The sequence below is a fragment of the Gossypium hirsutum genome, chromosome A05 (genome assembly GCF_007990345.1).
Source record: "Gossypium hirsutum isolate 1008001.06 chromosome A05, Gossypium_hirsutum_v2.1, whole genome shotgun sequence".
Classification (NCBI taxonomy): Eukaryota; Viridiplantae; Streptophyta; class Magnoliopsida; order Malvales; family Malvaceae; genus Gossypium; species Gossypium hirsutum.
The window spans coordinates 97,379,313-97,451,401 of NC_053428.1; the positions used below are offsets into that span (position 1 = coordinate 97,379,313).

At 32.2% G+C, this 72,089-nt stretch overlaps 3 protein-coding genes and 1 long non-coding RNA gene across 4 annotated transcripts; 2 read left to right on the forward strand and 2 right to left on the reverse strand.

Annotated features, from left to right (window-relative positions):
- Positions 1-19,574: 19,574 nt before the first annotated feature.
- Positions 19,575-27,039, reverse strand: LOC107960981 (receptor-like protein 15). Its single transcript, XM_041112026.1, has 6 exons — positions 26,371-27,039; positions 26,112-26,189; positions 25,438-25,593; positions 25,031-25,105; positions 24,783-24,926; positions 19,575-21,805 (listed from the first exon to the last, which is right to left on the reverse strand). The coding sequence occupies exons 1-6, from the start codon at positions 26,579-26,581 to the stop codon at positions 19,575-19,577; spliced, it is 2,895 nt and encodes a 964-aa protein (XP_040967960.1). The 5' UTR covers positions 26,582-27,039.
- Positions 26,637-27,053, reverse strand: LOC121228974 (putative receptor-like protein 8). The gene has a single exon (XM_041112027.1). The coding sequence runs from the start codon at positions 27,051-27,053 to the stop codon at positions 26,637-26,639; it is 417 nt and encodes a 138-aa protein (XP_040967961.1).
- Positions 27,054-47,076: 20,023 nt separating this feature from the next.
- Positions 47,077-48,100, forward strand: LOC107961475 (uncharacterized). Its single transcript, XR_001701302.2, has 2 exons — positions 47,077-47,495; positions 47,798-48,100. It is a non-coding gene; the product is annotated as an uncharacterized lncRNA (long non-coding RNA).
- Positions 48,101-64,000: 15,900 nt separating this feature from the next.
- LOC107959887 (glutathione S-transferase DHAR2-like) lies at positions 64,001-65,732 on the forward strand. Its single transcript, NM_001327705.1, has 6 exons — positions 64,001-64,058; positions 64,176-64,266; positions 64,523-64,666; positions 64,934-65,051; positions 65,392-65,532; positions 65,646-65,732. Exons 1-6 carry the CDS (start codon positions 64,001-64,003, stop codon positions 65,730-65,732), a joined length of 639 nt encoding a protein of 212 aa, NP_001314634.1.
- The last annotated feature ends 6,357 nt before the right edge of the window (positions 65,733-72,089 follow it).

A 72,089-nucleotide genomic window follows, 5' to 3' on the forward strand; every position in this document is an offset into this window, starting at 1 on the left:
TTATTTTCGAATTTCTTAAAATATATATTTTTAAATATACTATTAAGCTATTCTTTTAATATTTTTTATACTATTTTTGTAAAAAAACTCATCACATAAAAAATAAAAAAAATCAAAATATAACATGCCAAATAAAATTAATAAAAAATATATCTAATTAACCTAAAACACACTTACCAAATAAATTAAATAAAATAATAATAAAATATTTTTTCTACATAACATAGATAGGATTTTTTTACTTCAATAAAAATTAAAAATAAATTATGAATATATATAAAAATTAAAATAAATACAAACATACCTTAATATCTCTTTTTATCCAAAATATACCTTGCAAAAAATTAAATTTAAAAATTAAATCAAAATAAATCAACAATAATAACATTAACAATTAATATAAATCATTTATTTCCTTAAATTATCAATTAAAAATTATTTCCTTAAAAAAATATTACCTTTTTGTCCTTCCCTCCCTCTTCTTCTTCTTCTCCTTCTCTTTTTCTTTCTCTTTTTCTTTTTCTTTTTTCTTCCCTCACCAATGCCGCCTACTCCTTCTTCTTCTTCTTCTCTTCTCTTTCTCTTTTCCTTCCCCCTTTCTTTTTCTTCACTCACGCACACAAAGAAATTGGGGACCATTTTAAGGCCCCCAAATACAATAAAAAAATGTCTGAGACCAGTCCCGTCGGTGGCAGTGACGAGTCCCGTCGGTACAGAGGAGTCAGCGGTGCCGCCTGTGGGGTACCCTCCACTGGTGCCGCCTGTGGGGTACCCTCCACCCATATTTTATTATTTTTTTTCGTCCTACTCTTTTTTTTTTAACTGAAAATGTTTTTTTAACTGAAATTGTGTCAAATTTGAGGGTGGTGCCGCCTATGCACCACCCTCCATCACTTCTAATAACTCATTTTCGTATATAATCTTAAGGATATCCCATTTTGGTTTTTTTTTCATATTATTATAGTAAAAACCCTAACTTTGCTGAAATACGTGACAATCCACGTGTATGCCATGTTAGCAATTAATTAATTTTTAAATTTTAAAATATCAAAAAAATATAAAAACTATTTTAATAATTATAATTTATTAAAAATATAAAAAAATATTTTTAATATTTTTAATTTAAAAAAATTAATTAATTGCTAACGTGGTATACTCGTGGTAATTATGTGTATGACACATCAACAAAGTTAACATTTATATTCATTTTGGGATGATTTGACAAATAATGGAAGTTCAAAGTAAAAAAAAAGTTATTATGCATTCTTTTCACCGTGAGTGCTCTTTAAAGAGGTAAATGACTGACCATAAAATGTGCTTCATTCCTAGAGGCATGAATCAAATCCTTACCGTATAATTAAAAGATAAAATAAGCAACCATCACATCACACTTCACAAACTTTGGAACAGTTAAATGTTTTAAAAAATAATGAATCCTAGCGATAATGAAATTCTAATGTAATGAGAGAGGTTATGAGTGAATTTTACTTGGATTTGTTTATTATTAAGTTAAAAGAAATAATTGAACTTAAATTTGAATAGTAATATATAGGGTATATTTTTATTGAATCATTTTCTAATGCATAGTGGCACATTTTTAATTTTTAATTCAAATTCAATTACTTAAGAATATATATATATATTAAGATCCTAAAATATATGTGTTACCCTTTTTTAACTTTAATTACCGTTACAAATCAAAGATTTATACAAGTTGTGTCACCATGTCATTACATTCTCATCGCTTAAAAAAGCTACATAATGAGGTAGTAAATTACCCCTTTTCAATGCATAGAACCAAAATTAAAAGAAATAAGCTTAATTTCAGAAATCAAATACCCCAAACTTAACATTATACTACGACTTCCTATAAAGAACTTGACAAAAAATTAAACAATGCTTTCCACCTTGATTAAATGAATACTTTTGATATCATAACCATTGTAAGCCAAGTACTCCAAAAACAAATTATCTCCCAGCAATGTAATATCTTTATATCTGATTCGATCCTCTGAACTCAATACAATGCAACATCTTTATACCCGATTCAATCCTCTAAACTCGATATAAAAATATTACATTTGGTGTCAAAGTGATCTTGACTAAACACTAAATCACTTGAACAATTAACTGTAAAATTTTAACTTATACAACTTGATATTATCATTATGGATGTTCGGGTACATTACCAATTAACCGATTACGTTTGAAAATGTAATAAATATGATTTCACTTAAAACATGGGGCAAGTATCAGTACTAAATCATAAGGTATCGATACCTAAAACAAGGTATTTATACCCTTGACAAGTATCGATACCAAAATCGGCCTCTAAAATTCAAATTTTTTGAAATCAATGTACAAGTATCGATACCTTTACCTCAAGTATTGATACTGGGCCTTAGGTACCGATACTAACCGATACCAAGATGTAGCACCGGTACCAAATTGACATTCTATTTTCAAAAATCTTGAAACCAACCTTCAAGTATCGATACCTAACCCCAGGGTATCAATACCTTGAGTTAATTCAGTAAAAAATACCTTGGAAATTTGTTAAAACCCCCTGCAAAGTTATCAAATCAATACAATAACTTAAAATCATTTTAAAACAATCCAAAACATTCCAACATGATCCAATTTATCCATAATTCATAACATATTCATTTTCATAAGCTTCAAACTGGTGGAATTAGACTTTGAACATACTATAATTTTATATAAATTCAACTTAAGCAAAGTTCACACAAATAACGATTTAGTCCATTTTACTAAGATCTACTTGTTGAGCCTATGTACATGCCATACTATCGACAAAATATAAAATTGCACTCTTAATCAAGCTTGGAGATCTGATAGGACGAGCAGGTCTCGGACCACTTCCAGCTTCTCTTTCGACTTCAACCTATGCATTGAGCTAGAATAACTTAGTAAGTATTGTAATAATTTAATTGTAAACTAAATTTCATGTAATAGCCCGTTTTCAATGAAATCAAAACAGTGGTTTTGGAACCAAAAATTTGAAGTCGGAAAAAAATTATTTTATTATTATTTTATGGTCTACAGTATGATAGAAATGCCGTATAAAAATTTCGTTGAGAAATGTTACCATTTACATACTTAATTTGATAAAAGGGACTAAATTGCGTAATGTGCAAAAGTTAAGTTCTAAAAACTAAAGGTATTAAATAACTGTAGAATTTTAAATTGGAGGTCCTTATATAGTAATTAGCTATTAAAGTTGTTAACGGATAAGCATGATTAGTCATTGTTGGAAATTGAATAAATTATTAAGGTTAATTTTGGAAATTAGTAATTAAAGTTATAAGAAATAAAATAAAATAAACTATTATCATCATCTTCCACCAAAATTAAAAAAAGAAAAGAAAAGAAAACCTAGCCATGGAAGCTTGAAAAATAGGCAAGCTTCTTTTTGCTCAGTAAGGTACGTATTTTGTTCATTTTTTGATGATTTCTATATTTCCGGGATCGTTGTAGCTTAATCTAACTAGTCCGGGAATTAATTTGCAAAAATATTAAAGTATTAGGGTTTTTATATTGATGAACATACTTGAGTTTTGAAGTTTGATGATAGAAAATGAATGGTTGTTGTTAGATAAACAACTTCTAAAAGAGAATTTTGATGAAATCATAAATTAGTGGCTAAATTGAAAAAGGTGATAAATTTATGCTAAAATTTGTGAATTTTGTGAATTATATGGGCTGCTATTAAGATGTATAAAAATTGGCTAGGCTTGAGTAAGGATTAAATTGGATGAAATTCATTTTCGAGTCTAGGGACTAAATTACAAAGGAATTAAAAGTATAGGACAAAATGGTAATTTTGCCAAAATTTTCATGTTGGATTAAATTGAATGAGAATTATATTGAAATGAGTTAAATTCATTCGTATAGATCCTGCCAGACCTCGTATAGAGTTAGATTGAGGCAAAGAGAAAATATCAGATTAGTTGTCTCTATATTTACGTACCCTTGTCGAGGTAAGTTCGTGTAATTAAATTGTAAATTTATATGTTTTAAATTGAATTATATGCATGTGATTTGTATAATTGCCATGTATAAATACCGATCGCATAGCTGACAATTACTGAGTCCCATTTGAACCTTAAGAATTCGTAGGATACAAATGACATGTCATTAGGGTTATCGATTTGGTTGGGGACCTGCATGTGTTGCAGACAGACCACAGCTCGTATGAGCTTCCCGATATATAGCTTGTGAGAGATTATTGATTCTAAACTCGTATGAGCTTACTGATTCATAGCTTGTGAGAGCATACCGATTCATAGCTTGTATGAACATATATGTATATGAATTGACGGATTACAGTTCAGTACACCACATGTGTACTACCCGTGTATCCAACGATATTTTAAATGGTTCAACGGGCAATGTTCTGTTATGAGACTATATGAGTTCGATACGAACTATTACAGGTATATACATGAAATACACGGAAATGTTATTACATGATATATTAAAACATGAAATAGATGATACATGTATATGAAACTTGCTTAGTGATTATGTTCATCCATGTTTATCAGCTATTATATGTGTTTTACATGGCTAACATGTTGAGGATATGTGTTTAGGCTTTTGGCCAAATTGGTTTGGATATGTGTTGCATGCTTACCTTAAATGTGATTAAATGGTAAGTTAATTTCTTTGTTATACAAACTTACTAAGCTTAAATGCTTACTCTGTGTTATTTTTCTATGTTTTATAGTTATTCGGAAGCTTGTTGGAGCTATATCACACTATCCATCGATTCTTTTAGTACTTTTGGATATTTAAATTCAGTTATAATGGCATGTATAGGTTAATTTGGCCAATGTTGGCATATAAGTGTTTTGTTGAGATTAACCATTTATATGGCTTGTGTTTGGTATATTTTGATGTGTATATATGTAGTCTTATCATGTTTGATGTGTGATTGATATGGTAGAATGAAAGAAAATAAAAATGAGGTTTGAATATGCATATATGTATTTGGTCATTTAGGTAAGTTGAGATAATTGATTGATATGTTTTTAAATTGTCATTTGAGGTGTATAAGGGTATATTGGTTGTTTGTGGTGATATTTAATGTTTAAGACTCATTTTTGGTTTGTATTGAATTATGGCTTGTTGATGTGCAAAAAATGTTGAGTTAGGTTGGTGTCAAATTGGGTGAGAAATGTGGCTTGGAAATTGGCCTATTTTCGGTGACACGGGCAGTGACACGGGCGTGTGTCTCATCCATGTGTGACACACGGCAAGGTGACACGGCCGTGTGTCCTTTGTATCTTCTTAAGAATGCAAGTCAGTTTGCTCACACGGTCTAGCACAAGGGTGTGTGGCTTAGCCGTGTGACCCAAGTCAAAGAGTTACACGAGCACAGACATGGTAGGGACACTCCCGTATATGTAACACCCCAAACCCGGCCTAGAAGTCTAGACCGAATTCAGAATGCTACATTGACCACCGAAGTGATTGTGAGAAAATCTTACAAAACTAGTTATTCTTAATTCAATTCCTGAAATAATTTAATATCGAGTATTAAAAAAAAACCAGAATAATAAAATGATTAAACCGTAAAACAGAATTATACCACAGTGTTAAAAACCTTATATTCAAAATTGAATAACCAATAAAAGTTTGAAACCACAAACTAATAACTTATTAGCCTCAAAACTGTCTGAGTCCTCCGCACACCGAGTCCAGCATCCAAAATCCCAAAATGTACCTGAAAAGGGAAACAAAATAGGGGGTAAGCTATACGAGCTTAGTGTGAGATCAAACTAACTAGCTACCGGAACAGAAATAGATACAGTAAACCTGAAAATAGTTTAGCAACAGAACACACTTACAGAGCGACTATAACAAAACAGACCATATGTGACTTTATAGTCATATGGCTCTGTTAGACACAATATTAGAAATTCTCAGAAGTCACAAACTGGCCTAAGCCTTTTTTTCCAGAATTAGAATCGGTTGGGCCTTAGCCTATCACACAAGGTTTCTTTAGACACGAGTGCCTTTCAGTCAAATAGTACAATCCAACTCCTCAGTCAATCAGACAGTCAAATAATTCAGTCAGACAGTCAAATAGATGTTGCAGTCACAGAATCACATAGACGCATATGGGTGCAAATGAATTATAAAATAACCCATCCACCCATCCAACCAACACACCATCTCCGTCCAACCTGACACATCCTGTGGGGATTTAATCAACCCACCCATCCCTGCACTTCGAGTAGGACCTCGAAAAGCCCATTCAACCTTATACTCCACAGAACGTCATCCCGGGTTACCCGACAATGATGATCATCAATATTGTCCTCGACCTTCAGAGAATTGGGACCGCCCACGACCCTCTGGTATTAGGGCTATCAGTAAGCTGTACGGTGCCATGCGAAAGACCGCGATACAAACATGCAGTATAATTGCCAGATCAGATGTGCTACACAGCAAGGCTAGCGTATAAGTTGTACTGTGCAATGCAGTGAACCGTGGTACAGACGTGCAGTATAACTGCTAGATCAGATAATGGTATGTAGCATAGCTAACGTACATGTGGTACAGTGCAAGGCGGCAAACCGCTATACCGTTATCAGTAATGTCTACGACCCTCAGGGTATTGGGACCGCCCATAACCCTCTGGGTATTATTAAGGGCTTTCAGAATGCAAACAAACTGCCAAATCGTAAATCTCCCTTCTCTTCAACATCCCACCCAAAAAGATTTATGCATATGTATGTATGTATGCAGTCATTTGTACACAATTCAGAATAAAAATTCAGACAGTCAATCAAAAGGAGACACACACATCCGGTCAATCAATTGCAGAATCAAACATGTGTACCTTCGTATCTCGAATCCAGTATCAACTTATCTAACAAACAATCACAAATGCGCACATGTCAAGCCCAAATCAAAGTCATAATTACCCCTAGTAAGGCTTAGTTGGGGGTTGGAACACACAGAGTCGCATTTGCACTTGCATTTGACCTAAAACCCAAAGTTTGGCGATATAGGGCCATACGCCCGTGTGCTTTGGCTGTGTGGAGCATTCCAAGTCATGTGGGGGTCCAATCGCCCGTGTGAAGGGTAGCACACGGCCAGGTGACAGAGGCACATGCCCGTGTAGTGTAGAGACACAGCCGTGTGATCAGGCCGTGTAAGACACTGTCCTATTTCACTAAGCTCAAGTGCAGAGTAGACACGGCCGTGTGAGGCTCTCACAAGCCCGCGTGGCCACCAAACACGGCCGTGTGTTCCAAAACACACGCCCGTATGGAATCCCTAATTCATAAATCAGTCACACAGCCATGTGACCCCAAATCTCAATCCCTAATTCCCAAACTCACATGCCCGTGTGGACTAAGGGACACGGCCTTGTAATTTCTGAAAAAAATCTCCAAAACAGCCACACGACCGTGTGGCACCAAAATTGGCTGAAACTCTAATTTCCCAAATCCATACGGCTGTGTGCCACGGCACATGCCCGTGTGGCCGTCATGGAAGCCATGAAACCACCCCAGAACAGCCCCCAAAACACCACTTTGGCCACCAAACCGCCCCCAACTTTGGTACTATTGAAACCACATCAGAAAATGGAGTATCGCACTCCCTTTCAGCCTTCAAAGCTCTGAAACTAGAGAATCAAAGCATTCTCACAAAAAGCCTAAACATCACTTGTAAAAAACAAAAGATAAGTAGATTAGTCAGAGTTGAGTCCTACACCTGTTTCGATGACGAAGAAGACGACAGAGGAGTAGAAAATCAAGGTCCTTCGACCCCACAACACCACCGATTCTAAAAAGCAAAAAGAAGAACACAAGAAAAAAAACCAAGAAGAAACAGAACAAAAATAACGTGCCAAGTAAAATCAAATAAAAATAAAAATAATTAATAATTAATAATAACACTAAAGACAAATAAATAAAATAATTATTTTAACTGAAATCAGAAATAACTAAAATGTTTTCTAAAACGCCCACACAGGGACTCAAACTCAGAACCCTGAGACAAACCAACACACTCACAACCACTAGACCAGCAGGCCCATTCTGCCACTAAACTGCACAACTTAACTTATATGTGCAACCTTCCCACTATCCCCACACTCAAAACCCAGAAATTCTAGGCCCAAAATTTAGGGCATTACAGTATGTCCCTATTTTGAGTGCCCACATGGCCTGAGACATGAGTGTGTCTCTTGACCGTGTGAATCACACGGTTTGGCCACACGGCTGTGTGACCCCTGCAGCTTTGAAAAATTTCAATGTTTTCTAAAAAATTCTTTAAGTACTCGATCTAGTCGCAACTTATTTCTAACACGTATTTTGGGCTTCGAGGGCTCGTATAAGGGATAATATTGTTTAATTTCAATTGGTTTCTGCCATGAATGTATATGATATGAAATATTTTTTTTATTTGATCTGTAAACTTCGGTAATGCTTTGTAACCCTGTTCTGGCGATGGATACGGGTTAGGGGTATTACATTTCATATTGCAATTTAATATATATACTCGTAATATTGGTTATACTTGATCAAATTACACTTATCAGTTCACATTTTGTCCACAAGGCCCAAAGTTGACTGATTAAAACAATTAGGGCATGTGAAACAGAATTGAACATCGCCGAAGCGGATAAACAGTAAGCGCGTAATATATTCTTTAATGGCATGCCATTAATATCCTAATGATTCATATTTGTCTACTTGGACTCAACATCGATTATACCAACTTTTAATTTTTATAATTTAGCCTTTGATCTTATAATTTCACATATAACTTCCATTTAATTTCACATGTTTACCACACACATATAATAATCTTAATACATATAACTCACTTTATCACCTTATTCTCATTCACATTCTTGTACCATAGTTTACTATCTTTATAATTTAATCCTTTATATTACTATTTCATATAAATCTAAGATTTAAATATTTAATCCTTAATATCACATACTAACCCTGACTTTTTTCTTCCATCTTATATATCTATTGATCCTTTTTTCATGAAATTAAGGTAATCACTACACTTTTCTATTAATTTAGGTAGGAAAACATGAAAGAAACTTAGTGAAATGAACTTGGAAGGTTCAAAAATGGAGGAAAGGACTTAGATGAAAAAAAAAAGGCTGGATGGGAGGATGGATGAGGGTGACGGTTGAACTTCCAAGAAAAGATGAATGCTTTTCATCTTTTCTCAACTTTTCTACACTCTTCTTAAGAAAAATCTCATGATTTTTAAGCAAATTGGTCAAATTGCTAGTTAACCCTTTATCTTTACATCTTTACACTTTGACCCTTAATCATGACATCTACAAAATATCTAATTCATTCTTTTACCATTTTATCCCTACACTTTCCTAGTAATACCTTATATGAATCATGACCTGTTTAGTATAAACTGCACCTTTAAACCTTCTTCTTTATTCACCAATTCCATGCCACTATATTTAAACTTTTAATTTCGCACTTTTGCCTTACTACATTTCATTTTCCTACAAATTAGTCAATATTTCGAATTAACTTTTCTCGATTTAAAACACTCTAAACCCTCTTCCGGTTCCAACTAGATTCCACACTATCACATAGATATTCCTAATAAATTTATTTCTAAAAAAATTTCTCTAATATTGTCGACCTAACATGCTATTGTACCACCTACTGTACCTTGAGGATATTACAAGCAATACACAACTATATGGTTGCCAAAAATTACCTTTAAGCACTATATCAATACCCATTCGCCAATTTGCACCACCCATCCGGTGGTTCAATCCATCTAGGAGCCATTATATCAGAATTAAAATTTATCAATGGTAGCTTAGTAGCAACTGTCGAATTAGCAAGGAAAATCCTACAAAAATCCCTAACAAAGCTAAAATTTGGGACTACTTTAGCATGATAATATTGATTGCGAATGTACCATATTCGTCAACCCGATATTATAGATTATGACTCAACATGATGCAGATTGCATCCTAAGGGTATAAACAATAACTTGTGAAGTTGAATACCATGACTAAAAATATTATAGCAAGTAGGCAACAAATTATTAAATAATTTCTGATCAAATATAAGGATTTTACTTGGTAACCGAAATCGCCACAATAATCTAAACATTTTTGCATCCAAATCATAAGACAACTGAAAATTCTTGATCTTACTTTTGAACTTCCTAGCAAGTTCAACTTGATAAGCAAATTTTATTGAAAATATTTAATTTGGTTCACGAATCCAAAAACAAATATCTGATTTAAACTAACAATGCAGTCGAAACCATATCAACCAAATGCCGGCCTTGTTCATCCACCAAGAACTAGATAAGTTCCTCATTCCAAGATCATCATATCCAAGTAAGTAGGGGCGGAGCCAGGGGCTGGCAAGGGCCCTGCCCCCATAAAATGGAAATTTATTAATTTAAGTCCCTTTATAATTTATAAAAAATTAAATTAATAATGATAAAATTGCACTTTACGCCTCCCAAAAATGATAAAAAATTAAATTAGTAATGGTACAAACGACCTAGACACACGGGCGTGTTAAGGCCAGTGTGAATACTAAAGGTAATTTTTCAATTTTTTATGACACACAGTCTGAGTGGATTCACATGGCTTAGCGACACAACCGTGGGAGAAGTGAATGAGAATAGCACACAATTTAAGTGATGACACACTGCCTGGACATACGGGCATGTTCCTAGCCTTGTGAACACTGGAGAAAGGTTTTAAAATTTTCTAATAGGCTACACGAGTACATTGAGTTACATGGGTGACCCACACAGCCATGTGGCCCAACATGGTCCTCATACACGCCCGTACCCTTCTTTTTAACTTGAACTTTTTTATTTTCACTTCCCATCCCTTCATTTTCACTCACATCGTCGTTCTACTATTGTCTCATTTCCTTTATTCCCTGTCAATTGATCATTCTTGTCATCCTTTCCTCAACATCCTCTAACCCATCGTCCGTCCCTCTCATCGTCAACCCCCTCACAAATCACCGACCATTGTTTTTTTTCCCTTTAAGACCCCATACTTGCTAGCGTCATCCTAGCCTATCGTCGATCATTCTTACCCCGCTGTTTCTAGCCACCAAATCCCTTAATTGTTCCCTCTTTTTCCTTCTGCCACTCCCAAACACCCCCTTCGCCCTTTCCCACTCACAATCAACCCTTTCTCTCCTATTTTCCTCACTATCGTCCTTATCGGAGTCCCATCGTTTCTCACCGGACGTCCCTTTATTTTTTTCTAGTACCATCGCCAATTGTTTCTCTTTCATTACCATCTGTCCATCCTCTACCACCGTTTGTTATCAACATTTTTCTTGTTGTTTATTTTATTTATTATTTTTATATTTCCTTTACTATTATTATTACTCAAGTATTAGGATTAAATGTTAGTTCTGCTAGTTTTGGCTTATTTAGTGAGTTGATTCTCATTGGGAGATAGATTGAACTTAGGCCGTGCGTTTCATGTATTGAAGTGCTTATCTGCGATATTGCTTTGTCTTGGTGCTGATCTTAGGTGACTCACATATGTAGTGATTGGCGGTGATAATTCTATTTTTGTTTATGCTAAATCTCTACGTGTCAAATTTGATATATGTTGAGTTAAATTATTTCGGCACAATTTATCTAGAATTTTTTTTACTCATTTTTACTGATGTATTTTGTTTTCCAGGTACATAATGCTGAATACACGAGGCAAGAGAAAAGTACCTACTCAATCCAAGAAATGAAAGGTTATTGGGACCTTATCTTCTTCCTCACAGATCGCAATCACTCACCACCAATACCTCACATTCGACCATTCACCCCAAAAAGAGAGGTACCAACACCTGTAGGACAGATCATTAGGGTTTGGGTCGATGTATCGATTGGGAAGCCCTTCAAACTGCGGGTTAATCTACATAGGGTTCATACTCTATTGGACGCGACTCTATAGGAATGGTTCTTCATGATCGTGGAGTCGACGTATACTGAGCTTACTCTAGAGTTTTTATCCACATTTTCCCTACAGACCATGCTAACGACGGGGTATGAACCACGAGCTATTGGAAACACAAAATATAGACTTTTTTAGCACCTTTTGAGCCTAAATTCATGTAGTTTCGTAGAAAATTTTGTCGAAATTCATAATTTAATTATAAAATAATTAATTTGCACTTAAGTTATTAAAATAATTAATTTGCACTTAAGTTATTAACATATTGAATTTTAATTATTTTTATAATAAATTTCATAAATTTGGTTTATTTTCGACAGTTTCGCACAAAAGGTGAAAATTGGCTCGGCAAACACCTCGAAAGGCTTGAACCGTTGGGAAATTTTTGCATCGAGTGAACCAAGGGAAAGATTAAATATTTTTCCAGCCAAGGATGATCCAAATAATTATTATTTTATGCACTTTATATTTAATTTTTATCCAAAGTTAATTGGGTCAAAAATTAATATAAAGCCTGAAGGAGGAAGTGGCCCAATTGTGCTAATAAAGAATACTGATCCAACAAGAGAAATGGCAGCCTGAAACCGTCTAACAAGCTGACCCAATCAACTGAATTTTGGTGATTTTTATGCTTGCAAAACAGCCCTCAAAGTTTCCTTGAAATCGCATTCAAACCCCTTCACTTATTATGCTTTTGAAGATTTGTCCCAAGCTAAATTTAGAAAAGTTTGAAACATTAAAACTTTGCTAAATATGTGGTCAGCCAAGAGGAGTGTGTGGCTGCTAATTATTTGCTATTTTTAGCAGCCACTCTCACCTATAAATACCCTTTTCACCTATTCATTCAACACATCTCTCATTCCACACTTCTCTCTTTCTTGTAGTCACTTTCTCCCTTTCAAAATCTCTCTTTGTTTCTCATTTTTCCCTTCTACTTTCCATTGTCGATTTCCCTCTTGGAAAAGAGCCTTCAACCACCTTAGGTAGTAGCATTCAAGTGGTTATAGAAGTCGTGAAACAATAGAACGAGGGAGAAGAAGATGAGCAAACTACTCTGGCTTCGGAGAAACACTAGATTTGATTCTAGTTTCCTATCCTTTAATTTTCCTTGTTTTTGTTATGAACATGTCTATGAATATTTGTTATGTTGTTATTCTAAATTTAATTAACATGATTTAAATTTAATTCGTGTTAGGTTGATTGCATTTTATCTACTTAAGTTATTAAAATCATGTTTGTGTTGTTATAGGTCTTTTGATTAAGTGAAACTATGATTATGTTATACTTGCATTATAATTGTAATTAATTGACACAATACTTAAGCAATACATGTTTAATTTTCAAAGGCAGCCGAGGGTTAAATTAGTGATGGTTTTACATGATACTTTAGCCTTGCATAACTTGTAAGATTATTGTGATTAAACTATTTCAATGTAGGAATATATTGTTACTTTACTTAATCTTTTACTTGCTTACTAAAATTGATTAATTATTTGAATTGACATAGTAATACGTTCAAGAGGTTAGCTAATTTTGTAAGTCTGTATGTGCTATAGTTAACAAATTACCAAGTTATTGTGAATTTATTCATAACAACATGAACATTATTTTAGTAATATTAAGTTAGGAAATGTAATTGATCTAACACAATTATGCCATATTGATTAAACTTGTTTTTCAAAAATTGTGCGTTGGAATTTTTACCTTTTAATTTTCTTAGTTAAAATCTAGTTTTATTAAACCATTTTTCAAAACAAACGATTGTCCTTCACCAAAGTGTTTTTAATTGCATTTCATAAATATTTTCTTACACAGTCCCTATAGGTACGATAACTCGACATTTACTTGTCACTTTATTACTTGTTGTGATTGTGTACACTTTCACATTTCCATCGTTCTAGCAATCTCATTCTGTCTTGGGGGCATCACTCGATATTTGAGTATTGTGGGATTTGGATTCGCTCTCGATATATATTCTGATGACTTTTTGGAAACGCTCGAGTTCTCTACCTTCCTACGACACATCTATCGACCGACTCTTCTTTGCTGGTCTGACATTTTTTAGGTTGCCACTTCGTACAACCCGAGCCAATCCAAGGCTCGGTGACTACTTTCGGCCCTATGCTATAGTCACACCATTTTAGCCCATACTTTGACTGGTCAGAAGGAGAGCACGAGTGTCGTGGGTACTTTAGACGCATAATTCTTATGGAGCATGCATGAGTAATACTCAATTGATCTTAGCCTATTTTGTGGCCCAGTGCTGCTGGCATTAGGATGAGTATCTATGGAAAGGACCTATCGGTATGGGTCCATATGTGACACGAATGGCCCATTACTTTGGCCTCCTCGAGACCCCTGAGTAGATTAGTTCTCTTAGTTTGGTTGGGGACATGGCACCACAGAGTTTAAGTATAATAAAACATATGAGGATGGTCGCTTGTTAGCCCGGGGCCTTCGATGATCAGTATGTGTTGCTACATCCGACTTAGCAGAATGAGGATGATGAGCATCCAGACAATGACCTCCCACCACCACCGCAACCCATTCCTAGTCCTTCTTTGAGTCACTCTATTGATGCACTTGCGCATATGGTTACACTGAGGATATCTCTCGTCTTCAGTAGTAGTAGTTATGGGGGATCAATTGTATTGAGGCATATTTACAACGGATGTGCCAACATTTCCATATTTCTTCACCCGATCCCTTTGCTGCGCCTTCTAATCCTGACATCCCACACGATGCTGATCACTGACTTTACTTAGTTTTCTGTTTTATTTATTTTTATTTTTATTTTAAGTTGTACTTTTATTTTTATTGTTGATTGTTTTTATTTTATTTTTGAGACTTATATGTTTTATTTTATTATGCACTTTACTATATTTGTTTCATCAGTTATTTTTCTATTTTTATCTCTTTATTTTGTTTTATTTTATTTTTCTCTATCTTCTTATTAGTGTGCTCGAAACATGTACTTCATTTAAAATCTCCTAAGATTCCAAATTTTACTATTCCGACGAAATCATCCAAATTCAGGACAATTTCAGTTCTCTCCCTCCTTATGATATTTTACTTATTAGTTTAGAATAGTTTGTATATTGAGGATAATGTACATCTTAAGTGCGGGGAGGATGTTATATTCTTATGTGATATAGTCCTAGAATTGTTGTTTGTGTTTAAGTAATTTTCTCAAACCTATCATTAAAGTTAATTTTCTTTAATCTGGAGTTTTTAGTGATTTTGTTTTGGTATAATTTGTGGATTTTTGTGCATTGTTTGATTTATATTTTAAGATACGGGAAAGTCAAGCATGATAAGATATTTTTTTATAAATTATTATTTTAGGTTATCTCCTTGAATTAAAGCATTATCTTGAAACTTTAAATTTACAAGTTTAACATCAAAACCATAATTTTTTTTGAGCTTTTGAGCTATAGAACATACATTTTATTTCGTGCTCATTTTATTTTTGATTGTGAGTATGTCAACTTGATTTATTATTCTAGAACTTACTTCAGTGATACATGTCAATATAACATTATTAATTTGACATACTAAGATGATAAAGACACTTAGAATTTAATTTGCTTAACCTTTGACACAAATTATTTGTTGTATTATCCCTTAGTATACTTCGTTGATCCTAACACATTTTTTTCTTAACAACTGTTCATGTTAACCCATAAACTACTTTAATGTTATAACATATTTTTTATTGGCTCCCTTTTTCTTGAAATTCGATTTGGCAAGTGTCCGACTATGTTTCATCATTTGCATTGCTGAATTTTCTCTTTGTTCTAAAAAAAAAGAGAAAAAAACCAAGAAAAAAATTTGGTTGAGCTTGAATCATGAGTTTCATCTTTTGTATAAAAGCTTACATTCGTCCTTTATTTTTTATTGATGTAAATTCTTTTAATTCAACAATTGTTTTTTTTTAGTTTGGTAACTTATTAACTTGATTCTCGATTGTAATAAACTCTTCTAACATTTTTCGTACCCTTAACTTAAGCCCCGTTACAACCTTGTAAAGACCTCTTATGGGTGTGTTATCTCGGTCTATAATGGTGGAGATTTGATTTTCAAGTAAGTTTATGGTAATAACATTTCTTGTTCGACTGTTGAGTGCATATTACTTGAAACTTAAACACTTCGAGTGCTTTGAGTGAATCTTTAGTGAGGATGTTATTTCTTATTGAGTTTGAATTTCAGGTAATTATTGAGATAAGGAAAATGTCTAATATTTTTAAGCCTTAACAATCTCTGCTTGAATTGCTTGTATTTTTTAGTGTCATTTTAGTTTGAATTTTCAATGCATGATTATCTGCTTGATTGTGCTAAAAGTAGCATGTTTTAATCTCATTCTTAATGTGTTTTAGGGTGATTATTTGATATTAATTGTGAAATGATACGTTATAAGTCTAGATAATTAGAATGAAACTCTTTTTAGACTAAAAAATTTGAATTTTCTTCGAATAATTCAAATTTGAAAATAGAAATGAATGGAATAATTAGATCTAGTTATTAAATATAAATAATTAGTTCTAGCTATTATACTATAAAAAAATAATTAATTTCATTTTCATTTTTAATAATGAATAAATTCAATTTTCATTTTCATTTTTTTAATTATCTTTTTCTTATTATGGTTATATAGGATAGTCTAATAAAAGGATAGGAATCAAAATGAAATTAAAGAAAAAAAGATGCAACCCATAGAAATGAAATCCAAATCATAATGAGAGACTCCTTTCTTTTGTTTTCATCCATAAAGACAAAAGTTAAGACAAAAAAAAGAATTGACCGTTTGAGTATTCCACCAAATTGCCTGAGAAAACTGAGAGTAAGAGGGGCATATATATGTTATGGAATGCCCATTTATATTGAATTGCGAATACATAAATGATAAAATATTTTCTGATTGAACCAAATAAAAATTAATATGGGTTTCCGATAGAGACGAAAGACGATAAAAAAACAAGAAAATAAGCAAAGACCCTTCGATATAAGAATCTATATCTATATCTACTAAATTCAACTGTTTCGCATAAAAAGAAAGCAAATAAATAAATGAAAGAGAATAAACAATTGAAAGAAGTGGGATAGGGGGGAAAGAGGGAAGGAGGGAGAAAGGGGGAATGAGAGGCATCCTAATGAGATCCTAATCTCAAGACACGAAAGGGAATATGGAAAAATTGGTAGACGCTACGGACTTAATTGGATTGAGCCTTGGTATGGAAACCTACTAAGTGATAACTTTCAAATTCTGAAAAACCCTGAAAGGAAAAATGAGCAATCCTGAGCCAAATCCTATTATTTAATTATTTTATAAAAATAAACATTAACAAAGGTTCAGCAATCGAGAATAATAAAAAAAGGAAACGGTAAGTGTAGAGACTCAATGGAAGCTATTCTAACAAATGGGGTTGCTGTTGGTAAATGAATTTTTATATCGAAACTCTAGAAAAGATGCAAGATATACCTATTTTTTTTATAGGTATACTAATGAAAAACTATCTCAAAAAAGATGAACCGAACCCGTATTTTTTTTATTTCTATTATATTATATGCAAAATCAATTTATATTTATATGAAAATAAGAAAAATAAAAAGAATTGTTGTGAATCGATTCCAAATTGAAGAAAGAATCGAATAGAATAGTCATTAATCAAATCATTCACTCCATAGTCTAATAAATCTTTTGAAAAACTGATTAACCGGATGAGAATAAAGATAAAATCCCGTTTTACATGTCAATATCAATACTGACAACAATAAAATTTATAGTAAGAGGAAAATCTGTTGACTTTAAAAATCGTGAAGGTTCAAGTCCCTCTATCCCCAACTCGAAAAAGCCCGTTTCTGTCTATTTATTTTATCTTACCTTTTTGTTAGTGGTTCAAAGTTCCTTATGTTTCTCATTCATCCTATTCTTTGCCATTTTACAAGCGTATCCTATCATAGCATAATTTTGTTCTCTTATCACAAGTCTTGTGATATAGTGTGATATATTGTGATATATGTATGATATATGTAGGGGATCAAAATTAGAGAAAAATGAGCGAAAATCGAAAAATCAGAGCAAGTTACAAGAGCTACACGGCCTGACCCATTCCACACGCCGTGTCGATTTCACCGGATTATACACTAAACAGTGGAAAAACATGATTTTTAAGTTTTTTTAAGCATTCTAAGATGTATATATGACAAAAATAGGAGGTAGGAGTGAGTCCTCATGGAATATTCAAGAAAATAACTCAAAAAACACTATTAAAGTCTATTCTAAAGCAAATTTCCGTCAATATTAAAGATTCCTAGTTGATTTCTTTGGAGATTATCGTGAGCTTCTTTGTTTTTTTCAGTTATATTGTATATTGGATTTTTTTTTATTTTTAAGTATGGACTAATTTTCTAAATATCGAGGGGGATGAACCCTATGAGGGATTCTGTCGTTTGTTTTTTATTTTACGTAATAAATTCTTAGTTCTTTTTTTCTCAATTATGAATGCTTAATTCTTAGTTTAATATTTCTAAATTATTGATCCATGTTTAATGTGCTTAATTCAGAGGTTGAGTAAACTTTGTTAAGAGTAGATCTTAGTAATTTAGTGGAATTGCATACAATCCTAAAAATAGGATAATATAAATCTATCGGATTAGAGTTAAATCTAATAGGAGAATTTATAGTACGAGTTAATGCGATAATAAATGTTTTAATTAGAAAAAAAATTCAATTAATCAACCTAGAGTCAGTTGCTCAGGTATTTCTATGGATCAATATTGCATAATTTAGGATTTCCACTAATCAAGATATTAAGTTAAGAAATTGCGTAATTTAAATTGATAATGACAAATAAAATCTAGGTGAATTTTTTCTGGGTATTGTTTTGCTTCTTGGTTATTAATCGGTTATTTTTCTATTTTATTCTTTGTCATGTTAATTAGTAATTAATTTAGTAATTACTAGTACTTTTAGTATTTATGGAAACGATCTTTGTACTCACTATTAATTAATAAGTGCATCTAACTTAGTTAAATTTTTAATTCTGTGGATATTAATAGACTGTTTTTTTTCTTATCAAAACCCTAAAAAGTAAAATGGTAATAAGGGAATCCAAAATGATTAGTTTATTATCTTGTTGAAGAAACAAATTGTTAGAAGACCTTATTTATGCAGATCGATCAAAATGAGGAAACTGATGAATTAAACTTGAAAATATAGAAAAATCTCAAGCGGGCTGATAGTGTCCTGCAGTGTCCTTGTCCAGGGAAAACAAAATTCATTTCACTATGTACTGACACTTCTGTAAACCCCCACATTCCACAAAACAAATGAAGGAATCTGTAAGTACAAACTTTGTGATTATATTCCAACTATTGCAATGACCAAGGATGTGTTTCAAACAGGACGAAGCCTAATAAGATTCATTATGTATCATGTTTACATAATCAATTTGCAGAGATAAATTTCTATAATTCAGTTATCAACTTGGATTGGTTAATTTTTCTGAACTAAACCAGAGTATTATGGAACTCATTATTTATACTAATAGTAAAATATACATGGTAAGCTTTAACTTAGGCTTAACTGTTACATGGCCTACCAATACAGTTTAGCACAAGCCTTGTGTACAATACTGGAAATGAAATCATAAGCCGGATAATATATACGATTTTCAAAGAAATTAAACCATCTTCTTCGCCAGTAAGGATTCAGATAGAGAATAATTATGGAAGTAAGAAAGAAAATGATGTATGTGGTGCTAAATGTTACGGAGAAGAACACAGGATCAATACTATACCATTTCTCCTTACTTTGATCTACGAATTTTATCAGGGGATGCGGTGACACGATGCTACAGTTCTCGTTCAAGGGCTGTCCACAAAGATATTGATTTCCTTCGTAACTGCTTCTATCAAATGTCCCAAACTGAGCTTTCATATCTGGAATTCTACCTGATAAGTTGTTGTATGCCACACTGAACACTTCGAGGAAATAGAGATTGATCAGTAATGAAGGGAGTTCTCCACTCAACATATTGTGTGAAAGGTCTAAGCTTTCAATTTGGGTGAGATTTGAGAAAGATTCCGGGATTGGCCCCGTCAAGTGATTGTAGGATAAGTTTAGTGCGTGAATCCAGGCTAGATTTCCAAGCTCGTACGGGATCCTACCGGATAGTTTGTTACATGACAAATCTAATCCCGACATGAAATTAAGAATGCCACCTTTATAGGTGTTGGATCTATGTTTTGTCAAGAAGTCAACTTCCACATTTGTGACAGATTGTTCGGTAGTGCTGTGAAGCACATAATCCTTCTTCAAAGTTCCATATCTAAAATATGTAGTGTAATCCCATTCACTAGAAACCTTTTCATGTGAAATGTCCAAATCCAAATAGCGAGGCTCAATCTTTCCGAACCTGATACCCTGGAAACAGCGGGGAATTGACCCAGAGAAGGAGTTGAGGGAGAGATCCATCATGCTTATTTGTTTCAATTCACATAGTTCTTCTGGAATCAAACCACTTAGAAGATTTTGACTCAATAAAAGAACTTTCAAGCTAGTCAACAAGCCAATAATACCAGGGATGCTCCCTGAAAGATTGTTATCCCGGAGGTTTAATACCAAAAGCTGTGAAGTGTTGAGAAAAGCTTCTGATATTGATCCACTATATCTGTTCCCCTGTAAGTGTAAGTGCTGTAAACGAGGGCATGAGGGGAGTGGAGCAGAAAGGAGATTATGAGAAAGGTCTAAATAATACACAGAACGCGAAATGCCTTCACATTGGAACTGACCCTCCAAATAATTGCTCCGCATCACAAGTATATCCAGATACGTCACATTACCTATCCAGCTACCAATATTCCCTGTCATAAAGTTGTAACCAATGTCCAATAGCGCCAGGTTGCCAAGTACCCTTCCTTTTGCTTTCACATTTGACAGATTCCCACTGAAGTAATTGTTCCTTAATTGCAACACACGTAACTGAGTCAAGTTGTAGAGCATCGGAAAAATCTGTCCATGAAGTTTGTTACCGGATAACATTAGAACGCGCAAATCATTGCAGCCGACAATCAGTTCTTTGGGGATTTCTCCAGAGAAATTATTGTAAGATAAATCCAGTACTTGCAAATTTTTCATGTCACCAATGGAGGGTAGCAGATCTTGCTCAAAAGCGTTACTTGATAAATCTAGATACTCCATGTGTGGAAGGATTTTCCCGATATTCTCCGGAAGACCGTGAATTTGATTGCCTGATACATCCACCATAACTGCGTTGGTCATAGCGAATGGCGGTAACTGAAACTCCCCGAACAAAAAGTTGTTCCTTAGTTTTAGAATTTCAAGGTCGGCATTGTTTACAAGCAACCAACCAGGAAAACTTGCACGCAACTTGTTGTAAGAAAGATCAACTATCTGCAGGTGGAACTGGTGGCGAAGAAAATTAGGAATGCTGTAGGTATGATTGTTGAGACTACAGTTGGACAGTGCCAAAACCTTCAATTGGAACGAGGGAAACCACCCTGGAGGATTCTCAGTATCAATCTGCAATTTACCATTGTTGCTTGCGAATTGGAGTACCTCAAGCTTGGAGTGAGATTTGAAGGAGCTTAGTGAGAATGAACCCTCAAAATGGTTGTAACTAAAATCAAGATACCAAGAAGATGTTAGGCTGTGTATCAAAGACGCTGAAAGGGTTCCACTAAAATTGTTATGTGAGACATCCAACAACTCAATAAACGTTAAATTGGATAGACAAGGGGGAAGGATTCCTTCAAAGTAGTTTTGGCTAAGATCCAACTCTTGTAGTCTCTTCAGTTGGCACAAATCTGTGAAAACAATAAACAAATGCATGCTCTTACATTCTCATTTATAAATTACTAGTTTATGATTTCATCTATTTAATTTTTTTAATTAGTTTTCTAGATAGTCTAAAATTTAATATAATTCAAATATATCAACTTATTCAACAATTCAAATATTATAAATAATAATAATAATTTTAAATAGTAATTAAAGTATTTCAACATATTCAATATACAATATAATTTTACTTCATGTAATTAATGCAACGCAACATTATTCAAAATATAATACCAATAAAAAAAATTCTAATATTTATTAAACCATTTGTAAAAACTATATTATAAATAAAACTCTTCAATATTCAATTTTTATTTTTACTTAATAGTCAATAAATTGACAGTGAAATTTTTTAGATAATATATAATTAATATATTATATTATAAAATTTATTATTTATAAAATTATACATATGAGATAAAGGTACTTATTATATAAATAATTAAAATTTACTATTTAAAATAAAAATAATATTTTTTTTTACTTTTTGGGTTAATGGTTTCACTATTTTTATTATTATATAAAATCATTTATTAGTGAAATTTTCTAATCAAGTGAAATTTTTGAAACAATTTACATTAGTAAAATTAAAATTTTTATTTATAAATGTTATAAAACTTTAAAATAATAAATTCAGCAACATAATAAACAACAAAAGCTATATTAATTAGTTCAAAAGTTTTTTCATATTCGTGTGTACATCTATATATAGGGAGAAATCCACTTACACCGATATAAATGTAAAATTAAAGTAGTTTAATATATTTTTGTACTTCTGTATGATTAATATTTAACAAACTAATCGTTGAATTTATTATTTCATTTATATAAATCATGAGCATTAAATTTGATGCAAATTAAAATTTTATAACTATTTTTTTTTTAAGTAAAAAACTTTCAACTATATATAGTTTTTTAGATCTATAGGATGGAAATATCAAATGCGTTTAAAATTTTACATGAATTACTAAATATAATTATATCAATAAATTTAACAGTTGAATTAATTATACAAAGAGATATAAAAGAGTATAAAATTATTTCAATTTGATATCAGTATAAATAAATTCCTTCTAAAAATATAGAAAGTAAATTATAAATAACCATTTGAAATTTATCCATTTTATTGTGATGTTAGTAAGCTTTTATATAAAAACATATTCACTCTTATGGGTTTAATAATTACACACTTAAAAGGTTGTTTTATTTCTCTTTTTTCTTTTGTTTTTCAATATTATTTTACTTTTTCGGATTTTTAAGTTTCTATTTTTACACATCTTAAATTTATTTTGTATCCCTTTTCCCTCTCTCATCTTCAATAAATTCATTCCGTTATTATTATTCAAAAAAAAAATTACCCACCTATCTTAAGGTTTGACAACATTTATTTATTACGTAAATTTGAAATAAAATAATTATTTTTCCTTACAAATTATTATCATTTATTTTTATTAAAATCAATTAATTCTCTCCATTAATAATTTCACCATTAATTTATCATGTTGATATTAAAATAAATTGACAAACTAATAAAATGGTGACACGTGATAGCTTCCGATTTAATCTAACAATTTTCTATAAAAATGATCAAAAGAATAAAATAAAAATCAGGAAAATTATAAATATATTAAAATTAGTATAAACATATAAAAACTTATAAAATACATAAAAAATAATAAAAACTTATAAATATTATAAAAATATATATTTTTATAAAATTAAAAAACATATTTAAAATTTTATAAAAAATTAAAATTCTTAAAAACTTATAAAAAAATCATAAAATTTATTAAAATTGATATAAACGCATAGAATTATAAAAAAATCATAAAAATTGAACTGGACTAGATCAATCTGTCTAACCGGCTAGACTAAAATCGATAATGGTATTGGTTTGGAGAAAGTAATTAGACCGATTGATCTGAGAATCGAACAGTTGAACTGATTATTTAATATTTTCTGATTGATTTGACTACTTATCCGATTCTAAAAACCTTGGTCATAATATTTCATTCTAAGATATGGTTAGTTAGATAAAGAAATTTTGGTTTGATAATATCTAATTGTATCAAAAATATTTTATATTATACAATACTTAGCAAATAATTTTCAACTTTTTAAGGTTCAAACTATTGTATTGTACTTAAAAAATTGGACATAAAAATTTTAAAAATAAAAAAAAATAATTTATCAATAAAAAGGAGAGAGTCCAAAATTATTTAAAGCATTTTGTTCAACATCAAAATGACCCTAATAATATGATAACTATTCCCATTATCCAAGGGTTGGTGGAATGTCATGTATTCATTATGATTTTAAGGGTTTAAATGATTCTTTTATATCATTTTTAATTTTTAAAATTTTTAATATGTTTTTATTTTTAAAATTTATTATAATTTTTACATTATTTATAATTTTTATGAATTTTTATAAAATTTTAAATATATTTTATTAATTTCATATATGTTTCTTTTGATAATTTTTGATAGTTTATTAGATTTTTAATATTTTTTAAAATATTTATAAGTTTTAATGATTTTTTAATTTCTTGTATAAATTTTATAAGTTTATATCAATTTTAATATCTAATAATTTAATAATTTAATGATTTTTAATAATTTTTTATATTTATATGATTTTTATTTATTCTAAGAATTTTCTAAGTTTTTATAAAATTTAAATATTTTAAATATGTCAATATTAATTTTATAATTTTTTATAGTTTATTAGATTTTTATATTTTTATAATATTTATAATGTTTTATAAGTTTATATAAATTTTAATATTTTGAAATTTTTTATTTTTAAAATATTCATAATAATCTAATTATATAAAACTTCAAATTACCGCATTAATTTGACAAAATGGTAGCCTCCATCATTTTTATGTATCTTTCTATAATAACCAAAAAGCAAGAAAAGTAGAAACGTATAAACTGGTACCTGAGGGCAAAGAAGCAGCGAGTGAATTCCGAGCAACGGAAAATGCCTTAAGGGAGGATAGATTCCCTATATTTGGAGGGATGGAACCTTCCAAGTTGTTGTAGCTCAAATCTAATATCTCCAAACTACTAAACCCCATCAACTCTGCCAATCAGTGTAAATCGTCTTCTTCTTATTAGGTATTAGGAAAACTTTATGCATTCCATTAGGCTTTCAAAAACATCAAATAAAATAAACCAAAGAAATACCTTGGATTGGCAGAGTTCCATTGAGGTAATTCCAGTACAAATTAAGCACCTTCAAGTTTTTTAGATTCTCTAATTCTGCACCAGGATACACAAACATTCATATATATATATGTGCATGAAAGAGCTGAAACGGAAAAACAAAAATATTCTTCTTTGACTTGTACTTTGTAGTAGTGTTGAGGGTCTAACCCTCAGCATGTCAGATACTGTTCTCTAAAAGTTCTTTTCTCGACTATGGTCTAATTCGACTCCATGACCTACATGCTACTACTTGAGCTAAAGTCTGAGAGACATATGGGTGTTCTCACGCTGAAGGACATTGTCAAGGAAAATTGGAACAATAAAAGGAATAAAGCCGATCAAGCATTTTCTTTTACTAATTAAAGTGTACATACATAAATACTTACCTACGCCAGAAAGAGGACCTTCCAAGGTGTTGAGCGATAGGTCGAGGTAGACAAGGGACGGAAGTGAGCCCAAGAACTTCATACTATCCTTATTCATGGCATTCCAGCTCAGATATAGGTACTTCAGCTCCTTAAGCTTAGACAGATTTCTAGAATCTATTCACACATAAAATGATAAAATCCCATTTTTGTTAGGAATCATCAACCTAAACCAAATGATGTAAAGAAAATAGACTAGTCCTTTTGACTTGCGACATTATTTAACCTTCTATGCCAAAGTTAACCTAACATTGGCCACGTTATTAATTTTTCCGATATATATATATTTAGTGAATTATAAAAAGAAGATAAAATTTTAAAAGTAACGCGACTTGAACTTAAATCATACTTAAAATAATTAACACGATTCACTATTTTCAAGATATTTTATTAAAGAAATCGAAATAAACTTAGATATAGTATGCTAAAAGTCTTTGTCAAAAACCAATTCCACTCTTCCAACATTTTGGTGGTCTCGATTTATTGCTACAACTAAAAGTTCAATTAAGTAACACACAAGGCCTAAACTGAAAAATGATATTAAGATGTAAAAAGAGTTATAATTTATTTTCAGTGTCCCAAATAATAATAATAATAATAATAATAATAATAATAATAATGTTGTGACTACTTACTTTGTGCTGTCAATGAGCTGCCTTGGAGTGCGTTTGAACTTAAATCCAAATATTCCAAGCTTTCGAAAACGGATAATTCTACATCCAAATGGAGAATGTCATATTTCAATTCAACTCTCTTCTACACGATAATGCAAGCATCAAATATTGTGGAGTTTTTTGAGTTGAGCAGGGGTGAGAAAAAGTAACTACAGAATAATAAGGAAAACAATTTATAAGGAATATAAATGACTTTTTCTTGGAAAGTAATTAAACATACCTTGGACAGGAATAGTTTCTCGTGGGCGTTGGAATCTTCCTTCCCAGTTATCAAATAATGCTCCTCCCATGTTATTGCCACTGAGATTAAGACTCTTAAGGGAAGTAAGTGCACTCAGTTGTTTTAAACTACTCTTATTTAACTTGTTCTGAGAAAGATCCAACGTCTCAAGCTTTTTAAGTCTTAAATAGCTTCCAAACCCTCCTGTCATGTAAGATGCCCAAACCAAAATAAATTATATTTTTGTTTCTATTTAGTTATCTGGTTTAAGTTAATATTGGATACGTACCCTGATTTTCTATCCATCCACCAATGGCATTGAAGGATAAATCTAGAGTTGTGAGGTGAACAAAGGGCTGAAACAAAGCGAGGTTCACATACCAATTAGAGTCGTAACTATACCGTATATGTTCCATAGCATATTTCCTGGTGTTGTTGAGGGAGAGTTGGATGACACGACCGGTGGAAGAGTTGCAGGTGACTCTCTCCCAACTACAGCAGTCGCTTAGTGGATCACCGCTCCATGAAGGGAAGAGATGGTCCGCATCATAGCCTTCCGATTCAATAAATTCCTTGAATTGTAACAGACCTACCCTCTCCTCTTCCACACAGCATTTCAACTCGTGGAATTGTAACGCAAGGATCATAGCCAGTAGGATCAACTTCATGAACTTGGGACTCATACTTGGCTTTATCTCACTAAGCATAACTATATATATATATTCCGTGGATTATCCAGTTTTCTGTGCATGCTTGACTTCAACCCCCCAAGGGAGACGACTTTACTGCTCCAAGTGGGGACTGACCTAACACCCAGTTTTTTTGTTTGTTTGATGCCGAAATTTTTTAATATTAATTATTTATAATTCTAATTGCAAAAGACAACTTTAAGCTATACCTTTTGTTTGAGTTATGTTCCTTGATGTACATAAAAAGGGATGAAACTGAAGCTGATAACACTACCGCCTCTTTAACTTTTATACTGCCATCACTTTAATGCTTCTTATTCTGAAAATACAATTAATTTTTATGGAATGAAGCTGGTATTTTAAGAAAAAATAATGTTACTTATTATATTGCATATTTTGTCATGCTATATTTCTAACTTTTTATCCTCGAGAAATAAAGTATGGTTCGACTTAAAATAAAGTTGAAAATTTTTAAATCAATCTTGATATGAGGCTTATCTTGGAAGTAAAGTAGAACTTGTAATATAAATCACACTGACTTTGAAGGTAGAGTGAGGTTTGCCTTGAAACTTGGACTTCAGTTAGCTACAAGTTTCACTTGGCCGCATATTTTACTATGTTACAAACAGATATAGCCATCTAGATAGGAATGTGCTTAAATTCAAGTCAATTAAATATTACATGCACAATCTTTTCAAGTGCCTTGTTTTTCATGTTCGAGGTACGATCTTTCCATCTAATTGAGCCAGTTGATACGCCCCAAATCCTAACTTCTTAACGACTTCATATGACCCTTCCAATTAGGGACCATCTTTCCTCTTTGCCCACCAGGTACGCTCGCCTCTCTATGTTATGCATTACCAAATCTCCATCTTGAAACTGTTTGCCCTATACCCTTGAATTATAATACTTCATCACTCTTTGGTTCTTGGTTGCAAGGCGAGTTTCGGATGATATTTAGTTTCCTCCAATAAATCAAGGTTCAACCTAAAAGATGACTCATTTTGATTTGTGTCATAATGAATTACATAATGTCAACGAGAAGATATCGTTAACTCTTTAATCAATCTATGAATTACATTGTTGCTAGTAAAGTCATGTCATACATAAGCCATGTACCCAACATATCGACTATCGACATGATCATCTTTAGAGCATAAGCTTCCACTTATATCAAAGCACATGAGTTATATACACATGGTCAGTGGCTAACTCATAATTTAGGTAAGTCACACTATGAACGTCACAAGTGAACTAATTCACAGACGAATTTAGAATTAATTAAACTTGGGTTCAGTCCAATGTATCATTCTTTCAATGAGTACATTTATGTCTCCACCCATGGAGTCAATTGCTCTGATAGCCATGACTAGTCATCTTTCTCGCAATGTAAATGTTTTTACAGTTCCACTTATCATTAGTTGAACTTAACTTAGACAATCAATGAGCCAATATTTGCTTGTCACAATTTCACTATGTATGCAAAACATGAAAGATAGAAACAAAAAAGATATAATAGTAAAATGTGAAAATAACGTTATTTATTTTTCAATCATTCAAATACATAGAAAACAGTTACATGTTTACTACAATATACATTTCCTAATATAAATATCATTATTTATAAGTGATAATATAAATGATTTAATTTGCCTATGAAATGTATATTACATGGTAAGATGTTATATATGTACATTGAATTAGATTACTATCATGAATATATACATGTTATATTGCATTAAAAAATGATAAGTATGAATGATTGTAGGTTAAGTTGAATTAGATGTATGCATCGATTTATATTTGTTCAAAGTATCTTGAATCGTAGATTTACCATTAAGTGATTTGCTCAGCATACGATTTTGTTTTCTATGTGGAAAAGTAAGTAAATTCCTGGTAGATCGAATGGAGGTCGTCTCAACATTCAGAAATTGGACTCAACTCAACAATGTTTGCACATTTTTTGGTTTTGTTAATAGTTTGACATGTACATACCTAAGTTGAGTCAATTTTGATACTTAACTATGTGGTTTTAATAGTTGATGTAAGTATTTAGCTAATTTAATGTGACTTATAGATAATTATAAATTTGGTTGTAATAATGTGCCATGTTTTATGTTAATGATCTTAAATAATAGGTTCAAGCATGTTTGAGGTGATTGAATCTTATTGGATAGTTAGTTTATATTTGATAAAGTATGATGAATTGATGATTTAGGTTTTGGTGTGTTTTAAATTGATGTTAGCAATGGCAATTGTGTTGGTTGAGCATAATATGCATGTTTAGAATTGATTTGAAAATTTGTTCGTTTTAACCAAAGGAAATTTTGCGGAAACAGTATGTGACGTTGCAATGTTAAACGTATCATGTCACGACGATAAATGACTTATAATGTCACGATGAGATAAGGAACTCCATCGTCTCGACGAGGCCAAAATAGTAACTGATGTCGCGACGTTGAGTGACCTAACAAACTATTTGGCGACGTCACGGCGTCAACTCTATATTTTGAATTTTTTACAATTCAGTCCTACTTCAATCTCAAGTTAAGTTTAATTATTTCGTAAGCTCGTATAAGACCCGAGAATGATTATTTATTGTATTGTTGCTTAAAATTCTTATAGTGTTCGCAATTGCATGCTTAATGGTATTTAATTATATTAAATATGATCTTAGTTGCTCTAGCAACGAATGTGGTACACTATATCTCAAACTCCGTGATTGGGTCTGGTATAGAGTGTTAAAAAATAGCACACAAGTTGAACCTCTAGGGACTAATCGATAATTTTAGCTTTTCCCCAATTATCTCTGGTTTGATCCAAATCTTGATCTACTCAATTATATCATTCATTCCATAAATATCAAACATTTATACACTATAACATGATATTAATGAACCTATGAACCTTTATTTTTTAGCACCCCTAAAGTTTTACATTTTATTCAATTTAGTCCCTAAAATCGAAATAGTCATAACTTTCCATTTTGATCTTCGGTTCTAAAACTGATTTCAATTATTTCCCTTAGGGACCCTCTACTATCTATTGTTACCAAAATTTCACATGAATTTTACCTTTTATTCACTCTAGTCCTTTTGTGCAGAACTTATAATTAAACATTACAATCTAGTCCTTTTTCAGAATTAAGCTTAAAATCTATCAATTTAATACTAATTTCTTCAAGAAATCATCAATGAAAACTTTCAAAAACCTTAATTTTTTTTCAAATTGGTATATGGGCTAGCTAAATCAAGCTCTCATGACCTCAAAAACATTTAAAATAAATACAAGAAAATGACTTGAAATTAACATACAATTGAGGATAGAAAGTGTTGGAGCTTCAAAAATGGCTTCCTTAGGTTTTCTTTAAGTTAGTTTGGTGGAAGAAGAAAGAAAAAGATGAGTATTTTCCACTTACAAGCCTTTTATACCTTAATTTATTCTTTAATCACCTAACTAACTTAATTAAACTTTAATCACAATTAACCAAAGTTAGTGGAAATTAACATCTTTCTCCACTATTTGATGAAGTAAAATAGTTCAATTACCATTTTGAACCTTTTTCCATTTAAGAATTTGTAGAAATAAGACTTTTACAATTTAGTCCCTATATCTAAATTAAGCAATTAAAAAACAAAATCGAAGGACCAAACTCTAATATTCTTTTATACTAACTCCGTAATTATTCTTTTACAGAACTAGAGTTCCAAAACTGTATTTTCCGATACCACTGAAAATCAAGCTATTACATTTAGGTTAGACACGAGTATTGAAAAAAAACTTTATTTGTTCATACAAGAACTGTTTAAATAAGTAAATTGAAGTAAGTAACTTAGTTTACATCTAAGCTTTTAAGAGGAAATTGTTAGATGAAGAATGATCTTAATTAGAATATAGGAGTGAGTGAGTAGAAGTTCTTGTTGAATTACGTGGATTAACACAAAATTCTACAAATTAAAAGTAGAAAAATTCGGAATTGCATGATTAAAAATTTGATGTTTATCTATTTCATGCCAAGCCAAAATCAAGGATCCCTTAAAATAGTTGAAAGCCAGTGGCGCAATGAGGTTAAATGGATCGAAATAAATGAAAACAAATCTAATATTATATCCATCTTTTAAACAATTAAACTCAACTATTTATCTAAATACTGTTAGGAGCATAGCCTACCATAACCAGTTTTCAATTTCTTTTCTCTTTATTTTTTTCATAATTTCATTTATATGTGTATTTTTTGCTTAGAGAAAACAATGAATAATTATTGTTTCATTTTGTTCACTTTTTACAGTGATAACAAGCAATTTATTAATAAATATGAAACACGATTTTGTGGTGATTATTTATCTCATTCTTTAATCATGTGGTTGGAATTTGATTCTCACTTATGAAAATATATAGAGCATATTTTTTAGTCAACTGGTTACCTTTTTCGAAATACTCCTAACGAAGAGATTAATTATTACTATCGACTTGGATACTCATAGTTCAAAAAAAAAAATCTAAAAATGAGAGACATGTTGACTTGGTAAGATATATCTTGAGGTGTTTATGGGCCGGGTTAGGTTTAGTCGGGCCCAATTAAAATTTTGACTCGTTTGCTAGGCTTGGCCCAAAAAATAGGCCTAAAATTTTGCCCGAGCCTGGCTAGGGTAAAAATGTTAAAATCCAAGCCTTACCAACCCGTATTAAATTTTTTATATTTTTATATAATTTTTAAAAATATATATAATACATAAAAATATTAAAGACATTAAAATAAATGTTTCCCAATAAATTAAAAAAATTAAAAGAAATATAGGTGCAACTTAACAAATAAATACCTCTAAAATAATAACAAAATTAACAATAAAAAAAGAGTTATACAATATTCAAATAATAACAATAAAATAATTTTTTTTGCATATTCAGGCTAGGCTCGGGTAAAAAAAAATTACTCTAGGCCCGACCTGTTTTCTAAACAAGTCTTATTTGCCCAAACTTATTTTTCGTGCCTATACTTTTATCTAGACCCTCCCACTTTTTTAACGAATCTTTGGACCGAATCGAATAGTCCAACCCATGAACAAATCTAGATATAACCAACCAACAAAACAGATGGCGAGCAGAGAAGAATTGACAAGTAACAGCATCAGGGAATATAGATAGATAATAATTTTAAGAAGCACAAAAGAAAAATCAATTAGGAGGACAAGAAATTAGCAATTTTGGAGTCAATACGCACAATGACGTAAGTTGTTCATTCACGCCGCTCATCACGCTAGTCAATAGCATGATTTTGAGGGAATTCGCCTGATTTTCAATATCATTTTCAAAGTCAATACCGGCCTTTGAATCATAGCTAAAAAAAAAATATGGTTTATAATGTTTTGAATTGGGGTGATTATTTATTTATATTAAATTATAGAGTAAAAAATTTAGAATAGGAATGATGGTTAAATTGGTCATGTTATTAATTTGTACAATTGAATTAAATAAACTATTAGAAAAATCATAAAAATAAAAAATTGAAAAAATAAAAAATCAGTTCAATCGGTTTTTAGTCCAGTTCAATCAATTCATACCAATTCGCAGATCAACTAGTTTGATATCTATTTTCAGATTGATATCCTGATTGATTCTCGATTCGGCTAACCAATCCGATTCAAATAACCATAACTCTAAATCTCTATATTATGTACATATTAATCCTCCTTTTATTTTCAAAAATTTAATCTTACTTTTGGGATTTTAAAACAATCTACTTTTGAATTATATATAACCACATAATATTTGAATTGAAAAGTTAACTATATAACTATTTGAACTAATTAATAACATCATGAAAATATAGAGACCAAATTATGTTAAAAATTAAAGTATAAAGATTATATTTTAATTTTAAGCATATTAAAAATACCAAAATTGAAAATTAACCATTTTTATAAAATGGTAAAAAAACATGAGTGTGTGCCATGTGTAAAGAAGGTATTTTGGACTTCCTTTTACATAGAATAAACCCTCTTTGTTGAATTTCTAATTTTTTTTCATAATTTTTAATTAATAACAAGTTATTTAAAATTAAAATTTATTAAATAATATAAATTTTAAATATATGATAATTTTTTATTTATATGTTGTCGAAATCATTTTTAAAGAGTTTTAAAAAAACGGGAATCGACTTTTAAAACGAAAGTTTGGAGTCGCCACCAATCTTTTTTGATTTAGGTGTGATCGGATCACCTTGAGGTTGATCATTTTAATAAAACATTTGATTTATTAAAATAATAATTTTAAGTCTACAAAAGTTGAGAAAAAGGGTTCGGGAGTCAGTTACGCACAAGGAAGGGTTAGAACCCTCGTAGCGCCCAAAATTGGTACCAATTGATTATTTAATGTCCTATCGTTGAAAACTTAAGGAAAAATTGTCAAAATACGATTCCTTTGAAAATGTGTGATCACTCAAATTGGATTTCAAGATTCACTCGTTTCAAAGCAATAAAATACCACATCCAGCACGTTAGGACATGATATTTTAAGCCTCTAAAAATTGAGATCGCCTCAAAATTTCCCAAAACACGCAACGAACTCTTAAAAGGGTACTCCGTTATTTGACAAAACGGAAAAAACGAAACCCAACACATTAGGGCACGATTTCTCGAATTTTCCAAACACGAAACATTGCCTTGTTTTGAAAAAGTTTCCCAAATAAGCAATTATGAAATCAGCTCAAAATATATTCGCTTGGGTTACTTTAGGTTAAAAAGTAGTAATATGACATGGATAGATAATGAGAAAAATACAAAGGATTAGGATACATGTAAAAGCGACATACCATATATTAAAAAAAACCAATATTCACATTTGAAGGCTAACGAATTAAAAGCAAATTTAAAGAAGTTCCAAGCAAATTAACACAGACAATATGTGGCAAGTTTTAAAACTAACAAACAAATAAGTGACATAGAAGAAATGCAATTTGGAATTATCAATATGCAAACAACCAAATATATATACAAATCTTAAAGTAGCATACATGAAAGTTCGAAATAGATAAAAAATAATTAAATAAAAATCATATATGAAATAATAATATTTGAATGAAATTTCAAAAGACATAATGTATATATAAAGAAAAGTGAATAACATATAACATAGTATTTGTCAATCTAAATAAATAATATACATTAAAATGGAAATTTTATATATAAAAACAAAGATACTAGCATATGAAAATATTCAAAATAGATATAATATACCATTTAAAATAGGATCCTTGGAAGAAGATATACATACATAAAATAATATAAAATCAATAATATATATGCATATAAAGAGAAAATATAAAAAAAAATTAAAGGAAATGTTTACATAAAATAATAGGAAATCAATAATGCATACTTAGAGTAAAAAAAAATATAAGTTATGTATATACATGTATAATGGTATTGAATTGGACATCTATAGATCTTTAAATATAGGAATATATGAAATAAAGAAAACTTAATATAAATAAAATAATAAACACTAATACTATATGAAAGTGTTTGGGATAAACGTATATATATGTATATTAAGGTAGAAAAATAAATATCATATAAATCCCTAAGGTATAAAACTATATAAAAGAATTTTAAATCCAATAAGTCATATAATAAATCAAAGTAAAAAAAACCTTACCTAAATATAATTAATTAAAAACAGTACATAATAAAATAATATATGAAAAAGATGAATAGTAAAATAAAAAAAATAAAAAAAAGTAAACTTAATTGAAAAAAAGTTAAAATCAAAGGATAATTAATAAATAAAATAAACCATGGAAAATGAAATAAGGATCGTAGCGCAATGCGCTCAAATGCACAGAGACCAAAAACAAAATTATTCCCAGCTTCAAAACGCAACATTTCAACGCGGACTAAAGTGAACAGATGCGCCAATTTCAGGGGAAAAATTAAAAAAACAAAGAACATAAGGAAAGATCAAATTGAATGCAAGTGCGAAGGAGAGGGACTGATTGCGCCAATTCCCCATTTTGAGCCAAAAGGCATGTGTCCAGCACCAAACGGTGTTGTTTTATTTTGCTATTAAAATCACTTTTTTGTTTTAAACATCATTTTCACCTTTGCATCTTTTAAAAAAAAAACCTAAAAACTTTCAAAGGCTCTCTCATTTCTCTTACCATTTTCGTCGGACGCCGCCTCCATCAAAGATCCCACGTGCCATGGTCGCCGACGGCACGAGCACGACTCCGGTAAGACCCCTCCTCCCTCTCTTATACTTCGTATTTGTATTAAATCCGAATGAAAAGAGGAGAAAGAAATGAAAAAAATAAAGACAAAAATAGATTACAAGAAATAATCACCTTTCCAGTATTCTCTTGAGTGCTTTCTATTGATTTTTTTTTCAATGTATTTTGTATACAACTTGTGTTCTATCTCTTTGAGAAAAAGGAAAAAGAAAGGAAAAAAAAAACCCCCACCCACCATCATTATTCGGGCTCTTTAAATACAACCAACTTCTCTACTGTTTTTGCTATCTCCTCATAGGTATGGCGACGTGGGGTAGTCGTGGGCGTGCCGATGTAGAGAGTAGCGCACGAGTCGGAGGGGCAACGTATGGCGCTTGGAAACTGACTTGGCTGCAGTGGCTGAAGCATTTAGGACTAAAGTTTTCTGCTTGGGTAGTGTTTTTTAATTTGGGCTTGATTGAATTGGGTTTAAGGGTTGGTATTTGGGATTGGGCCTGTGTAGTATTTGGGCTGGGTAAAATTTGGGCCCTACAGCTGCCCCTCTTTGCTCATTGTCGTGTAACGAGAATAGAGCAAAGATTTTAAATGGGTCAATTTTGTCCGGTCTTGCCAAGGTTTGACTTCGTGATGCTTCATTTCTTCAGGTAACCTCACTTTAACCCATTGCATCTTCAGGGGTATAGGAACTCGTTTCCATCTGCTCCACTACTGCTTAGGAGATAAGATCTGCAATTTTTAGCCTGTTACCCTACAGCTTAGGGGGTTAAGGCTCGTATCTTCAACCTGCTCTCTTGCTACCTCAGAAAGATAAAGCCGGTGGCTAAAATCTGCTCCATAGTCAATACATAGAGATAGGACTCGCCATTTTTGATCTGCTTCATAGCCGATACATGGAGATAAGATCTGTAATTTTTAGCCTGTTACCCTACTGCTTAAGGGGTTAAGGCTCGTATCTTCAACCTGCTCTCTTGCCATCTTAGAGAGATAAGGCCGGTGGCTAAAACCTGTTCCATAGCCGATACATGGAGATAAGACTCGCAATTTCTGATCTGCTCCATAGCCGATACATGGAGATAAGATCTGTAATTTTCAGTCTGCTTCCTGCAACTTCAAGAACATAATACTTGTGGCTAAAATCTGCTCCATAGCCGATACATGGAGATAAGACTCGCCATTTCTGATCTGCTCTATAGCCGATGCATGGAGATAAGATCTGTAATTTACAGTCTGCTTCCTGCAACTTCAAGAAGATAAGACTTGTGGCTAAAATCTACTCCATAGCCGATACATGGAGATAATACTTGCCATTTTTTATTTGCTCCATAGCTGATGCATGGAGATAAGATCTGTAATTTTTAGTCTGCTTCCTGCAACTTCAGGAAGATAAGACCTGTATCTTCAACCTGCTCTCTTGCTATCTCAGAGAGATAAGGCTGGTGGCTAAAATCTGCTCCATAGCCGATATATGGAGATAAGGCTTGACATTTTCGATCCACTCCATAGCCAATACATGGAGATAAGATCTGTAACTTTCACCGATGTCGCTACATTGTCCTCTGGGGCCCTGCGGACTCGATTTCATATCTATGTTTATGCCAAATGATTAGAATGCTATGACTGAAATGAATCAGATGCACCTAACCTAATGTGTTATGAATGATATGAATGTAGAAATGAAAATGATTTCTTTTTTTTTAAGTTTTAAGTATCATCACTCGTTATTCATTAGAGTTTTATCACATCGTATTATGCTGCCTTCCTGCTCGACTAGCGAAACCCATAGAAACAACCCATTTTGCTCAACTGGTTTGCCCCATTACAACTTCAAGGTCTATTTCACTGTATTTCTAGAACCTAAGATTTGTACCATCTTCAAAACTCCCTCTTCCATCAATGCGGTCTATTACACCACTCCTCGGGCCCTATGACCAGATATGTACGCCTGATATTTCATTAGTGAAGAACATTATGATCCCCTCTTATGCTTTGGTTGTCACAACATCCTGTTTTCTTATTCAATCAATATCTTTGACTAAAGAGATAATCCCAATTTGAACACAAATATTCCACTCTTAAGCCGGGTAAGTTCTAAACGAAAGTCCTGTTTCAGGTTCTTATACCATTTAGAAACTTCTAGAGTAATATGCAAAACCTCTTTTGCAAAAGTGTTATTAGTCCATTAATCATTATTTCAATACAAGCACGTGAACATAAAGATAAAGATGGTCAAAATTGAAGTTTATTAGGAACAAGATTCAAGACAAATAGATTAATTACAGGAAGCAAATATTGCCAAAGTACAAAAATAGTTAAAGAGGAACAAAAATGAGCGCCTCAGATATCACAGCCTAAGCTCCTCCATATGAACTCCACGAGAACCATTTTGAGCCTATCATGTGCCTAGGAGATCTAGCGTATTCTGTCGATGCCCCAAGACATGCGTACTTCCTCTTCATTAATTCCAGCATAGCAAGACTACCTCCTGCCCCATCCTTGGTCAAAATTTGAATTGCCCTTTTCGGGTTTTCAATTCAAAACCTCTTCGGTCTCAAGGCACCCTTTGTGGGTTTTCACCTCGGCCTTTCCCTTTTTTTTTTCTTTTTTTTTAAGCGCCCTTTGCGAGTTTTCACCTCTTAAGCGAAGTACTTCTTGACTGAATCTGAATTTACTGGATTAGGCAGGCTCCTACCATCCAGCTCAGTTAATATCAATGCTCCTCCAGAAAAAGCTTCTTTACCACATAAAGTCCTTCCAGTTTAGCATCCATTTCCCTCTGAAATCTTTTTGCATAGGAAGAATTAGCTTCAATACCAAGTCCCCCTCCTGTTTGTTATAAGCTCGCATCATTCGCCTCTGGCACATTTGACCATGACGAATAGCCTTAAGTCTCTTTTCTTCAATCAAGTTCAGCTGATCATATCGGGACTGAATCCATTCTGCTTCGTCCAGCTTCAACTCTGATAAAACCTGGAGAGAAGGAATTTTGACTTCAATGGGCAAAACTGCCTCCATCCCATAAACCAATGAGTAAGGTGTTGCCCTAGTAGAAGTTCTGACAGATGTTCGATAGGCATAAAGAGCAAATGGTAACTTTTCATGCCAATCCTTATAGGTCTCAGTCATTTTCCCCACGGTCTTTTTGATATTCTTATTAGCTGCCTCAATTGCACCATTCATTTTTGGGCGATAAGGTGACGAGTTGTGGTGTTTAATCTTGAATTGCCTGCAGACCTCTACTATCACACTGTTATTCAAATTCAACGTGTTGTCAGATATGATCCTTTCTGGCATGCCATATCGACATATGATCTCCTTCTTCAAGAACTTGCCGAATGTCGACTTTGTGACGTTGGCATATGAAGCAGCCTCTACCTACTTGGTGAAGTAATCGATGACCACAAAGATGAATCGATACCCATTAGAAGCCTTTGGTGAAATCGGCCCTATAACGTCCATGCCCTACATTGAAAAAGGCCACGGAGAAATCATGACATGAAGGGGTGAAGGAGGCACGTGGATCTTGTCACCATAAATTTGGCACTTATGACATTTCTTGGCATAGCTGATGCAATCTCCTTCCATTGTGGACCAATAGTACCCGAATCTCATAATCTGCATGGCCATTGTGAACCTATTGGCATGCGTCCCGCAGACACCCTCATGGACCTCTTCCAGAATTTTCTTAGCTTCAACAGCATCAACACATCTTAACAGTACCTGATCTTTCCTTCTTTTATACAGGATTTCTCCATCCAAGACATAGTCACTGGCTAGCCTTCTCAATATTCTTTTATCATTTTTCGTTGCCTGGGCAGGATATCTACTATTCCTCACATGTCGTAAAATATCATGATACCAAGGATAATCATCTATTTCCTCTTCGTCGTCTATATTGTAACAATGAGCTGGAGCCTCATATATACTCATCTGGATCGGTTTCATATTCTCTCGTCCATTTACTCTGATCATAGAAGCTAACGTAGCCAAGGCATCTGCCATCTGATTTTCGTCTCGCAGGAAATAAAAGAAAGTGATATCATCAAACACCTTAATTAGATCCCGAACTAGCTCTCGATAGTTGATCAACTTTGGGTCTCTTGTCTCCCACTCACCTTTGAGTTGATAGATCACCAGTGCAGAATCCCCATACACCTCTAACACCCTAATTTTACGTTCGATGGCTGTACAGATTCCCATGATACATGCTTCATACTCTGTCATATTATTTGTGCAATCAAAATCCAATTTGCAAGTGAACGGATAATGATCTCCAGCTGGGGATATCAAGACTACCCCAATTCCATTACCAACGGCATTTGATGCTCCGTCAAAATTCAATTTCAACGTATGATCTTCTGAGGTGTCCTCTTCGGTAATTGCCACATACATTAGATCTTCATTTGGGAAATCAAAGTTCAAAGGCTCATAATCTTCCAAAGCTCTGCTGGCTAGAAAATCTGCTATTGTACTCCCTTTCACAGCCTTTTGACTCACATAAACTATGTCGAATTCGGAAAGCAGAATTTTCATCGGGCCATCCTTCCACTCAAAGCAGTTGACTCCATCATGTACTTTAAAAGGTCCAATTTTGAAATTAACCAAGTCGTATGATACAACAGGTACTGCCTCAATCTTCGAGTAGTCCAAACCAAAGCACAACATAGTTTTTCAATTGGCGAGTATCTCATTTCGCACTCAGTGAATTTTTTATTGAGGTAATATATCACATTTTCCTTCTTTCCTGTCTTATCAGGTTGACCAAGCACACATCCCATTGAATTGTCAAATACTGTCAAATACAATATCAATGGCCTACCAGGGCTAGGTGGCATTAGCACCGAGGAATTAGACAAATACTGTTTAATATTGTCAAAGCTTTTCTGGCACTCATAATCCCACTCACCTGGGTTGTGTTTCTTGAGAAGGCGAAATATAGGGTCACATTTCTCAGTCAGCTGTGAAATAAACCGGGCGATATAATTTAGTCTTCCCAAGAAACCTCGAACTTCCTTTTGAGTGCGCGGCGGAGGTAATTTTTGTATAGCCTTGACTTTGTCGGGGTCGACCTCGATTCCCTTTTCGCTGATTATGAAACCAATCAGCTTCCCTGACCTAGCTCCAAAAGTACATTTTGTTGGATTGAGCTTTAGCTGAAACTTCCTCAATCTCAGGAACAATTTCCTCAAAACCTGTATGTACTCCTTTTCTGTTCGGGATTTTGTGATCATGTCATCGACGTAAACCTCAATTTCCTTATACATCATGTCGTGAAACAAGGTTACCATGGCTCTTTAATACGTTGCTCTGGCATTCTTCAACCCGAATGGCATCACCCTATAGCAAAAAGTCCCTCATAAGGTTATGAATGTGGTCTTTTCTATGTCTTCAGGATGCATCTTTATCTGATTGTACCTAGAGAAACCATCCATGAAGGAGAACAGTGAGTAACCTACCGTGTTGTCCACCAGAGTGTCGATGTGAGGCAAGGGGAAGTTGTCCTTTGGGCTGGCCTTGTTTAAGTCCTTGTAATCTACACACATCCTCATCCTTCCATCTTTCTTAAGGACAGGGACGACGTTAGCTACCCATTCTGAATAATTAACAACTTGTAAGAACCCGGCATCAAATTACTTTCTGACCTCTTCTCTTATTTTTACTACAACATCGGGTCTCATCCTTCGAAGCTTCTGTTGAACAGGCTTGCACTCTTCTTTTATGGGGACGCGATGCACCGCAATATCAGCGCTTAGCCCAGGCATGTCTTGATTTGACCACACAAAGATATCCTTGAACTCTTGCAGTAAATCAATGAGGTCCTGTCTTGTTTCCTCAGTTATGCAAGTTCTAATGTTCACCTCTTTCCTCTCTTCCAAGGTCACACTCTCAATTGTCTCTTTATAGGGTAGAATCAGTTTCTCTTCCTGTTCTGCCATCCTTAACAAATCTGAAGGTAAGCTACAGTCTTCATCATCTTCAAAATCCTGAGATCCCTCCAGACACACGTCTCGCTCAAAAAGGAACTCCGGGTTTGTAACAGCGTCACTCATGCCATTGATATCTAGAGACCTATTGTAGGCACGAAAGAATATCCAACAAATAAATGAACCTAAGTATAGCTTTATTTGTATGGTATGATTATAAACAAAATGTAAGAAAAGAAAATTTATTTAAGATAAAAGAATAATTGCTCAGAATAAGACATAAAAGTGCATTTATATTAAAATAAACGTTTTGAAAATGAACCTATTTCACAAAAGATTTTTATTGCTTCTAAGCTTTTAAAACAACAAGTGTGTTTTGAATATTACTCTATATTAGCACTAAAAACTACTGGAATTTCCTCCGCAGTCCAGTTGTTCAGAATACTTCCAGGCTCATAAGGGCGAATGCTTGCTAAGTCATGTTTTATCACTTTCTCTTCAGATATGACATTGATATTCAAATTTTCAATTGCGTCTTCAACAGTTTCCTCTCTTGTCATCTTTAATTCAGGATAAATAACTCCACCCTACACAAATGTATAAGATATATGGGGAAAAGTCATTGATTCCCACTCGACTTCTGCCCCATTCAGTCGTGCTCTTTGTCTCTTCTGCTTCCTTTCCATCTCCTTTCTTTTCTACTTTCCATCTGGCCTATACCCTAAGCCAAAGCGATCTTGTTTGTCAGCCAAAACTGGCACCTCAACTCATCCATGAAGATACTTTCCAAGTCCTCTTCCAGACAATACTCTCTTTCCCACTGTTAATTGCAAGCTTATCCTCGTAGCCTTAAATATTCTTGGCATTGGGACCCTGCCCCATTCAATAATGAAAGTTGCATTTACAAACTCCAATGACCGAAAGGAACACTCAATTTCTTCATCATCATTTTCTATATACGGTGCACTATTAGTAACGGATGCAATAATGTCCTCCTCAGCATTTATCGTTATCAAATAGCCCTCCTTCACCAGCTTTAACTTTTGGTGCAACGATGACGGTACTGCCCCTGCCGAGCGACTCCAAGGCCTCTCCAACAAGCAATTATAAGAAGGCGTAATATCCATTACAAGAAAATCTACCTCATATGTGTTTGGTCCGATTAGCAGAGGTACCTCAATCCTTCCCATCACTTTCCTCTCAGTGCCATCAAATGCCCTCACTATGTTCTGGCATGTCTTCATATGAGAGCTGTCAATTGGTAACCTATTTAATGTGGACAAGGGAAAAACATTCAGTGCTGACCCATTATCAATTAATACCCCCGGTAGTGTATACCCTTTGCAACGAGTGGTGATGTGTAAAGCCTTGGTGGATCCCATACCCCCTGGTGGTATTTCATTGTCACTGAAGAAGATGAAGTTATCGGCGCTTATGTTACTGATAAGGCAGTCTAGCTTGTTCACTGAAATATCTTCAGTGACATAGATCTCGTTCAACACCTTCATCAATGCATTTTGGTGAACTTCCGAGTTTTGAAGCAGAGCTAGTACTGATGTGTGTGCCGGCTGCTTGTGCAACTGTTCCACAACACTATACTCACTATGTTTTAGGAACTTCAAAAATTCTTTAGCTTCATCTTCAGTTACTGGTTCATTAACCAGTGGTTTTGTCCTCTCTTTCCCTTGTTCAATCATCACGGACTTCCCTTTTCCAAGCTCGACCTTTGTACTTGGCATGCTGACCAGACTCTCCTCCCCTGGATATGTCACATTACAGTTGTAATTCCAAGGCACCCTTTTGTTATCCTTATATAGAAAAGCCACGGGTCTCTGGATTACAACTCTCAGTGTAATTTTTGCTCCAACTTCATTAATTTTCGGTCGCGAAATGATCACCACTGGGTGATTGACCTCAGTAACCTTCTCTATCAACCCCTCCTCCGAGGAACATACATCTTCTTTCTCAGTAAACTCAAAGAACTCCAGTTCTTTGTTGTCCACTAAAGCCTCTACCAAGGCCCTAAATTTATTACATTCTTCTATCTCATGGTCCCCCTCTCCATGGAACTCACAATAGTTCCATGCTTCTCGGGATTTGCTCCCAAAGTCTTGCATGACTAGACCTTTCTCCACTATCTTCTTCAAAACTTCCCTCATCGAGGTTCTCACTTCTGCCACATCCAACTTAATTCTCCTCCCCATATTATTGACTATTGCGTTTACCCCCTTATCAGTATGATTGGGTAATGGATTTCCTACACCAGGTGTATCATCGAATTTCACAATACCCATATTGATGAGCCTTTCGACTACCCTTTTAAAAGAGGTTCAATTCTCTATCGAGTGTCCCGCGATTCCAGCATGATATTCACATTGAGCACTTGCATCATACCACTTGGGGTATGGGGGTTGTAGTGGTTTTAAATAAAAAGGAGATACGACGTGTGCATCAAACAAACTTTTGTACAGCTCCTGACACGTTACTGGAATGGGAGTAAACTGGGGCTTCTCCGTGTTTTGCTTTGTATTGGGCTCCTGTCTTGGCGAAGCTTGCTGGCCCGTGGCTACCACTTTCAGTTGATTTACCATGATTGGTTTCGCATAACCCATATTCACATTGCTGACTTCATTTTCTTTCTTTTTTAGGGCTGACCTCCTGGTGCTTTCCCCTGCCTCTCTCTTGTCGCACCTTATTGCATTCTCAATCATTTCACCAGACATAACTATATCCGCAAAACTCTTAGTTACGCTTCCCAACATGTGATTAATAAAATGTGCCTTCAAGGTATTAATGAAAAACATGGTTGTTTCCTTTTCCAACAGTGGGGGTTGGACTTGTGTAGCAATATACCTCTATCTCTAAGCGTATTGCTTGAAAATTTCATTCGACTTCTTCTCCATGTTTTGTAATGTTATCCTATCAGGCGCTATGTCAGTCACATGGCCATATTGTTTCATGAAGGCCTGCGCTAAGTCTTTCCATGATTTGACTTAGGTACGACTTAATTGATTGTACCATTTAGTCACAGCCCCAGCCAAACTGTCCTAGAAACAGTGGATCAATAACTGAGCCATAGCCCAAAACAAGTACTTGTCCACCTTGATATCGAGCAGGTAGGGTAAGTCACCATAACTTTGATAGAATAACTGTTTGGTCTCATCATCCCAACGAGCCCATATATCCCCCAATTCCTGGAACTCATTTTGGGTCACGTTGATGCGAGTAAAGCCCGACAACCCCGATGTATACCCCTCAGCTAGGCTATCTCATTTCTCAAGTTGTATCTTCTCTGACCACATACGAACAGCCGTATTATCCTCTACTTTATCAAGGAATTTGCTCCCCATAACAAGCTTTCTAATTTAGCAACCGAACAGGAATCGACACCTCTTTAATATGAAATGACATGCAAAACATAATCACAACAAAACGCAGTAAGTTAGTATCAAAAAATAAAATCTAAACAAATAGAAAATAATTAAACACCTAACTAGGTAATCACTAGAGTTCAACATAGCTCTACTTAGGGCGGGCTCCTAGAGTTCACTATATGCGGCTCGATTCTAAGAAAATGGTACCTGAACTAGCAGATTCCTCAACCCTCACCCATTATAGGCTCATGCAGATCGAGTTCAGTTCAGGGGAATACATTTCCCTACGGCTATGCAGAGGTGAAAACCTCACGAAGACATAGGTACGATGTATCCCGGAAGCAATCCACTAGTCCATGCGGAGGTGAAAACCTCACGAAGGCGTAGTTTCTCACTCCCACTTAAAAAGGTGCGACCATAACGGTCATGCAAGATGATGCGAAGGGATATAAAAAACTCAAAATGTAAAACACAAATAAAATGACCAAAAACCATAAAACCCATGAAATGCAATAAAAGGATCGTATGTTAAAATCTAAATTTTAAATTTTCGACAAAAAGACAGAAAATAATCAATTTTACGGCTTGACTCTTTTATTAGTCCCTAGCGGAGTCGCCAAGCTGTTGAAACCATTTTTAAAGAGTTTTGAAAAAAACGGGAATCGACTTTTAAAACGAAAGTTTGGAGTCGCCACCAATCTTTTTTGATTTAGGTGTGATCGGATCACTTTGAGGTTGATCATTTTAATACAACATTTGATTTATTAAAATAATAATTTTAAGTCTACAAAAGTTGAGAAAAAGGGTTCGGGAGTCAATTACGCACAAGGAAAGGTTAGCACCCTCGTAGCGCCCAAAATTGGTACCAATTGATTATTTAATGTCCTATCGTTGAAAACTTAAGGAAAAATGTCAAAATACGATTCCTTTAAAAATGTGTGATAACTGAAATTGGATTTCAAGATTCACTCGTTTCAAAGAAATAAAATACCACATCCAGCACATTAGGACATGATATTTTAAGCCTCCAAAAATTGAGATCGCCTCAAAATTTCCCAAAACACGTAACAAACTCTTAAAAGGGTACTCCGTTATTTGACAAAACGGAAAAAACGAAACCCAACACGTTAGGGCACGATTTCCCGAATTTCCCAAACATGAAACATTGCCTTGTTTTGAAAAAGTTTCCCAAATAAGCAATTATAAAATCAGCTCAAAATATATTCGCTTGGGTTACTTTAGGTTAAAAAGCAGTAATATGACATGGATAGATAATGAGAAAAATACAAAGGATTAGGATACATGTAAAAGCGACATACCATATATTAAAAAAAACCAATATTCACATTTGAAGGCTAACGAATTAAAAGCAAATTTAAAGAAGTTCCAAGCAAATTAACACAGACAATATGTGGCAAGTTTTAAAACTAACAAACAAATAAGTGACATAGAAGAAATGCAATTTGGAATTATCAATATGTAAACAACCAAACATATATACAAATCTTAAAGTAGCATACATGAAAGTTCGAAATAGATAAAAAATAATTAAATAAAAATCATATATGAAATAATAATATTTGAATGAAATTTCAAAAGACATAATGTATATATAAAGAAAAGTGAATAACATATAACATAGTATTTGTCAATCTAAATAAATAATATACATTAAAATGGAAATTTTATATATAAAAACAAAGATACTAGCATATGAAAATATTCAAAATCGATATAATATACCATTTAAAATAGGATCCTTGGATGAAGATATACATACATAAAATAATATAAAATCAATAATATATATATGCATATAAAGAGAAAATATAAAAAAAATTTAAAGGAAATATTTACGTAAAATAATAGGAAATCAATAATGCATACTTAGAGTAAAAAAAAATATAAGTTATGTATATACATGTATAATGGTATTGAATTGGACATCTATAGATCTTTAAATATAGGAATATATGAAATAAAGAAAACTTAATATAAATAAAATAATAAACACTAAAAATATATGAAAGTGTTTGGCGTAAACGTATATATATGTATATTAATGTGGAAAAATAAATGTCATATAAATCCCTAAGGTATAAAACTATATAAAAGAGTTTTAAATCCAAATTGACTAGAAAATCGAATTTAATAATTTAAATAGTACCGTAATTTATTTAATTAAATTAAATATTAATATTAAATAAATGGATTTAATAGAAATTAAATAGAAATAGAATTAAATAGAATTCTCTAATTTCTAATTCGAATTTCGAATCCTAAAACTAAAATAATAATAAAGTCATATAATAAATCAAAGTAAAAAAAAAACCTTACCTAAATATAATTAATTAAAAACAGTACATAATAAAATAATATATGAAAAAGATGAATAGTAAAATAAAAAAATAAAAAAAAAGTAAACTTAATTGAAAAAAAGTTAAAATCAAAGGATAATTAATAAATAAAATAAATCATGGAAAATGAAATAAGGATCGTAGCGCAATGCGCTCAAATGCGCAGGGACCAAAAACGAAATTATTCCCAGCTTCAAAACGCAACATTTCAATGCGGACTAAAGTGAACAAATGCGCCAATTTCAGGGGAAAAACTTAAAAAAACAAAGAACATAGGGAAAGATCAAATTGAATGCAAGCGCGAAGGAGAATGACTGATTGTGCCAATTCCCCATTTTGAGCCAAAAGGCATGGGTCCAGCACCAAATGGTGCTATTTTAATTTGCTATTAAAATCACTTTTTTGTTTTAAACATCATTTTCACCTTTGCATCTTTTTAAAAAAAAAAACCTATAAACTTTCAAAGGCTCTCTCATTTCTCTTCCCATTTTCGTCGGACGCCACCTCCATCAGAGATCCCACGGTCCATGGTCACCGACGGCACGGGCACGACTCCGGTAAGACCCCTCCTCCCTCTTTTATACTTCGTATTTGTATTAAATCCGAATGAAAAGAGGAGAAAGAAATGAAAAAAATAAAGACAAAAATAGATTACAAGAAATAATCACCTTTCCAGTATTCTCTTGTGTGCTTTCTATTGATTTTTTTTTCAATGTATTTTGTATACAACTTGTGTTCTATCTCTTCGAGAAAAAGGAAAAAGAAAGGAAAAAAAAAACCCCACCCACCATCATTATTCGGGCTCTTTATAGCTAAAAATACAACCAACTTCTCTACTGTTTTTGCTATCTCCTCATAGGTATGGCGACGTGGGGTAGTCGTGGGCGTGCCGATGTAGAGAGTAGCGCACGAGTCGGAGGGGCAACGTATGGCGCTTGGAAACTGACTTGGCTGCAGTGGCTGAAGCATTTAGAACTAAGGTTTTCTGCTTGGGTAGTGTTTTTTAATTTGGACTTGATTGAATTGGGTTTAAGGGTTGGTATTTGGGATTGGGCCTGTGTAGTATTTGGGCTGGGCAAAATTTGGGCCCTACATATGTTATGTATTACAAACTTATAAAATTTATATACATATTAAAAAATTCAATAAAAAATCATTTATACATTTATAGTACATAACATATAATGAGAATCCTTAAAAAAAGTTATAATAAATAAATCCATAAAAAATAAAAAAAAAGTAAATAACATTATTTGAATCAAACACAAAACTAGAAATAGTTTTCTCTACTTTTAGTGCGAAAATGAGTTATTTTGAAAAATAGATTTAATACTTGATAATAAGCTCTCACTATTTTCAAGAAGAGTAACAATATCTTAAAGTTTTATGTTTAGCTCTACTGGTGCTATCGATTTATAGGGAGAAAAAGTAAAACCCTTATTGAATTGTAGAGGTTTAGTTCAACTAAAAAAACGAACTCCTAATCTGACTAGAAGTATAGGGGGCGAAAACATTAATTAATAATACTAGAGTTTATTATCCCTCCATTTAACATGAATGACTTTTGGGCTTCTCTCATATTGGGTCCAATTATAAGTACTTATTGGATTTTTAATACAGTACTTTATAATTCGATCGAATCTTATATTTTTTTCTATTTCTTAAAATAAACATCTCAATTAGTTTTCTAATTAAATAATCTTCTAAACCCAATTCTAATTTCGTTAAAATCGTTATGACTTTATCGTAAAAGAATCTATGAGAAAATATATTTAATATTTTTGCAACACCCTAAACCTGGCCTAGACATCCAGACAAAGTCCAGAGAGTTACATTGTTGTTATTAGGAAACCCACATTTATAAACGCAGTCAAATGAAACCATTCAACATATTATAATTATCACATCAAGTAGCGATTTGTTTAATCTTCCCAAACATCATAATATTGTAGAAAGCTAAAGGTACTAATAGAAAAGTTAGAAGGAAAGATAAACAGATTGATTAAGCTCCCACAACGCTGACCCGTTCAAGTCTGAGAGCCACTTGAAACCCAATCAACAACAAAATGAGTGGTGAACTCAGTACATATAAGACATCAATTCAATTAAAGCACATTTATAAGATAATTCTCGAATCCCAAGATTCAGTTAGATAACAGAAGCAATTCTAGTTTTAGATACTGAACAAATTAGATACATATGCAGTTATTCCTACCCCCATCTGCTACACACCATCTTTATCCATCCTAACACACCGTTAAGGGTGTTTAATGCCCAACCATCCCTACACACCATAAAGTGTCTGTCTGACACGTTTATTGAGATGCAAACTAACTGCTAGATCGAATTGCAACAGAGCACAAAATTCGCACACACACACACATACACACATACACACACACATAATATGACTTAGCCACTGATTCAGAGCAGATTACTTCCTCCTTTACAAATATCCAAACCCATGCAAATGCAAATTATAGATATCAACAATATGTGTTTAGACATTCAAATTAATTGATAAATAGTTAATACAAATCGGTAACATAACAGTTATCACATTATATATGTATTTATACAATTCATATCTCAGTCCTAAAGCATCAAATAGTCATCATACATTCAAATTCAGATCATAAATACATGGTGGAGGTCAATGCTTGTCTTAGAAAACACTTACGGTTTCAGAAACAAAATTCGGGTCCTATTTATTGCCACACAACCTGGCACATGCCCATGTGGCTTATACAACCTGACACACACCCATGTCATCTACTCATGTGGTTTTAAATCGTGAACAGTGAGTTACTCGACCTGGACACACATCCGTTTCCTTGCCTATATGGCTCACATGACCTGAGCGCACGCTCGTGTCCTTTGCCCATGTGAACCCTGCATTAATACGGTTACACACGGCTTGGACACACACTCATGTCCCTTGCCCATGTGGCTCGAATTCAATAAACAGTGAGTTACATAGCCAACCACACGGCCGTGTGGCATCGGCAACCACATTTTTCAACGTTTAAAATTGGCAAAAACAAGGGTTTTTGGTATGCACCTGAAGTAGTTTTGATGCTAAATCAACGTAAGGGACTTCCAAAGCCTAACACAACTATCTAATTACACAATTAAGCTAGTTAATTGAAAATATTTCCCCATTACGACCATAATACTTATGTCCAAAGTTTCGACACAAAACCTTCAATGGAACCAATACTTACCGAGAACTCAATGACGATCGCTGGAATTGGTGTGTTTCCGTTCACTACTTTCAAAATTTTTACATGATAGGAAAACAAACAATTGTCTATCAAAGATCCTCACAACACACTCAATCGCCCAATTCAGAGCAAGTTGAGAAGAACAAAGGAAAAACCGTGAAAATGAGCGAATTGATAGTAACTTACTTAGTAGCCATTCGATCGATGCAATTTACAGTGTATAACCTCAACTAGTCACGTATTTACTTACGAAAACAACCAGAATGAAGAAAAATAAAAAGAATTGAAAAAGAAAAAGAAAGGGAATGAAAGAATGATAGAAAGGAAAAATGAAAAAAAAAGAATGAGATGATAAATTTAAAAATTCTCATAACTTTCCAGCATATTTCTAACACTTAGCAAAAATGTTCTTGATCGCATACTCCGAAATTCGAACACAAGACCAAACAGGATACAAATGCTTACCACTGAACCAAAAGACTCATTCATGACGCAAGTTTACACTAAATTAACTTAATTATACAATTCTAGGATTGAGGTTGCTTAAAATGAATTAGAAAAATTCTAAGGATTCGACTTGTACACTTGACCTCATTCACTTAAGTAGAGCACATAATCACAGATACAGAAATATAATTACAACAAGACCCAACATTCAAATTATCAAATTTTGGGGCATTACAATTTCTATATTCACGGGTTCACTATGACCAAATGATTTATTTCCATTTTTTGAATTTTATTTAATTCGAAAACCATAAATTCATTTCCAGATCATTTTTATTTTGAAGAAAACCACATTAATTTCCAAATGTTTCCATTTCTCCATTTTCATTTTCATTTTGAAAAAAACCACATTCATTTCTAAATGTTTTCCATTTCTCCTTTTTCACAATTTCTATCAATTTTTGTTCATTTGGTTTAACATGCAATTCATTTCTGGTTTTAACGAGCTAGCGGAGGGACCGATTAGACATATATCATTAGGGATAAAATGATTTATTATTAAGTTCTAGCTTTTCGCCTATTAATTGTAAACTCATTTAGTCACAAATTCATTCCACCGTAGTATCATGACTAAGGTCTCCCCAACGACATACCATTACGAAAGTAACTTAATCAATGTTCGTCCAATGACCTTATCATAAGTATGTTACCCTCATAGGGTATCCTTAATCCCTTTAAGATAAATCCATTCTCCTAATATGATCCTATTTTATCTCATGGTAACCATTACATCTTCTTTCATGAAAAGTCAATTACTATCAAATAGTAATCAAGTCATTCATTACAGAAACAATTACAGAAACAAACGAGTCGTTGCCATGTTTACTTTTCATCAACTATGTAATTCCAATGAGAAGATATCATTTACCCATTCTTGAGCTATGAATTCCACTGTTGTGAATGACGCTACATACTGCAAAAGTCGTATACCTGACGCACTAGCTTTCAGTTCCTTTTCTAGTTGAACTCAGGTTTTTACTTACATTCAAATATACGAGTTATACATATACAGTCTGTCATCCAATCAGGATTAAGGTATGACATACTTTGAATGTCACAAATGAATAAATCCATAAATAGATTCGGGATCTATTCTTCTTGGGTCCAATCCAATGTACTGTCAGTCTAGTCAGTTACATTTATATCTCTATGTTTTATTAGTTATTTGCTTTGATGCCCAAGACCAAATATCTCCCCAATTAGACTTGATAAACAACATATTAATCTTTCAATTGGTTTGCTTATTTTCAATTAGACTAAGGAAATGTTTAGGTTCATCTATTAATATAAGCTGTCTTTCCGTATTACGATCCGATCACGTAATACCACTTAGTATTGTTTAAACATTAGGTAGTCAGTGAGTTAATATTTGCTTCTATTTTTCTTTACATGCAAAAACTACATGAAGACAATTATACAAAGTATATTAATGTAATTCATAAATTATTTTATTAACCAATCTACTAAAAAAATTACAAGTTTACAAACGAATATACTACACTTAGGGCACTAGATCTAACAATATTTCCTTCATGTTGATTTTGCAAAATAATCCATGCTTCTTTTGATGACTTATAATTGGAGATCATCTTAAATTGCACCTTGTTAACTCTATTAAATATAACATTTAAAGCTTGTGAGTTTCCATGAGTAGGCTTAATTTCTTTAGCAAAGTATTTGTTTTTATCTTTGGGATGTCTAATGCCATCAACAATAGCCATAATAGGTTGGACCCACCTTTCTTCAATAGTTTCTCAAGCAACTTCATTACTAGACATGATGAATGCCCTCATACGAGCCTTCCAATATGCATAATTTTCTGAACCAAGCAGCAACAAGAGTCAAGCAATCAAACTACCTTCCTTCATGGATTCCACAATAACAAACTAAACATAGGATCACCTTCAAATAACTCTTAAAATCTTCTTTGATACCACTTGAAAACACACACGTCAGTTTGTTGCAAGTTTAATCTGTCTGTTCAATGTCGTGTTCAGTCACAGTATTGATCAGCCAATGAAAGAGAGATGAAAAACAAAAAAGTAAATGGAGATTTTGCACGTAGTTGTTTGCTAACGTGGTTTGGAAACATTCCTACTCTACGGAGCTTCGCTTAGTGAATGATTCTTATTCAACAATCTTCTGGATCACATATTAGTTCTAGCCTAATCTACCCTTATACAAAGAAGTAATTGCAGCCCCAACATCGACCCTAATTATTACAAATTACTCACCCCCAAAACCTTACTTACATCATAAACTCCGTAATAAAAGTCTAACAGAATAGTGCAAAAATACCAAGTAAAAGATAAACAAATAAACACCCAAAAGCACTCCAAAAGGCTCCATCAAATTGCGGAATAACAACCTATTTATAGGTTTCACAGGCAACAAAGATAAGCTCAAATAAATCGAGATTGAATTGACTTCTTGTTGGCCACATATACTGGAAAATATTATTAATGAAATCCCAAGTTAAATAGAAGAAACTTCCTTGAAAGTAGCTAGAAAACATGTCTTTGAGATTGAGAAAGATTCTCACCATAAACCCAACTTGAACTCAATCTCTTTAACATACTCAAACTCTTCATAAATACTACTTTAATTTCAGTTTTGAATTCTGGAATGAGAATGTCCAAAAAGCTCATTTGCTTATTAAAACAACATCAATTAAGACCCTTGTAAAAAAAACTAACATATAAATATGTGCAAGCTGTCTTGCGTTTTAACTGACCAATTTTTTAACTAATCAGGTAACTGAACAAACATTGCTAAACAACCCTGACTCTAACATGAATAAAGAATTAACTTTTTTGTTTTCAAACAAGATATCTTTTCAATGGTAGTGTTGTGATTAGACCTATTCATGGGCTGGGCCACTTGACCTACTCGAAAAGTGGGAGGGTTTGGGTAAAAATATAGGCTAGAAAAATGGGCTAGGGTAAAAAAAAATAAGGCTCGTTTAGAAAATCAGTAGGGCTTCGGGTAAGGCTTTTTTTACCTGAGCCCGACCTAGATATGCAAAAAAAAAAAATCTGTTGTTTTCTTCTTTTTTTTCTATTTTCTTGTTGTTTTTTTCATTATTTTGCTACCATTTCACTATCATGTTGTTATTGTTTGGATATTATATAACTCTTGCTTTATTGTTAATTTGTTACTATTTTAGAGACATTTGGTTGTTAAGTTACACATATCTTAGTGTTATTCAAGTATACATATTTTTTAAAAAAAATATTTTTAATCTGTTGGGAAACATTTATTTTAATGTTTTTAGTATTTTTGAAATATTGTATTTTAAAAAAAAATTATATAAAAATAGTAATATAAAAAAGTAATATGGTCGGGCCGAATTGGGCCAGGGTTTTAGTATTTTTATCTAAGTCGAGCTTTGAAAAAATTTTAAGCCCATTTTTCAGACCAGGCCTAAGCTTAAAATTTTGACCAAATCCGATTCAGTCCATAGACACCTCTACTTGTTGTGATCAAATTAACAAAATGTTGCATTATTTGAAGGTAGTTTACTGAGGTAGGTCGTTTAACTTCGCTAATGAGCTACTAGTGATGAGTGAGCGAAGGCCTTGAGGCTTTGTGTACCGAAGGTTTTTTTTTTGCGAGGTCTAAACCAATTAATTGGGGAAGAGAAAACGAGAAATAATTTCATTATTGGTCCTAGTTCTTTACTGAAACATCTTTGTTAGCGTTGTGGGCTGTCGTTTGTTAGAGTCGTGCATAACTTCATTTGTTTGTTGCCTACTGTGTCCGCTTCAGGTTTTGGGTTGTGCCACTTATTGGCTATCTTGGGCTTTTAACAATTTTGCTAAGTGGTATGGTAAATGTCCATACAACCCTTTTTTTTTTTTAATCTCAAGATGTATACTCCTACCAAAATAAGTTTTCACCACTTTCCTTTAATATATATATATATAAAGAATAAAATCTAAAAAAAAAAAACGTTTTGAAATGCATTAGATTCTCTTCGATTTTCTTCCACTTTGGAAAAAGTGATGAAAAATGAATGGTGTCTCATGATTGTCTTCTTATCATTAGGGAAAAAGTGAAACATGTGGTGTCTAAAAATTAGACTTTAAAATGAACATTAGGTGAATGATGTCTCATGATTGTCTTTCTTTTCATTAGGGACTTTTGTACATTTATGTTTTGTTAATATATATTTCAAGTTAAAATATGTCTATATTCCCTATACTTTTTAAAAATTAAGAATTTAGTCTCTATAGTTGTATTTTTAAGAATTTAATATCTTTATTTTTTAGATTTTAAAATTTAAGTTTAATTGTTAATGCTATTAATATTTTTGTTAATTAATTCTTGTTAATTACAACATCTTTTTTTTAATTACATGACTACTGAGTGAGTAGTTTTTTATTTCAAAATATTACAATAAAAAATTTAGCAAAAAAAAAACAAGTGTTAATAATTTGACTTGAATTTTAAAATTTAAAAATTAAAAGAACTAAATTCTTGAAAATACAAGTACAAGTACAAGTACAAGGACTAATTCTTAATTTTTGAAAGGTAAAGGGACTATAAGCACATTTTAACCAATGTTTTATTATGTTAAATATTTTATTTTTATAAAATTTGACATTTTAATAATATGTTTATATAATTGTATTATTTTGATGATATATTATATATTAAATATTAAATATTTTGGTGTCGTGCTGTGTATAAAAGAATTTATTCTCCAATGATGGTGACAAATAGAAAATGGGTGATGGACAAATATATTGTATTATTGAATTGTACCTTTTATGAATGTTGTCTCACATTTTGAGATTTTGTTGGGTTCAGACGAGTCGGGTAATTTATGAAATAGTAAAAATTGTGTTATAATTAAATCAAACAATACCTAGAATATTTTTATTTAAATCATTCTAAAGTTGGGATGAAGGTGGAGAACACCTATTGTATGGAAAATATTATATAATTTAAAAGTGTTTTCATGTTTAAATTTCAATGAATCGGATGCCCTACATGAAGTGATGGTTTCACACTTTATACTTCAACAATCAAATTGAATAAATCAATTTTTTTTATATTTTTTATATAATATTAGGAGTGAAGATGAATAATACAGTTCGAATCTCTATCAAATGGATTTTTGATAAAAGTTTTAATTATAATTCTATACAAGTTATGACTATACTTTTTTTTTCTTTATATTATTGCGCTATTAATTCAAATTTTAAGTCATCAATAATAGTGTGATTGGACATATCCATATTACAAGTTTAGACAGATTATTATCAGTTTTGTTGGAACTTTATCTACTTCTCTTATTTCAATTCTTGTTCGAACAACAGATAGAACGACAATTTTGGTGGAGTGAAAATTTTAAGTTAGTATGTTTGACTTTATTTTAATTACATGAGTTGTGTTTTAATCTTGTTACACAACAAATGAGGAAGTAAATTTGTTCTACAATCTAGATTAATTATTCTCGTCCATTTGACTAATTTGAATGAGAAGAGAGAAGTTTAAAATGTTGAAAATGCTTATCTTTATCTTATCTCTTGAGAGAGTTTTAAAGCTACTAGAAGACTTGCTTATGAAGGTTGTTATGTGATAAATACTCAAGATAATTAATGAGATAATTTTAGCTCTTAAATTGGAGTTTAAAGCTTGTCAAACTCTGCTGGATGGACTCTTATATCAGCCTATAAATAGGCTGCTTGTAGCATCACTTGGGTAGAGCTTTTGGAGTGTCTTTGATCAATTTCTTATGCTTTGTTTTGTTATTTCACGTGGCACTCTTTTTAGGTTTTTCTTGGAGAGTTTTATTGATTGTATTGTGAAGTATTTTTGGGCTGAGTGATTTGTAACAATTAGGGTCGGTGTTGGGGTTACAATTACTTCTTTGTGTAAGGGTAGATTAAGATTAAGTTAATAGGTTATCCGGACGATTATTGAATAAAATCATTCATTAACTGAGGCTCCTATAACACCTATCGCTTGACCCAATCATCGGGTCTGAGTTACAGAATGCTGCATTTGTTTTCAAAGCAAACACAGTCAAATACATCGTAAATAATCATTTACAAATGCAATTAAGTGCCAAACACGTTCAGATCATGTTAAACAATTAATTTCGAGTCTTAATCGAGCTTACAAAAGCTCATTTGTTAATTTGAGCATGAAATAGGACCAAATTGCAAAGTTTAAAAAGTTCAAGACCGACATTGTAATGTCATCTCTTCTACGTCGTGACGTCGCCAAAATAGTATGTCATGTCGTGACCTAAGGCCACTCGATATCGTGATGTGACTCACTGTTGACCAACGTTGCGACGAGGTAGATTTGTTGTCAGGACGTAAACTCTATTTTTGGTAAAAATGAACCATTTTGGTACCTATTTCAATTGCTCCAAACACTCAATCAAAAACATGCATAAAGCATTAACCTTATTTTAATCAAAACATGCCTAAATTATACCAAACAAGCTCAATAGTCATATTCAACTTTACATCAAAGCATTCATTACTTTAACATCAAGAAATCTTAAGCATTTCAATATCATTATGACATACCTACTAAATCATTCAATTACCAATCTTACTTATGTCAAATCATCTTGGAACATGTCATTCCTTTCATTCTAACCACTTATGAACACATATACATATATATGACATATAAACATTAAGCATAACCATCGACTATCAAAATTAAACTACATTTCACAAGCATACTTCAACTTACTAATGTTCAAGTACATTTCTATTTCATTCACCAATCAAACAAGCTACCATTTCTACCTTATTTCATACAATTCCATATGCCATTCATATATATATATATCCAATACCATATGCAATCCAAAATACCAACTCAACATGATAAATAATAGTTAAAAACAAACTTGCCACAAGTTGTAAACATTCACAAACCAAGATACACCCAATCACTTATATACATGCCACAATCCTAGATTCAAAATAACCAAAATGCAACCAATTCGATGATAGGATCGTGCGAGCTTCGAAATTATCCGACTTAATGTGTTATGCAAGGTGACAATCTACAAGGAAAAAGAAAAATAACTAGGTAATAATATAGAATGCTAAGTAAATTCATAGGAACTAAGCAAAACCTACCTTATCTTTTATCTAAATATAAGCTACCATAACTTGGCATAGTTTGGCTAGACATGGCAATTCAAAACAACAACAAGGTGAGCTTTAACTTATAATAAAAAAACACATAATATCTCAATTATATAATAAACCAATTCATGTCAAAGTCAATATTTCAGTATCATGCTCATGCTCAATTCAACATTTATCCATTTGAACTTCAAGCTCATATCACTTCATTTCAATCTTTCATTTTCACATTAACCGTTTAGCCCGATAAACTCTAGTAAATGGGCTCAGATAGATAGGTAACTACACACCATACTAGTTACTCGTCTGAGCTAAATATATTAGTATCAGGTTACCTGTTTGAGCTAAAACTTTACTCACAAATACATGTCAAGTTACTCATCTGAGCTAAACCTTTAAAGCGGCATCAAGTTACTCGTTCGAGCTAAACCTGTGTCACATGTATTTGCTTTGGATCTTGGTAACATCTGTAATCATTCCTATACAAGTGTGGACAAAACCCTACGACATTAAATTTACCTATTTCAATTAGTCGAGACAGCATAACCTGTAATACTCACACCATCAAATTCGCCATGTTATGAAATCATGATTTAATATATAAACAATTTCTCAGCCTGGAGAATATCAATAAATCAACTTTGGATACATGAAAGAGAAATACTCATTCGAGTCCATATTAGGATATTAATTGATACCCGATGCTGCTCACACAAGCTTCAGAGAGTCCGCAACACATGCAGGATCTCAAGCCATTGGTACGTCACACATCACCAATACATAGTATCTGATATAAATGTACATCGGCTAAAAGCCTGTTAGGCTCAAGGCCTGATACATATACAATGGATTAAAGCTTGCTATAAAACCACCGACCTCATGCTTGCTTCTTCCTAATGACATGTCATTTCTATTTCGACTATTTACTAAGTTCACGTGGGTCTATTATACTTACAATACATCACAATTTCAATTGTAACTTTCCATCAGGTTAACCTTCAATAGCTAAACCAATAACAATTATTGTCACTCAATTAAATAGGCGATAAGAAACTTATCGTAAACATAAATAACATAATATAAACTTACCTATGTAGTGGCTACCAGTATTTGACGACAACTATCCAACAACCTTTCCTTTCCCACGATCATCGACCGATCTACTCGTTTCTTGATCTAGATATAATAATTCAATTCAATTAACCCAATTTAACATCTTAAAACACTTTAAATCATGTAATTAACTCTTTAATAATATTTATACATTTACCCCAAACTTTTACCTTTTATACTATTTAGTCCTTATAACCAAAACTTTAAATTTATCACTATTAAACCAATTTCAGGCTTAACCGAATTTTCTAGGGTCCCTATACAATCCATATTTATTTTATTTTTCCCAAGAATTTCATGCTAACTTTCCTATTTTAACAAATGAGTCCTTAAACTTAAAACTAGCAAAAAAATACATCTCAAACTAATCCAAACTCAACAACAAGCTTAATACTAAACTCCTTAACATCAAAAACATTCAATATCAACAATGGCAAACCTTTAAATATTGGAAAGTTTCACAATTTAGTCCTTAGATTAACTAAATTAAGCTATAAAAATCTTAAAAACATAAAAATATGAAAAATCGGGTTGAAAAACACTCACATGCAATAAAACTAAGCTCGATTTAATGCTTGCCTATTCTTTAATGGAGGTTTCAGTTCACTTAAAGCCAAAAATGATGAAGATAATGACTTTCTTTTACTTAATTTTATGTTTTATTCATTAATTACCATTTTGCCTTTTAATAAATAACTCAAATTTCAATAAAAATAACCTTAAACCGTCCATTGTTACTAATTAGGGTCAAATTGCCATTTAAGGCGCTCAGTTTAGGATTTTATGGTCATTTAACACAATTAACTAGTAACATTAAACTTTTGCAACTTTTATGTTTTAGTATTTTTACCTAATTAAAATGATCAAATGATAAAATTAACGTACCAAATTTTTATATGACATTACCACGACTATACAGATACTAATTAAAAAATAAAATAACATACTAATGGAAGTTGTGGTCCCTGACCACTGTTTCCGATGCCATTGAAACCAAGCTGTTACAATAGTTTGTTGGATTTGTTCTCTAAGCTTCATGGCAAAGATATATGTGGAATTACTTTATGCGAAATTCTGTTGAATAGTTCACATATATGAATCTGCATCTATATGTAAATATTCTTCTATGGATCCGTATGTATGAGTTTGCATCCATGAAATTTTTGTATGAATCTGTATGTATGATAGTGTACTAGATTTATCTTTATAGTTCACGCTATGGCAGTCAGTTGATCTTATATTCATGTTTCAAGTTTAAAAGATCAAAGAGATTATCTTTCACAAGAGTCAGTATGGACTATTATCTAAGCAAAAGATCGCATGGGCTTATTCATATGTTCAAGCTACGAGAGTTTGTATGAATTAATTATATCAAGTCAAAGCCACAGGGATCTTCTTCCAAGTAAGAGTCTACCAAGCACTATCTTTAAATCGAAAGTCTGTAATGACTACTCGCCAAACAAGAGTCTGGCAGTGACTATCATTTAAGAATGAATTCACAAGTAAGAACCCGCATATATATGAATCTATGATTACAAATTTTTCATGTAAAGGTTTGCAAGTATGGTCTGCGAGTATGTATTTGCCAAGCTCGAGTTCGCGTATATAAGACCTTATGTGTAAATTTGCTTGTAAAAATGTTCCAAGTGTGAATACCTATGCGTGAGTTTTCTGGAGTTAATTTGTCATTCACTAGTCCAAAATGATAAAGATTGCTAAGGTAATTCACATATGTTCTGTTGGAAAAAAGGTAATAACCATCTTATATGAAATAAGTGAAAATGGATAAGCGAAATCATTCCACATTGTAGCCTATAACAAGAGTGATAGAAATGGAGGATTAAGGCAATGCAGAAAGTGTATAAATTTTCAAGTTGAGCCAATACAAGAGAGGACAAGAATATGCCAAGAAGTTGTACGATCTATACTTGTGCAAGTGTTGTCAAACAAAAGATTAGACCCATGAAGTTCTAACTTGTAAATTCAAAAATGGTATGTTATATTAGTAACTCACTAAGTTCATTTGAACTTACTTAGTCTTGTTTATGTTTTCCAGGTATGATGGTTTATATAAGGAGTTGAAGAGGGATCAAGCCAAAATTCGTTCAAGCTTAGGCGAACTTGTGTTCGTATTTATAATATGCATATAATAGGACGACTTAAAGGCTGAACCTCATGGTCTGAATTTTTGTAACTACGTATAAACCTAGTATATTGCATTCTATGATGTGTAATTGTTTAAATATAGTAAAGCCATTATTGTTAATCTTTTCATAAGTTTGTATGTTAATAACTTAAACTAAGAATTTGTAACTATAGCGTTTTAGTTTGGCGAATTAGCTAGTCACATATGATATAGTTGTTGCTGATAATATTCGGATTAAGTTAAGTATGATTATAAAATACTTAGTTGGCTGCCTTAGTCATGTTAGTCGTACAATTTAGTTGTAATTGTTCAAGTTAGTCATGTAAGTACGATTTGACATCTTGTAACCAAACCCATCGATCTGGTCAAGTAAAGGGTGTTACATATATAGTTCATCATTCACTCAAGATTAATGTATGTCACACTTTGGACGTCACAAGTGAATAAATTCATAAGCGGATTTATGATTTATTCTTCTCAGGTCCAGTCCAATGTACTATCAGTCCAGTCAGTCACATCTATGTCTTTATCTTTTGGGAGTCGTCCGCTCTGATGCCTAAGACAATGCATCTCCCCAATTTGAAGTTGATAGATGATATATTAGTCTTTCGATTGATTTGATCATTTCTGGTTAAACTAAGGACATGTTTTGGTTTGTCTACTCATAAAATTTGTCTTTCCGTATTACGATTTAACCACATAATACCGCTTAGTATTAGTTTAAATGTTAGAGAACTAGTAAACCAATATTTGCTTCTATTTTGCTTTGCATGTAAAAACCATTTTAGGAAATTATAAAAAAAAAGTACATTAATGTAATCTATGAATTATTTTACTAACCAATCTGTCTAAAAAATACAAGTTTACAAACAAATATACTTAAATTAGGGCATCAAATCCAATAAGAAGTACTCTAGTGTGGGGTGGTGATGGAAGTTGATACCATTCTATGATTGTAAAATCATAAATCAACCATTTAATTTCTTGTTCCATACTCTACACCTCTCACAAAACACCTTATATATGCATACCAAAATGACAAACCCCTAATTGTATGTGTCAACCATTTTGAAATCATATAACAATGGAAGATACATTGTATGAACTAAATTGCTAAAAATTTTTGGCATTAGCTTACCTCTGATCAATCGAAGAATGTCAACTCTAACATGATGTTCAATATCTTTAAGTGTTGGATTCGTTAGGAGATGCTTAAACTGACTTTTCTACCATATCGACTTAATTCGAAGCTAGAGAAATCAGACTTAAAGTTGACACTTATTTTCAATGCTCGAAAAAAGACTCCCTTAGATTGTACTTAGAAATTTCAATTATCGGGCTCCCATCCATTGGAAGGACTATTAGTAACACTACATCTTTTAGTGTTATTGTAGTTTCATTACATGGGAGATGAAACATATGGGTTTCGAGTCTCCATCACTCAACCAGAGAGAAAATGAATGTTAGAACGAAAGTAACATTCTCAATTTAGCTAGCATGATCGAAATCGGTGTCAGTTAAATGACCAATGATTTTGTTTCCAAATGTATCTATTCCCATATTATTATGATATTGAACAACTAAAGAATCCTCCATTGTTGATGCATTCTGAGCAGCATATCCTTCTTCCTATCTCAATAAGGGGGCAACCATTATGGTATGATTAGGAATTTCGATTTAGAAAATCTTATGTATGTATGTATGTAAAAGATAAATGTTTTGGGTTTTCTATGAAAAACTAACAAGTTGGATAGGCTATTTATAGTTTTTAGTGTTAGGGTTCGATTAAGAGTTTTAAAAGGATCTTGACACTTATGAATGGTGATGTCAATTTAAATTCTTGTTTTTCTCTTTATATAATCATATATACAAATTACGATTTAAAAAATTTATGATACCTCAACCGCTTTGAATGTTGAGTTCTGTTTAAATATTATCCATACCAATTACAAAATTAAATTAGATACTTTTAATCATTCCATAATTATTGACTTGATTTCAATAGGATCGAAAAACTTGATAACACATTACAAATTACAGAATTCGACATTCATGAGTATAAATCAACTCTAAAGATTCTGAGAAATAACTTTAGAAAAACTTATTTTGGGTTTTAATTATTTTTACAATATTGAAATGAAAAAATCTCCGGTAATGCTTAATTTCAACACTCATGTCATTAGAAAGTGTGTGTTTTGTATCTAATATAGACTAGAAATGCAATGATGCTAAAATTTTATTTTGGCAGTTTCATTTTGAATTTGTTTTAAATATTTAGAAAAGTTTGATAAATATTTGCTATGCCCATGTCCACACTAGTTAAAAAGATCAAGATGGTCCAAAAGAAGGTACTATTTATACCAATTCTTACAAAGAAGAAAATATGATTGTGGATTGTGGACCCGGAGCTAAAGAAAGATCATGGCAATGTTCATTATTGTACTAAACATGATATCTTATATGGAAGATACTTTTCTCTCTTTCAGTGATGGAATAAATATTTGACCCCAAAAAATTGAAAAAAAAAAAGAGGGATCGAATAAAGATACTTTTTAGAGGCATTATGATTTAGAAGCTTTTAGAGAAGGTAGTATATATCGTTACTTTAGTCCCAAATGCCAACCCAAATTAAATAAACCTGACATTAAAGTACTAAACATGATATCTTATAAAGAAATGTTAAATACAGTAAAAATGCATATTATATTCTCAGGAGTATTTAGGAAGAAAAAACATGGTTAAAATGACAGCCACGAATTTTAATATATTAAAAAAAATAAAGAAAAAACATGAAATCTTGGTCCCACTGCCATAAATTTGGTGGTGTTAACAAAGCTCAACTGCTACTTTAAATTTGCCAGTTACTAGCCATCTTCAACTGGCCTTTCATTCCAGTGCTACCTACTTCCTCTCAACTCTCAAACCCAGAAAGCTCAAAGGAAAAAAAGATGGCTTTGGAGATCTGTGTCAAGGCTGCTGTTGGTGCCCCTAATGTTCTTGGAGACTGTATGCTCACTCTCTCTCTCTTTTCACCTTTTCATTGTCAAATACATCATTCTTGGGGTGATTCTATTTATGGGTTGGAGTTACTTTTTGCATTTTCTTAATGGTTTCTTGTTCCAGGTCCATTCTCCCAGAGAGCTCTTCTTACTTTGGAGGAAAAGAAGATTTCCTACAAAATGCACCTTATCAATATCAGTGACAAACCTCAATGGTATTTTGTGTTAGATACTAAAAGCTGTAAACTTTTTTATGTTAAAATGTGAAAGTTGATCTCTTGTTTTGGTGTTGATGGGTTATTCCAAGTGTTTAAGCAAATGGGCTGGTGTAAATTTATGATTTTGATTGCACAAGTGTTATAGATTTGACTTCTTTTAGTGATGATGGGTTATTCCAAGTGTTTAAGCAAATGGGTTAGTTGGAAGTTTTTAAGCAAACGTTTCTGAAAAGTGTGAAATGTTTTTGGCTAGGTTTTTGGAGATAAGTCCAGAAGGGAAAGTACCAGTGGTGAAGTTTGATGACAAATGGGTGGCTGATTCTGATGTAATTGTTGGAATCCTTGAAGAAAAATACCCTCAGCCTTGTCTCAAAACCCCTCCTCAATTTGCCTCTGTGTAAGCTCTCGCTTGCCTTCTTTTAACTCTTTTTTACTCTCAAATCAATTGTTATATGTTATCTCGAACTCAGGTTGGATAGCAAACCAAAACAATGCTTTAGGTTAAAAAAAGATTTTACCACCAAGTCAAATAAACATTTTGTTATGTGTATGACTTAATATTAAAATTACTTCTTTTAGATAATTTGATCAAATCAGTTCAAAGAAACCTAAAGTTTGATGGGTTGGGTTTTTAACCTTATAAACTTCTCAATTGAAACTGCAGTGGATCAAACATATTTGGAACTTTTGTCACATTTTTGAAGAGCAAAGATGCTAATGATGGATCTGAGCAGGCTTTGCTTAATGAACTCAAGGCATTGGATGAACATCTTAAGGCACATGTAAGTGATTATAAATTTGGGGTTTTACTTGGCTTCGGAATTTGGTATATGTTTGATATGAATATTTTCAATTTTTTTTTATATATTTGGAGGATCACACCTCATTTCTCATGTCTGACAATGAAGAGCCGGAGTAACATGCAAGATTATCTTTTATGTATGTTAGTTGGACTCGGAGCTGAGTATGTGTCGAACACGATAAAATTTTCATATATGTGGAGATCATATTCCCATACTCATTTTGAAATACTTGTCAAAACATGAGTACCGGAGTGAAAAAAAATATAGTTTTTTTTACAATGCTTCAAGCATACCCTAATTTATTGGGGGTATATAACAGGGCCCATTCATTGCTGGGGAAAAGATAAGTGCAGTTGATTTAGCTTTGGGACCCAAACTTTACCATCTTGAGGTTGCTCTGGGCCATTTCAAGAAATGGACTGTTCCGGAAAGCTTGACTAATGTCCGCAATTACATGAAGGTATTCAACTACTATAATCACCGTTTTTGGCAATTTATTCTCCTTTCTTTTATTGGGGTATATTACAAGAAAGTCGAAGCTAATTCTGTATGACTGTATCTTATACGTTGAAGTCGATATTCACTCGTGAATCGTTCGTGAAAACGCGGGCTGCTAAGGAATACGTGATCGCCGGGTGGGCACCTAAGGTGAATGCATGAACAAACTGGAAACAATGAGGTGTTTGAAGCGTATGAGTTATGTAATAAAATGTGAGGGATGGTGATGTAATAAAATGTTTGAATGTATGAGTGTCAATGCTACTAAGTTGGTAAGTATTTAATGTCCAAAATCTGAATCCTGTTCTAACAGCATGCACCAAGCAATCCATCCCCAAGCCTTGATACAAGAATTTGAGCCATTAACGATCCATCTATACAGGTCTGGTAATTTTGGACAAACAATTAAAAGAAGACATATTATGAAAAGAAATAACCATAGAAATTTGATACGAATGCACAAATGCACAAATGCATTAATATTATATATGACATGAATTATGAATTAAAATGTAATTTAAAAAATAGAGAAAAATAAAAAAATAATTGGGTTGGTTCTGAACCAACAAAGTAGTTCTGCTCATCAACATTATACATAACATAATTATGTGATAAAAAAATAAAAGAAGGGAAGAAATTTTTATATAAATAATAAATGAGTTTTTATTGAATGATAAAGTATAAATTTTAGAAGTCATAATGGTTTGAGTTCAAATCTTATTGTGTATATATATTTTTTATAAAAATATATAAAACAATAAAATGACACATGTTTACTATATAAAGAAAGGAGATTTTCATCATTACTTAATTGGGTTGATGTTATGATTCAACCGGATACAAACATAGTCAAATGTTTAATATATATAATATTATAATATTAGATTATGACTTGATGTGGGTGAAAAATAAAACTATGTAACAAATATATTTGTAAAAAAGTTAATAAAAATAATAAATGTAGGGTTGTAAATGAATCGAGCTTGAAAGAATAGACTTATGTTCATGTTTGTTTGTTTGTTTTTAAGCTTGCCGTGTTCGTTAAGAATTTCAAAATCTTTGTTTGTATTCGTTTATTTAAAATTATGTGTGTTCTTTTTCATTTGTTTAAATTAAATGAAGTGTTCATGAACACCAAAAGAAATTATTTATGAACAATGTTCATGAATAATAAAAAAACAAATAATAAATAAACATATATAATTTTTTAGATAAAAATAGTCAAATATAAATATTAATAATTATATTATAAATAAAAAAGCACACAAACTATAATAATTTTATTAATATATATTAATGGAACAATAAACGAGCTTTAAATAATTTATTAAACGAGTTCCAAAAAAATATAAAGTGTAATGACCCGGTTTTAAGTGGTGTCAAAAAATGCGATTTTGAGACCCTGTTTTCGTAAACCGAACTCATAAATATTTAATAAAAATATTTACAGAGTTATTATACAGGTGAATTGAATTTTGGATAAATAATTTAGCCGACATTGTGATTAATTAAGGACTAAAGACTAAATTGTAAAAACCAATTGGTATAAATTTTTAATTAGTAAAAGGATTAAGGACTTAAATTTACAATTAACCAAAGTGTAATACCCTGAAATTTTTTACAGTAAGATATTATCCTTGGTATAGTAAAATAAGGAAATAAAGTGACAAAAAGGGAAATTTTGAGTTATGTCAATATTGAGAAGTATATTACGATATATTAATTCAAGAAAGGACTAAATTGTAAAAGTGAGAAAAGTTTTGTTGCACAAGAGTAAATATTCATAATTTGAGGGGTTAAAATGTAAATATGAAAAAGTTGAAGGACCAATAATGTAAATACTTTAAGAGTGGAATGATCTAGAAACTAAGGAAAATGGATGAATTAGGATCAAATTGAATAGATGAAGAACTATGAGGGACTAAATTACAATTTTACCAAATTAAATGATGACTCAAGGATGGAATTTTAAAAGATAATGAAGGGAAAAATGGTCAATTGGAAGAGAGAGAAATCTAGAAAGTAATAATGATGCTAGAGATATTTTGATATTTTATAATTATTTAATTAGATAAATATTATTTTATTAATACTTTAATAAGATATTTTATTATTATTTTATTAGTATATAAAGAAAGAAAGATGAGAAATTCTCATCCATATTTTCCCATGCACTAACGTGAGAGAAAGAGAGGAAGAAAGAAAGTTTTGCTTTCTTTACAATTTGGTCCTTTTACCAAAAATTCACCATTTTCACCCAAAAATCAAATGAATTTCTATAGCTACCAAGAGACAAAAATGTTAAGGAAAGCATGGGGAGTTAGAATATCAAGTTGGATTCAAGAAATAGAAGCTGGGGGAGAGAGAAAATCAAGTTAAAGATTAGTATCAATAGAACAAGGTAAGTATATCAAGATTTCAATATGTTTTTAAGTTTGTTATTATTGACAAAGCATGGAAATAATGTTATAGTAGAGTTTTCTTACATAAGGTCCTATGTTTTTGATATGTTAGTGAAGAGAAAATAAGAGAAAGTGATGAGAAATGGTGTAGAAAAAGAAACTAAGGGTGTTATAATATGGTAATTAATAGCTTGCACAAAAACAGTTTGGACAGCAGCAGTAGACTAACTTTGAAAAATCACCATAAATTGTAGAAATCGAATTAGAAGATTAAAAAAATATTGAATTAAAGCTTATTGAGTATAGTTTCTCATAGAAGAAATATTGTAAGCAATGGATTTGTAAATTTTGAGATATAATGAATTTTGTGAGACAAGGTCAGAATGAATTCGGGTTCCCCTGTTCTGATTTTGAAAAATCATAAAAAATTGAATAAAAATAATTATGGGCTTAAATTTACATTTATAAAATCCTGAATGAGTCTATTTTTAATAGAAACAAACAAGAACATCATTTGAATCCTGTATGAGGAGATAATTAATTTTTGGTGAAGAGGGGTCAGAACTGTCAGACAGCAGAACAGGGGTAACTTTAAAGAATAAACTGTACTTATTGGCTAAACCAAAAATTCTGAAATTTTTATGGTAAGAATATATATGAGTCTAGATTCAGGAAAAATTATCGGATATTAATTTTGAGTTCTATAGATCCAGATATAAATAATTTAGTGACTATGATGCAGATAGATAGCTTGAATATTCATAAAAGTAAATAATAAAAATTATGGATAATGTTACTTACAAGTGTGTTATCTACATTAAGGATGTGGAATGGAGAGGAGGAGGAGGAAAAACATGTATGAATATTCATCTAGCATGGCTAATTTGCATATTTTAGGCTTAGGGACTAAATTGAATAAAAGTAAAACTTTATGGGCAATTTTGTAAACATATCAGAAATGACCAAATTGCATGAAATGGATTATTTTATTATTTAAATTACAAAATTGAATGAAATTATTAATTTAGTTCAAGATCGGGGGAAAACATGTTTTAGGGATTAAATTGAAAAGTGTTGAAATTATGAAAAATTCTGATATTTTATAGAATTCATGGATTGTTATCAATATATATGAGAATAATAGCTGGAAATAAGGATTAAATTGCAAGAATTTTATTTTCCTGACCCTAAGGATGAAATCATCATTAATTAAAAGTTTAGGGGCAAAATGGTAATTTTGCCTAGAGCATTAATTAAATGCATTAGAATATGAAATGAATGAAAATGATGATCAAATTTATTTATAAAGATCTGGACGACTCAAATATGAGACTTGATCGTGGAAAAGAAAAGATATCAGATTAATGAAATTATAAACACAAACAAGTAATGAGGTAAGTTCGTGTAACTTGAATTATATTCTTAAGTGCTTGAGATTGTATGTTATTTATGTGAATATGATTTGAATGTTCATTGTATGAAAATTTATGAAACATTGATAAATTTGATAAAAGGAGAAGAAATCCCGGTTGAATGAAAGGAAAATTCGATGGATCTCTGAAAAGGAATTAACGGTAAAAAGGATCTAGCCCGGACGGGTGATCCTATCCTGATATAGCCCTCCCGAAGAATATGTGTAAAACGGATTTAGCCTGGACGGGTAATCCGAATTAGGGTCTGAATTTAGCCTGGACTGGTAATTCAGATCCAAGCTCATTAGAGTAATTGTCGTTGCAGGGGATTTAGCCTGGACTGGTAATCCCGACAATACTCTATGAGTTTATATTACAGGGGATTTAGCCTGGACTGGTAATCCCACTGTAAGGATGAGGTTCGCGGAAGTGTGCTCTCTGATATGAAATGTGTAAGACCATGGTTGAAAGATACCATGGCAACTTGTGTGTAAGACCATGGTTGAAAGATACCATGGCAACCTGATATGAAATGTATAAGATCATGGTTGAAAGATACCATGGCAACCTGTGTGTAAGACCATGGTTGAAAGATACCATGGCAACCTGATATGAGATGTGTAAGACCATGGTTGAAAGATACCATGGCAACCTGATATGAGATGTGTAAGACCATGGTTGAAAGATACCATGGCAACGTGACATGAAAAGAATAAGACCATGGTTGAAAGATACCATGGCAACATGACAGAAAATGAGTAAGACCATAGTTGAAAGACACTATGGCATCACGTCAAAGATAAATAAGACCGTGGATGGGAGACGCTATAACATCTGTTGAACAATTGATATTCAGGTAAAATGTATCAGATGACGAATGGTTATATGAAATGGTTGTGTGAAATATTTACAAGAACTATTCATATGGAAATATATGTACAAAAGCGTTGTATGAAATAATTATGAAAATGGATAAACGAAATAAGTATAAGTACATGGAATATAATTTATGTTAAGTTTGATATAAGCTATTACCAGAATAAATATACATAAAATATATGGAAATGATGAAGCATAAAATATTGATATAATGAAATGAATGATATATGCTTGTGAAGAAACGGTAAGAGCATGATATGTTTCATGACATGTACATATATGATTATCTTTGATATGTTGATACAAGGAAATTATGTAATTGAGACTATTATTAAACTCAAGTGCGACATGTCGAGAAAATAGATATATCAATGTTGAATTTATATGAGATATGTGCAAGTATACTAACAATGTTGTTGTTTGATGCTTATACAAGTGCCAAACTGTTGATTGAATGGTAATATATTTATTTTATATGATGCATTGAATCGGTAAGTATTTTAATTTTTTTAAGTGATCTGCAAATGGTAGTAATGCTCCGAAACCCTGTTCTGGAGTAGATACGGGTTAGGGGTGTTACATAAAGGATTAAAATAAAAAATATATATGTCTATTTTAACTTATGTTGGTGGACGGTAACATGTTTTTAAATATTATTAATGGTAAATTTTTAATTAAATTAAAAAAAGTATAAAATGTGTTTATAACAAAAACAAAACAATGTGGATGGAAAGAGAGTATTGTCTTCCTGATCCTTCCTTCGAGATTGCAAGAAGAATAAGTCATGAAATCGGCCTAGGGTTTCAAACTTTTGACGACAAGTTGGTTAGTTCAATTTATTTATTTTTCTTGTAATTTTATATTTTTGAGATTATGGGAGCTTAATCTAGCTAGATCGTATATCAATTTGTGAAACTGTTAAAGTTTCAGGAAGTTTTCATTATTGATTTAATAGATTTTAAGCTTAGATGTGAAAAAGGGCTAAATTGTAAAGTTAAATTGATAATTTTGCGAATTAGAGACTAAAGCGAATGAAATGTAATATTAATAGTAGAAGTAAGAAATAGAATGTCACTAATGGGTAATAGTGAAATCATATTTCAATTTGGAACTTTAAATTGAAAGTTAGGTTAATCTTGGTTTTAGGGACTAAATTAAATAAATTGTAAAATATGTGTGACTTTATAATTGATATTGATTTGAGTTGGAATTTAATATTATGTATTGTCGGATTATTATACGTAGCTAAAGACAGTGTGGGAACGTTGAGAGAGAAAGGAAAGACGAGAACTGATGACGAGTAACTCATGTGTTCAATTTGTATTTCTATTATTCGAATCATCTTAATTGTTGCAAATGTATTCTATTTTTGCATGTCATGATACTGAGTTGAGTTGAAAATAGTTAATTGAATTGAATTGATACTATATTGATTGATTATCGAGATAAAGGACTAAATTGAATAAAATTGAAAATACTGTAACTTGATGAAAATGTGAAATTGGCTTGAAATTGGGTTAGATAATGTTATGTTATATATAAATTAGTGAATTGGTTGATAGATTAAGAATGATGAAATGTAAACTGAGCTATATTATGAATTGGATAATCAGTTACCCTATTATTTGTTTAGGCAAAGTCGAATATAGTTGGCATGTTATTGGATAGTTTGAGTATGGGTTATTTCAACTATATGTTGATGAGTGTTAGACGCATTTTTCTTTCCAATGTTTCGGCAAGTGTTGGGCATAATTATTATTTCGGTTAAATCGATGAGTAATGGGCACAATTTATTTATTTCGGACATTTCAATGAGGCATTAGATG

Excerpts from the sequence above, each read along its gene's own strand:
- LOC107960981 (XM_041112026.1), bottom strand. The coding sequence starts at position 26,581 with ATGACAGGAGGGTTTGGAAGCTATTTAAGACTTAAAAAGCTTGAGACG. Across the intron at positions 26,190-26,370 it reads AGAAACTATTCCTGTCCAAG|AATTATCCGTTTTCGAAAGC; the intron begins GTATGTTTAATT and ends ATTTGGATGTAG. Across the intron at positions 25,594-26,111 it reads CAGCTCATTGACAGCACAAA|ATTCTAGAAATCTGTCTAAG; the intron begins GTAAGTAGTCAC and ends ATGTGTGAATAG.
- LOC121228974 (XM_041112027.1), bottom strand. The coding sequence starts at position 27,053 with ATGAGTCCCAAGTTCATGAAGTTGATCCTACTGGCTATGATCCTTGCG.
- LOC107959887 (NM_001327705.1), top strand. The coding sequence starts at position 64,001 with ATGGCTTTGGAGATCTGTGTCAAGGCTGCTGTTGGTGCCCCTAATGTT. Across the intron at positions 64,059-64,175 it reads CCCTAATGTTCTTGGAGACT|GTCCATTCTCCCAGAGAGCT; the intron begins GTATGCTCACTC and ends TTCTTGTTCCAG. Across the intron at positions 65,052-65,391 it reads ATGAACATCTTAAGGCACAT|GGCCCATTCATTGCTGGGGA; the intron begins GTAAGTGATTAT and ends GGTATATAACAG.